Genomic DNA, 72,089 nt, shown 5'->3' with positions numbered 1-72,089 from the left:
CTCATTCATTTTCTAGCAGTGAGAAAATATGAAGTGCTTACATTTAGAGGAAAGGAGGATCAAGTTAAATCTTTTCTCACATTCTAGCTATAAGACTGAACACCTTTTTATATACAGTTATTTACTGTAACTTTACTTCATTAGTGTAAAAGACATTATTTCATTTTAAATGTTAGGGGTCTTTTACAATAGGAGACTTGGAAAAAATAGATGGCTGCTTTTTCAAACACATTAAACCCTTATCTCTATTTGACTTAAAAAAATTGTGAAGCACAAATTATCCAGAGCTTAGCACTCTGAGTCTCTTCCCACGCCTTTAGAGTCAACAGTTATGGTGCTAAAGTTTAATCAATCCCATAAAATGTTACTCAGAAAGTGACCCCGGTGTTATGGCTGAAGTACATCTCCTACATTAAAAAGCACTTTCGTTGCAGCCAAACCGGTGTTATTGAGAGAGCTAATAGGTATCTAGATGAGGATGGGAAAGGGAGGTGGATGGGCAGCAGGGAAAAGAAAGAGAGAGGAGGGAGGGGGAAAAATCCCATTTTCAAGTGGTTCCCCAAGGAGCTCAGTGTGCATAGATGAATGACCAGGTTGAATAAAGAAAGCTCTTTTGACAATTTCAAGCTGAGGACTCCATGAATTTCATAGTAAAGCCAGATGCAATTTTCCCATTCAGCACAGGAAGATTATAGCAAACAGTACAGGCAGTAATGCCATTGTAAAGAGATTACAGTGCACTGCTGATTCACTGACACAAAACTTCTTTAAGATACAGTTAAGGTTGTAAATGGATATTGATTTAATTATAATTTTCAAAACATCATCTTTGTTTGAAAAAATATTCAAGTAATTCATAATTAATATCCATAAACATCCTTAATGTTGATCACTAATCTCTGCCTACCATTCACCTATCTCACAATGCAATATTTATGTCATATAAAGGTATTACAGACATGTGGTACATTTTAATTCATATATGCTTTGGTTTGATAATAGGGCTCTTTGACTCATATTGTAGTGATTAGTCCAAGACACACCAGTTTCTGAGCTATATAGAGAGAGGTAAAAACAAGACATTGGTACTTCTTGTTATGATTGTAGAGAATGAAGGTTTGTGTTTTAGTTGGTTGCCCTTATGTGATGAACAGGAAAGTAGCTGTAGACCCATATCTAGAATATGATAAAATCATATAACTTTTTAAAGCACAAACCCAAGCTTTCAATCATTATTTTTGTAAATACAGCTTGCACAGCAATAATGTTTGTTATTTACTTGATATCTATTTACAACCTTAATAATATCATAAAGTCTGTCTAGGAATTTCTTTAAGAATATATCTAAAAAACTCATGAAAATTTGGTGTCGATTTTTATATTTCTTGGGGACTAAGCATCTATTATGCTCTAATTTCAGATGTTTATACATGTTATTCAATTTTTTAAAGGACATAATTGTATTCAAATCAAATAGCTTATGGGCAAAGTTTGTAATTATTTGTACCTAAGAGGTTCTGGTGATGGCACCTAAACACTTCTCGCTGAATCAATAAAGCTTAATTCATTGAACCAGAACTGTTCAACTCAGAGAATTTACAAACTGCACAGACTGTGCTGATAGATTTTGTAACCTTCTTGTACTGGAATATTTCACATGGCAGAGCTTAAAAACCATCATGTATGCAGTCATACACAATCAAAGCTTACAAACTCTATCAGAGTTTGTTTTGGTGAAGTTTATGAGCAAGATGACAAGTTGACAAAGTTAGCCACAACTTCAGCTAAGCGGACACAGTCCACTAAGACCTGAGAGACCATTTTAGCACTTTGAAATTACTAAAATTAGCAGTTGACCTTACCAGAAATAGTCCTATTAATTTGATCGTATGCAAGATGAATTAATAAAACAAATGTGAAGAGTCCACAGTACACCATTTTTGAGATATGCCTTTATAAAAATGATTAAAAGACTCAAAAGGTGAAATACCTCATTTTTCAAAACCCTATATCTCAAAACTACCTTATTGGATTAACATCTCTCTCCTCTCCCCCACCAAACTCTCCTCAGCCTACAGATCACTCATGAGATATTTCAAAATACATTTCTAAGGAAGCAAAGGGAAAAGGGTGGGCAAAATTAGACACAGTGGAAAATTAGTTGTTATTAACCTACATATGGAGCTGCTTCTTCAATGTCATAATGTCAACAACGTCTCATGTTTCTAACCCACAGGAATAATAATTGCTATTCTTTTATTACGGTATAACCTAGAGGCCCACACTGGAGACTGGGTCCCCACTGTACTAGGCACTGTACATTTACATAGTACTTTGCCCTGAAGAATTTATCAGCCAAATAGACAAGACAGACAATGGATGAGAGAAAAGGAATATTTTTATTCCCATTTTACAGATGGGGAGTTTAGGAGCCTGACTTTCAGAAAAGCAGATCATCTACAGCTCCAGCTAACAATAGTGGGAGCTATGGGTGCTCAGCACCTTCAGAAAAATCAATTAGGGCTCAGGGTCACACAGGAAATTTGTGGCAGAACTTGAAATTGAATGTAGTTCTCTAAATCCCAGTCCAGTGTCTTAATGACAAAACCACCCTTCCTCCATTTAGATAGTTGGTGATAAAACACAGATTAAGATTTGATCTTGCCTGGTAGGGAATGCTTCCCACACACTCTGTGAATGAGAACTTAAATCTAGCTTTGAAGACCCAGCTTTCTCCAGTTTGCCTGGGAAGCTCCCAGAAAGCCACTACATTAGAGTCAACTATCTGTAAATAAATAAATAAATCAGCATTTCCAATGCTAATCTTAAAAAGAAAAGGAGTACTTGTGGCCCCTTAGAGACTAACAAATTTGTTCGAGCGTAAGCTTTCATGAGCTACAGCTCACTTCATCGGATGTTGATAATGTTGGACAGCTCCCTGTGTGCCTTCTATATCCTCAGGAACGGCAGGATAGCAAGTAGTCTTTCAGTGCTATTATGTTCAAGAATCTTTTATGATATCCCAAAGGAAACATTCTCCAAACAAATTTGAGTTATTCTGTCTCAAATAAACATATATGTTTATTTCATGTGGATAATATACAACATACTAGGTACCTACAATGATTCAAGTAGCAAGAAACTAGTGATTCAGCGGTTTGCTGATTGGACTATGAATGTCACAAACATGACCAGAATTCCAAGAATAAATTACTGAAACCTCTCTCTCATTTCTACATGTTTGTAGTTCTACATTGAGGAGTTTCGCAGAGAACACAGCATGTCATAGTAGAGACTGAAATCAACTGAGTGACTTTGGATTTACAATGAGATCAGAATATGGTCGAGCACCAGCTAGTTGACACTGGAGTTTAAACCAAACCTCACAGTTCAAATCATAATCTGGAATTTGCCAAGTTCTGAGGGCGTTAGGATCTGGCATTTTGGTTCAGATCCATGTCTAGCTCAGTCTCCACGTCTGGAATAATATGAGATTTGTTTATGTATTATTAGGAGTGTTTAATAAATTTAATATTTTAGTCATGAAAAATCATTATGATTTGTTCATTATCTTATTTCCATGTGTTGTTTGCAACCCAAACATTGCAATGTGGTACTGTTCCATAAATAAGACTCATGCTTACAGGGTGTGTGGACAGGGATTGGTCCTCTAACATGTATCTGCCCAGACCAACATTTTTTTTGATGGCTCCACTATGGCTGCTGAGCTAAAGCACTGAATAGGGAGAGGAGTGCGGAGAGGCAGATGCTACCGATGTCTCACTGGCTCATTTTTAGAAGTGAACCTTTTTGGAATGATTGAACGGATGGGTTTTGTTGTTGTCACTGCAGGGTGATCTGTTTGTTTTGTGGTTTATGCCAGGTTCTAGCAGAAGCTAGGGTTGTTGAAATACCATGAGAAAGGTTGTTCTGGCAGCACTTCTTGCCAAGACCAGAAGCTGGGCTGGAAATCTCATGAGAAAGCCTGTCTTATTAACTCCAGGGGTTTGGATTTTTCAGAAAAACATGCCAGCTTGTATGTGTTTTCTCAAATGGAACACAACAGGCAAACCTTCTCCTCTCCCTAATATGCAGACAGCAATAGTCCAGACCTCTAGAATCAGCAAATCAATAGATGCAAGACTCATTTGCTCACTTTATCCACCTGCCTTCCAGAAAGGCAGCTTGTCTATTATCTTTTCCAGACTAGCTTTAAATGTTCCAAACAATGGGACTTCCACTCTTTTTAGATACTATTACAAAGCCAAATGGCTCAGATCATCAAGAGATTTTCCTGATATTTAGCCCAAACTATCCTTTCTTGTCATTACTCCCGGTTACACTCTATTGTTCCTCTTACATAATTCCTCTTTACCCTTGTTGTTTATACCTTCAAATATTGGTAGACTGTGATGTTCCCTGGGAGTTCTGCTCAAAATGGATAGGGTCAACACTAAATAATTTGCCTCCCACTTTACCTTATATTGCTGCAATTCAATATGGCATTTGATTAAAAAAATAGATAATCTGCAAAATAATCTGTCATCATCAGGTTAATTGGGAGGATAATTACTAGTGACCATGCATATAAATTCTAATGGGATTAAGGTCTGACTACCATGCATTTAAAATGCAGTGCAGTATGAATAAATAATAAGAAATAAGTCTTTGTCATGAAATTTTGATCCAGATTTGCATCCAGATTTTCCCAAGTTTGGGAGGTACAAATCTTGGTAAATAATTTGTCATCTCAGTATTTGTTTGGCTCATCTATTTAAATTATGAGCTAAAAATCAGGTCTCTCTCTTTCCTCCCCCTCCCCCCACCCAATAACTTATTAGTTAAAAGGATGTGAATTAACTTAGAATGAATGTTCAATTCATATAGTTGAATCATCATCATCATTATTACAGGAAGTACTAATCATTACACAGCCACTAATATCAAACATTCTGCTAGCTCATCTTTAATGAACATGACTCACTTTCATTTCACTTTAACGATTCCCAAACCCACATCTCCTCTGTGTCTCCTGATTCTTCTCAGGGGTCGGGGGGAGGACATCTGAGATATCGACATTACTTTGTAAAGATGAAGGTCTACATTTTAAAAAGTGGTTTTCAGTGCCTGAATTTTTGGGTGCCCAGTTTGACATATGTTAAAATTCAAAAGTGCTGAACACTCCCTTCCACTGAAAATCTGGTGCATTTGAGGTGTCTCAGATCAGGCACTCAAAATCACTACACACTTTTAAGAATGTAAGCTCAATTCCCTCACGAGCATGCCCTTCATATTTCCAGTCACGACTTTGGTTTGCTAAATGATCTTATGGCTTTCCCATAAAAGTGTAAGGAGACTGTTGCCCCCTTACTAACATTCAGTGGGGGTGTTTTGGTCGGCTAGCTCCCAGTACTAAAAGGGGAAGGGTCTATGGGAAATCAGGACCCTGAGACTGATAGTCCCCAGGAACAATGGGGAGAGGCCAATGCTCCAGGTCAGCCTGAATGACAGGGCAGGCAAGGTAATCAGGAGGCCAGGGAGGTCCCGTCCTCCATGTGAGCTGGAATTGCCTGGGTCAGACAGAGTGGGGCGGAGCTAAAGAGAAAACAGGGGTGCAAGCTGAGCTGGGGAGCAGAGCCGTGCCAGATCCAAAGAGAGCAGACCCTGTCCTGGGAGCAGAGCTGCAGCCCCAAAGCCAGAGGCACAGCCCAGAGAGAGCAGACTTGCCCTGGGAGGAGAGCTGCAGCAACCAGAGCCAGAGGGGTCAGAAAAGCAGCCCACGAAGCAGGTCAGTGCTAGGAGCAGAGCCACAGAAGGAGCCTGCAGAGCAGGCCTGTCCTGGGAGCGGAGCTGTAGCAACCAGAGGCAGAGTGGCCAAAGAAGCAGCCCAGGGAGCTGGAGGCAGAACAGCAGCAGCAGTGCAGAGACAGAGTGGTGGAGCTGGGGCTGGAGCAGTCCGGAGCTGGGTGCGGTGAGCAGCTGGGGAAAGCGAGGGGGACCCTGGGCAGCGGGCCCAGCACAGGGAGACACCTCAGCCAAGAGGCTCTGCAGGCCAGGCTTGGATCGTAACCCCAACATGGCTGGGGTGGCACTGGGAAGAAGGGTCCTACCACTTAGAGCCTGAGAGCATGTGGCCACCACAAGAGCAAGTGTCCAACCCACAGCATCCCTACAGCACAGCCAGGGCCTGAGAAGGCGGCCTGGGACTTACAAGGAACAGACTGAACTGCCCTGACATTCCAGAGACACTGTTTGTGATGTTCCCTGCCACAGAGCAGGTTGATGTGTTTCCTTTAACCTTTCCCATTTTCCTTATTCTTTTTAAAATTAATTGTTGATTAAATAACTTGCATTTGCTTTAAATTGTATGTAATGGTCAGTGGGTCAGAGAAGTGCCCAGTGCAGAGAGAGTACCCCAGAGTGGGGACACCCTAGCCCCTGTCCTAGCAGGGTTGGGGGTCGAGCCCCCCAGGAATCCTGGGCGCAGCCTTGTTGGGGTTACGAGGACTCTGCCAGACAGGAGAGTGGAAGGGGAGTCCTCAAGGGCAGGGAGGCCACTGGATAAAGGAAGTGGGAGCGAGGACTGAGATCCTTTCGCGAGCTCACTTCACAGGGGTAGTGCAGAAGCCAGGAAAGTTCCCCACAATTGCGGGACTATTCCCCCGCTTACAAAAAGTACAGGGAAGGAGGTGGGGAAGACTGTCCAATACGTATCTGCAAGGGCATTGCACTGTCACTGACCAAGTGTTTGAAGACAAAAGAGAGTGGGTAACAATTCCAGAAGGCAGCACCACTGCCACGTACTATCCAACATCAAAGACTATCCCCGTCTTACAAATCGCACATTCAGATATCGCAGTTTATAGTGACTAAAAGAATCCACGTTTCACTAATGTCGAGGATCACAAACATTTTCATTGTGTGGACTACATCTTAAGAAATCTTGGGGACACACACACCCCATCTCATCTATACACAACTACAGGCAGCTGCGTATTTGGTTCTATATGAGTTCTTATACTGCACTCATCACGGTAGTACCTGAGCGCCTTCCAGTAGTAGGTTAAGCAATACTATCATGTGTTGTTTGTTCTCTCATCCCCTCCCCAGGGAGAGAAGCTTGTGCAGTGCAGTGTCCTCTTTTGGAAGGGTTTTTTTTTCCATGGGGTGGGGGAAGGGCGGTTGGTTTTTGTTTACAATATATGTGTTGCTATGTGCTCGTATTAGAGAAGGCAAGGTCAGGGAAAGGTGCCTTGCTTTTGTAGTGGAAGGTGGCGAGTTTGGTCATGGTCCTTAGTCCCTGGGGGAGTTCACTGCACAGTATCAGACCAGCCTGTGAGAAAGTTCTGTTTACATGGAAAAATATATGAGGAAAAGTCAAAGGGGAAGTACCATGAGCATATTTTAGACCACAGACTGCAGGGAAGTTCATGGAAAGCAGGAACAACAAAATTGATAATGTATAGAGGATGTCAGTTAAATTGTCTAAATGTTCAATTCTAAAAAAAAAATAAATCTGTCATTTAAACCAAATCCTACTCACTTTACAATCCTTGGGGTTCTAAAGCCAACCCAACAGTATATACTGGTATTGCACATGGAAAGGACAAGACCTTCACTCAAGACTTTTGAGGAGCTTAGGACTTGGTTTTATGGTTTGGAGATGAAGGGTGTCACTCAATCTCCCCTCTCCAATGGCGAAAGTTCTTGTTTCTAGCCCTGGCAAGCCAGGATATTTTTTAAAAAAATGTAAACAGTTTAAAAACACACACACAGAAATTCTAGGCACTCTGATAATTAGCCCTAATACAATATAATTGTATCAGATTTTAAACCCATCACTGATCCAAAATGGAGTATTATACCACTCCGAGCCTCTATGGGTGCATCTACACTGTAAAAAGATTTGCAACAGCCAGTCTCAGAGCCCAGGTCAATTGACTCTGGCTCACACTTTGGGACTAAGAATAGCAGCTTAGATGTTCCTGAGCAGACTGGAGCCCAGACTCTGAAACCTAGAGTGAGAGGGGTGGGTTTCAGAAGCCAAGCTCCAGCCCAAACAAAAACATCTGTACTGCTATTTTTAGCTCAGAAGCCTGAGGCACAAGCCTGAGTCAGTTGACCCAGGCTCTGAGATTCACTGCCACAGGGTTTGGGGCAGAGGGGGCATTGTAGACACAGCCTGTTGATCTAAATTACCTGCTTGCCTCATACCTCCCTGTCCCTCTTCTGGCACCTCACTGTTTGCGTGATACATCTAATTGTGGGAATGGCATGTGGGAAGGGCAGGGGCAGATGAATGAACACTCGTGGAAACTCCTGCTCCTCAAACTACTTCTAGGCAGGGTTTAAAAGGGCAGCACTGAATCAAATGCCAGCTTTAAGGGGCTCACCGACACACAGCGCACGTATGGCATGTGTTACATATTAGGAGTAGCACACAGAGCACAGGGGAACCTGGTCCTGTATTGCCTATAGCATGTTTACACAGCTATCAAGTAATCCCTGCCTTATAACCAGAGAAAGGCTTAGGAGGGGAGCATATAGTTAAGCTAACTTCACTTGCCTATTAGGTCACAGTTCTAAGCCACTGTGTCCTGAGACACACATTCTCTGTCCACAGCCTATCCCTGTTTACCCTGTGCTCTTAAGGGTACGGGATAGGGGCCTACAAGAGACCTGCCACTTCCTGTGGCGAAAGTGCTGCTCCAAGGCACCCCTCCTGACTAGATGTAGCATTGCATCAGCCTTTGCCTCAGTTTCCCTTACCTTCTTACACCCTGTTCCAGCCATAGAAGCACCCAGGCCCTCTAGCCAGATCTCTTTGAAGTCCAGCCCCTTTCTGAGGCAAAGGCCCAAACACGTGTCCAAACAAATATCCAAGCTAATAGTTCTTCTGCCCCTCTTGGCCTACACTGAAGTTTTCTGCTTCTTACCCCGACTCCCAAGCCCTGCACAGCTTATCCTATACCGCTTCTTCCCAGCAGCTTTTCCTCCTCTCCTCTCCTCTCCTCTCCTCAGGAATTCTAGAAGCTTCCCTCAAGAATCTCCCTGCTCTTTGTAGGCTCCACATCTGCGCTGTCCCCTCAGGAGTCTAACCTGTTCACCAGGCCTTTTCTCTGAGAGAGAGAGAGAGAGAGAAAAACACTCCTCCACTGGGGCCTTTTCTCTCCAACTGCAGGCACCCAGCTGGCCTTTATTTCTAATTAGTCCTGGGCCTCTCCTTCCAGGTGCACCTAGGCTGGTTAATTGGCCTCTGGGGCCCATATTAACCCTTTCACAACCTGTGTGAGGTAAACAGCCCTTCACACTTCCATTTAGTGTGTAGAGGATTCTGCCTAGTACTTAATTTACTTGGTCCACTGTGCACAGCCACTTTGTACTCCCTGCTTTGCATGTTGCAAGGATTTACAGGTTATTGACTGAGATAGTCCTGCAAATGTCCAACGCATTAGGGCCAAACTTCATCTCGGTGTAACTCAGTCGAATTTTACATCAGAGACAAATTTGATCTAGCGTGTTCAAATAGGTTTGAAATAGGAATCGGAGGACCAGTTTGGATAAAACAAGAGGCGATGCGAAATCTGTGAAGGGGTGTTTACCCCACACTTGCCCTGAAAGGGTTAAGGCAGACTGAGAAGGGGGCTAATTAACCTGACAGGCCAGGGCTGAGGAGAAGCTGATGGCTGAGTAATTCCCTGACTGAGTGAGGGAGCCCAGCTGAAGAGGAATGAGGGAGGCTGGGGCAAGAAGAGGGGCCCCAGGGTCAGGAGGCTGGAAGCCTGAGTAAGGCATTGTTAGGTCTGTGGGCTGAGGGGACACTTTGAGAGAGTGCCCCTATGCGGGAGATAAGAAGCCTAGCCCCAAGGGAAAGAAAGCAGGAAAGCCCCAAAATGTCCAACCTCTGGCAAAAACAGGAAGAAGGAACACCCTGTCATAGTGAGGTGGAGAATGTGGGCAATAACGGTTGCCCCTGTAGGAGACTGGCCCTGATACGAGCGGAGGTGTGAGAGACAGAAAGACAGTTTAAGACAGCTGCTCCTGATACAAACGGAGGATGAAAGGCAGAGAGGTCTAGAAGGAAACAGACCTAGGCTGCTGACTAGAAGGTCCCTGAGCCAGAACCCAGAGTAGAGAGCAGACCTGGGTTCCCCTGCCAGCCACTGCGGGCATGGCACCATGGGGCAGTGAATGGGAAGACAGCCTAAGATTGCTGAGGAAAGACTTTGAAGGACTTCCACAGAAGGGGGAAACACAGATAGTAAACTGGCCAGAGGGCTGAGTCACAAAGAGGCAGCAGCTCATAGAGTGAAAGAGGGGCTGCAGATCCAGGGAGAGAGGCAGAGAAATGGCATGCCACTGTGAGAAGGGGGCCTGGAGCTGGAAGGAGCTAATCCCCAGAGCAGCCAGGAAGAGGTCCCCTGGTGATGAGTGGCCTTGTGACAGTGCCCAAAACTTTAACTGATCCCAAAGCAAACATTTGTGAGGTTAACATGATTTTTTTAAGTTATCATTTATTTTCATGCCTACCTGGACATCTTATTTCTGATCAGGCATGGAAGCAAATGTGCCAAAATGCCGTGAGAAAAGCTGTTCCTTCTCTTTCTAGCCTGACTTGAAGCAGGAAGAAACAGAAGTCTCAAAAGAAAGCCCATTATTGTGAGATTTCCATCTCTATTTCCCAGAGTCCAGAAACCTGGATAATCATTCAGACTTAGACACTTGGCCCAACAGAATTTCTTGACAACTGGGACCAGATTCTGACACCCTCCTTATCTCTTGCTGAGAGTAGCACTTTACTCCACAAATAGTCCCACTGCATTTAGTGTAAGGGTGTTAGATTCAGACTTGCTGTTCTCCAAAACTATATTTTTGTGTACAAAGTACATGTTTAGATTCACATCCTTTTCTTACTAAAACTAAAACTTTATCAGGAGATTTTTCTCTTTCCTGTACACATCTTTTATAATTAAGACTTCCCTTATTTTATTTCCAGCAGAGAGTGAGAGATTTCATTTGTGATTTTAGTTGGTGGGGCAGATAGATAATGAACTGTGGAGGTTTCACCAGACAAAATATCACATCCCTTGAATTTAGCTACCTGACAGAAGACATTAGAGTACAGAAGCTGAGACTGTGCTTAAGCCCAGACATGTATTGTTAAATGTGACATGCTCAATTTATCATTAGTTATGAAGTGAAAACGGATGAATACACATTCAATTTAGTTCAGCTGCTTTCTTCATTTATCACACTCTTTCATCATCCATCATTTCTCCTCCACCCTTTTGATTTGAACAAACAACACACTTTCATAAATTTAATCTAATTAATCATAATTGTAAGGTAATGTTCCCTTAATGACCCATACATTGGGCTTTATAAAGTTTGTTGCAATTTTAATAAAATCTGTTCCAGATAGAATCTACAAATGTTCTCCATGGAGTCGAAACCACCTTATATTTCCCTCCCACTCGTTATTAAGGTTGATGATGATGTATCAGTACGAAGAGTTGCTTAAGCATATTGTTCTTCTTTTATAAAACAACTGTTTCAATAAACTGGAAAGCGTTCATCATTTTATGAGACAAGATACACAGTTAAGAAAAAGTTAATTGAAGTAGAAATAAATTAGAATTTTGACCAAAAAGATTTTTCGCACATTGTTATAAAATATGCAGTACTTGCTATCTACTGAGGGCATCTCGAATGCTGAAGATGGCATAAAGGAGAAGTTGTAATTTAGTGTTGAAACCAGCAACCATTGTTCATAAGTTTTGCTGTGGGCCTTAATTTCTCAAATTCCAATTAAACCAGAAGAGACTCTCATACTTTCTGGAGATATAGTCTGAGCAAGAATGGTTAATATGTTTCAAGCATAAGCCCGGGATTCAAAAGATCTTGTTTTTAGTCCTGACTCTGCCAGAGACTTCCTGTGAACATAGACCAGTCATTTGACCTCATTGCCTCAGTTTCCCCATTTTGTCTATGGGGGTCATACTACTACTTTTCGTGCCTTGTTGTGGTTTTGAGAGGCTTAATTAATGTTCATAAAGTGTTTTGGAATGCTGAGGTGGAAAATGCTACAGAAATGTACAGCATTCATGATTATTAATTATTTAAACTTTTTATTTTATTGGTTATCGAAATACATGAATTGCCATGTATTAACAAATCTTATTCATAACCTGTATTTATTATTTTTGAAAGGCCCGTTTGTGTTTGATCAGCCTCTTATGACCTGTGTATTTATTTTGTTCAAGTTTCAAAAATGGTAACAATACATCCTAAAATGTACTTGATCTATCTCTCATTTTTTTCCACTGAAAGGATTTCCCATACTATATTTCTTGATGACAATGGTGCTGGGGGATTTGTCCTTTTTCCAAAATTGAGCTATCACACATCTGGCTGCTGATAATAAGTGTGTTATTAATGGGTCCTTCCCAAGACAGCAACCTGATTGTTTGTAGAAGTACTGGCAAGTTATACTCCATCCACCCACAATCTTGTTTTCAATTATATTATTTTAAGTGCCATTTAAATAGCTTTACTTCAGTCTGTCTGAACCAGTGGAAAGTTTCAGTCATGGGGACAATCTTTACCATGGTATTTTGCCTTCCCCTTCCTCAGTACAGATTAGACACAAGATGCAGCAGTATCACAGTAGAACATGCCAGACCTTTGCACCTGACAGAAAGCTTCTATTCCAGAGTTCTCCATGCTGTACTTTGTTAGGTTACTGTTCCATCAGGAGGCTTTACAAAAAAAGGTGGCTCTAAACTTTGTTCCTAGATTTACATTTAGGGGTTGATTTTTTTTCTTCCTCTTTGTAGAATTAATGCCTGATACCTTTTGACACAGTACTAGACAAAATGTGGTTGTGACACTATACCATTTTGCACAAGGTTATAGCTGAACAGCTACAAGTGGCTAGACTCAGCAAGAATCAAGTTGTTTTACATATCACACTGACACTGATAGAATCTAACAATTTACTGCTCAAAAATGTGCTAATATGAGCTAATTACATCTTTAACTTCAAATTTCTCATAGAACTGCTGTTGTTTTTAACCACCACTTATTTGTGTTTCAGTGGGTTAATTACAGGAAAGTACACAACTGAGCAGCCAGTGAGGTTGCCCAGAACATACATGAAGTTATGTGGGCTAATGCTGTAAGCAGGAAGTAGCACGGGGATGTTAACAATCCATTGTAGTTGGGAGTCAACCTGGGATTTGGTGCAATAAATGCCTTTGTAAACAAGTAACTAGCAGAGACACAGGAGGATCAGTTTATATAGAGACCTTGGTATGGTGTTATTAGGACTTACAATATTTGGCATGGTTGTGGCATATTCCCCTGGAGAGCTGGAATCAAGGCTTGTAGTGGGGAGCGGGGGGAGGAAGAAGAAAGAAAAAAATAAAATCTCCCACTTCCACAATGCTGTGCAAGGTTGCCTTTCTTCACAAAGTAGGCATTGGATTCTCTGGAACATTTCAAATGTGAGTGCTCTAATTCAGCCCATCACCCCCTATTTCGGTCTTGACTCGTTCCACTTTTCTGATCACTCTTGTTTTGCCAGTGAAAAGCTGTTCCTCTTTAACCATATTGGTGACAATTGCACTACTTGTCCTATGTTTCTCCTTGTGTTGCCAGGTCAGAACAGAGTACTTTCTCTAATGCCCCTAGCTGTTACTGCAGTTAGAGTGGCCAAAGCATTGCTATCCATTAACGTAAGTATAAAATATGACATCAATTAATCATTCATTATCTTTACAGTGCAATAGTTGAAGCTACAGGGTAGGCAGTCCAATAATCCTTACAACCCCCAAGATGCTCATCTGCTCCAAAACTGATTACTGATTTCATTCATTATCTGGAGGATATCTGTGTGTAGAGTCCTCATTTTTAGAGGATATCAGTCTAGTAGAAATGACCATTCTTTGCTACACTGTTCCATCTTAAACCATGGCATTTGGGATTCCCAGAAAATGTATGTTTAGGAAGATTTAAGGCCAGATCCTGCTTTCAATAAATTCAAAGGCAAAACTATCGCAGACTTTATAGGGATCAGAATACAGTAGACAAAAAAAGATTTGATTTTTTTAAAGTGCCCTGCCTGGTGCATGACCTCTAAACTAAGGCAGAAAGGAAAAAATATAAGAATCTCTTTAAATGAGACAATAGACCCTTCATCATTTCAGACATCAGGCAGGAAGTGACAGATTTCTAGTGCCCAACTAAAAAGCACACTTGCTAAAAATCTTAACCCTTGCCTCTTTATATTGAGACATCCAATGAATTAGTTTAAGGCGATCTTAAAAGGAGTGAAATTCACTCCTGTGCATAGGGCCTGCCAACAAGAAGGCTAATGCACCACTTGAATCTCAGGGCTGGTGTATATTACAAAGTTAGGTCAGCTTGATTACATTGCTCCCGGCTGTGAAAAATCTCACATCCTGAGTGATGCACTTAGGCCAACCTAAGCCTCGGTGGAGACATTGCTAGTTCGATGGAAGAATTCTTCCATCAACCTAACTACCGCCTCTCAGAGAGGCAGATTTACTACAGCGCTGGAAAATCCCTTCTGTGTAGCTGCTACTAAGTGTAGTGTAGATGTAGTCTTATGCTGTGGGGCTTTCAGCATTTCTCTTGGGATTCTCTCTTAAAGCTCTGCCTCTCTGAGTCCCTCAGTGTTGGCAGGAGTTCTCAAAGCAGCGGGCTTCATAGTTAACCCATTGAGATGAAAAAGGCAATTCACATATCTCAGGGCCATTGTTTTAGGTTCTCTGCAGATTCTGTCACTAAATCGTTTCCACTTGGGTCACTTCTTCAACCCTTCTTACAATCATGAGGACTAGAACCAATGTTTTAAAATGAAAGCTGAGATTTCAATATTATCATGTCATTCCAAGAACCAGAGCCCTGGGCGCATGCTGATATTGCCCGGGCCGTAATCCTGCCCTGACTCTGGGGTAAATTCACTCTTGTGCAGGTTTCAGCACCATGTAAGTGCTCCAAAGTAGGGCTTAAGTGAAGTAATGTCTACACCAGAAATGCTACAATGGTCCAGTGGCAGGGCCATGGTGCAGACAGTTACTACAAAGAACTTGGGGCCAGTCCAAGGAGTTGTTATAGTAAATGTATTTTATATCCACTTGTGTATTCTTCAATGCAATCATCGAATCAAAAGGTTTCATTCAGGGAAGTCACAGGAAGTCCTTCTAGTAGAGGATCATTTCACTATAAAGTGTGGTTGCTTGCATGGGGGAGGCACTTGCTCAGATGTTTCATTTGTTCACTTGCTCATTTCAATTTATGTATTGATCTCTGCTTTACTGGCAACAGCAGAGAGAGTGCATACAGTCAATTCATTAGTATATAATGTAATTGTTGTAATAAGATTCACCACCTTACCAAAACTAACAAATGTCATTACCATATTTTGCTGCAAGCACAAAATAAGAAGGAAATTTATTGGACGCATTCACTATTACACATCTGCTGAAGCTAACTTTGCTGCATAAGGCCATCATAACCTTGCTTTCAACTCTGCTGAAACAGCTCATAAAACGTGCCTCCATCCTATGGCTTCGTCCACTATCGAGGACAGCACTAGCATTTAATTAAATGAATCACTCCTGAGAAAGCCACAGCAAGGGACAACAACTTTCAGTTACAGCAGCACCATATCACATGGGTGCACACACTTACATGATCTGTTGCAGCTTTGTAAAGGGTTTCTCACAGCATTTAATCAACATATTCCAGGGGTAGGCAAATTTTTTGGCCCGAGGGCCACATCTGGGTGTGGAAGTTCCATGCAGGGCCATGAATGTAGGGCTGGGGCAGGAGGTTGGGGTGCAGGAGGGAGTGCGGGGTGTGGGAGGGGGTACGGTGTGCAGGAAGGGGCTCAGGGCAAGGGGTTGGGGCACAGGAGGAGTGCGGGGTGTACGAGGGCGCTCAGGGCAGGGGGTTGAGGTGCAGGAGGGGTGTGAGGTGCAGCAGGGGGCTCAGGGGAGGGGGCTAGGGGGCTCAGGGCAGGGGGTTGGGGTGCGGGGTGCAGGAGGGGTTTGGGGTGCGGGCTCCAGCCCAGCACCGCTTACCTTGAGTGGCTCCAGGGTGGCAGTGGCACACCGCAGGGCTAAGGCAGGCGCCCTGCCTGCCCTGGCCCCACGCAGCTCCCGGAAGCAGCCAGCACCAGGTCCCTGCGGCCCCTGGGGGAGAGGAAGCAGAGGGCTCCACGCACTGCCCTCGCCTGCAGGTACCTCCCCTGAAGTTCCCATTGGCCGCGGTTCCCCGTTCCCATCCAATGGGAGCTGCGGGAGGCGGTGTCTGCAGGCAAGGGCAACACGTGGAGCCCTCTGCCCCCTCTCCCCCAGAGGCCGCAGAGACGTGGTGCCAGATGCTTCTGGGAGCGGCACGGGCCCAGGGCAGGCAGGAAGCCTGCCTTAGCCCCATGGTGCCATGGGAGTGGCAATCCCGCGGGTCGGACCCAAAGCCCTGATGGGCCGGATCTGGCCCGCGGGCCGTAGTTTACCAACCCCTGACATATTCCAATTTCCAAGCCAAATAGATATATCTATTCACCTGCTCTTGCCAAAAGAGAGAGGGAGTGTGGAAGGGATGTTGGTTGGGCTCATATGAAAAATTAAAGAATCACAAGAATTTTGAAATTTTTAAAGCATTTTTAATTTTTTTCCCCAAAACTGGCCCATTTTGGTGTTTCCATTTTTTCTTGGGACTTTTTTCTTTTAACTGAATAATTTTTCAGTTTTGAAATCAGTTTATTTGCAACTTTGAAAAAAACTCTTACCCGGTGACTAAACTGACCAATCAAAATTGACTATGTGAATGAAAGAAAAAGAAAGCCTGTGACAAAAAAACAACAAAAGGCATCTTTTTTCCTTGAAATTTCCATCAAAACTTTTCCACAAAAATTTCAAATGCACAATTGTTTTCAACAAAAACAAATACTCTAACCCACTTTTTTAAAAAGGTTATTTTTCAACAAGTGTTTTTCAATCAAAAAATAAACTCACCCAGTTCTGTCTGGCACTATGCTGGACTTCCTGATGACAGTGTGAGACAAGTTTGAAAATGACTTGCTACACATTGCATTTATAGAAATTATGAAGTAGCCATTCTTCTTCAAATCACATTCTGCAGTGTCCTTGCATAGAACATCAGTGCTGTCAATGGGCAAATCCTGACACCTGATCTCAATTTTTACTCATTCTTTACTCAGATATTATGGTGATGAGGGCAGTATAAGAACCTGAATACAATAGGCCAAACACCCATTGACTCCAACTGACCACAATGGGAGTTTGTCTGAGGTAGGATTGATGAAAACCTAAGTAAAGTACTGAAAGATTTAGCCTCCCCAGGACTTGTAGGAGCCGTTTGGCACATCCACTCCCATATGCTACCAATAAATACTATAGATATATGCATAACACATCATATATTGTACATACAGAGAGAGAGAGAGAGATTATGGATGATCAAGACATTAGAACAAGCAGGTTCACTAAGCTGCTGGCTCAGGGATTAAAGTACAAGATAACAGAGGGAGAGAGTGCAGTATACCATCCTTTGGCTTGGGTAAGCAGGGTTCTCCTTGGCTGGTGCAGTGAGAGCTCCCTCGTCTGTTCCAATCTGCTTTAACCACTGGGCCTGCCCCCATAGCATCCCCCTTGTTCTGTCACTTTCTGTTTAAAAGAGAAACTTCACCCTCTTCCACTATTGCCAACCTTTTGCTTTCAAAAAAAACATGAGTCTGGCTCCCAAAAATCATGAGACTGTCTTAAAAATCACGAGAGTTTAAAATTTAATAAATCCTGGGTTGGTTGTTTGCCTTCTGGAGCTTGAGCCCTTCACAGTTCACATTTGCAAGTTTTTTCCTTGCAACCATAAGGCCTAGAAACGCCTTATTTTTAAATGAAGGCTGGGATGCTCACATAATCACATGACTCTAGGAGCTGGGGGTTTACAAAAAGACCCACCAAATATTGGGAGGTTCATGAGAATACCTGCCTTTCCCATCCCACAAAGCCAGTACACATGGGCACAAGGAACCGCACAGTATTTGGCAGGTGCCAGCCTCCATCCCCAATCAACAAATGGGCAGCTCCTCTATGGCCATTAGAAGAGGTGCAGCAACTTCTTTGCATCCCCCATAAGAGAGTTTGTGGCCACTGTTTCAGCATGATTGTTGACTCAGTGGCCAGGATCAGGGGGAAATCTTCCATAGCCTTTAATCTGATGGGCAAATTTTACCCAAAAAAGGCAAGTAATATAGTCTCTACATGGAAATGGTGAGAAGGACTGCAGGGTGTCTGATTAAGAGTAGGTGTGTGAGAGAAATGTATTTATGAGGGGATATAGAAGACAGCGGGTCCATGTATTTCCTGTAAAATAATGGTGTGTATGTTGCATCCACAGCTCTAAAAAACAGAGCCTCAGTCTAAAAAATAAAATTCAGCTGAACACACCGGGCCAGTAAGAAACAGGCCTGGACCCTGATGATTACTAAATAAGGACATAATTAATTATTTCTTCAACTGAATAGTCCTGAATCCTACCGCAAATCAATCAGCTCTTCTAGCCTAAGAAGCTCTGACTCTATTTTAGCTCAATGAAAACAAAATCAATGAAGACCAATTATAGCCCATCTCGTTAGAGTATGCAAATCATGCACCATACAAATGAGCAGCTATTGCCTGCGGGACTGCTGTAGCCAATATCGCCAGTCAGAGATACAAACATGAGCTAGTGCTGGCCTCTAGCTGCATGTGCTGTAAAACACCAGCTCAGTTTGGATTTATTTAAAGTGGATAAACAAGAAGCAGGTGATACTTTGTCTTTGGAATCACATCTACTCTCAGGAGCAGTTGTTCTTGAATTTCATCAGGGGGTGATGCAGTGGCTTGGTCCCTCAAACACATTTCATAGATTTACCATAGGTATAAAAAATTCTATATGCTAATGTACACATCGGAGAAAACTGACCAAGCCTGTTGGAACAGCCAAAGCCTCCCTGGCATCGTGCTAGAATCTGGCAAGAGGGCACTTTAAGATGCACAGAATGACATGGTGAGCAAGGGATTTCAGCCAATTACTGCCTAACCAATAGGTCTCAAAATGTAATTGTAAATGGGGAATCATCATTGAGCAGCTGCGTTTCTACTGCGGTTCCACAGGAATCTGTTTTTGTTCCCATACTATTTAATATTTTTACTGATGACCTGAAAGAAAATATAAAATCATCACTGATAAAGTTTGCAAATGACACAAAAGTTGGGGGAGTGGTAAATAATGAAGAGGATATGTCACTAATACAGAGTGATCTGGATCGCTTGGTAAATTGGGTGCAAGCAAACTATGCAGTTTAATACAGCTAAATGTAAATGTATACATCTAGTAACAAAGAATGTAGGAACTCTATCCATGGGGAACTCTATCCTGGGAAGCAGTGACTCTGAAAAAGATTTGGGGATCTTGGTAGATAATCAGCTGAACATGAGCTCCCATTATGAAGCTGTGGCCAAATGGGCTAATGTGATCCTGGGATATGCAACCAAGGGAATCTTGAATAGGAGTAGAGAGATTATTTGGCACTGGTACTACCACTGCTGGAATGCTGTGTTCAGCTTTGGTGTCTACGATTCGGGAAGGATGCTGAAAAATGGGAGAGAATTTAGAGAAGAGCCACAAGACTGATTAAAGCATTAGAAAACCTGCCTTACAGTGGTAGACTCCAGGAGCTCCATCTATTTATTAATTTGATAACAATCTATAAATACCTACATGAGGAACAAATATTTAATCATTGGCTCTCCAGTCTAGCAGAGAAAGATATCATGGGATTCAATGGCTAGGAGTTGAAGCTAGACTACTTCAGACTGGAAATAGGGAATAAATTTGCGACAGTGAGAGTAATTAACAATTGGAACAATTTACCACGGGTCACGGTGGATTCTCCATCACTGACAATTTTTAAAGCAAGATTGGATGATTTTCTAAAAGATCTGCTCTAGGAATTACCTGGGGGCGGGGAAGTTCTCTGGCCTGTGTTATATAGGAGGTCAGACTAGGTGATCACAATGGTCCCATCTAGCCTTGGAATCTATGACACTATATGTGCACATTTTTCAGAGAGGAAGACTGGCCTTGTCATTTAGACATTGGTCTGGGACTCAAGAGATCAGGATTCTTGGCTGTACCTCCGTCTTCCTGTGTCACCTTGGGTATGTTACTTAACAAATCCAGAGAAGAGCAACAAAAATGATTAAAGATCTAGAAAACATGAGGGAAGATTGAAAAAACTGGGTTTGTTCAGTTTGCAGAAGAGAAGACTGAGAGGGGAATGACAACAATTTTAAAGTACATAAAAAGTTGTTACAAGGAGGAGAGAGAAAAATCGTTCTCCTTAACCTCTGAGGATAGAACAAGAAGCAATGGGCTTAAATTGCAGCAAAGATGGTTTAGGATGGACATTAGGAAAAACTTCCTAACTGTCAGGGTAGTTAAGCACTGGAACAAATTGCCTGGGGAGGTTATGGAATCTCCATTACTGGAGATTTTTAAGAGCAAGTTAGACAAACACCTGTCAGGGATGGTCTAGATAATACTTACCCCTGCCATGAGTGCAGGGGACTGGACTAAATGACCTCTCAAGGTCCCTTCCGGTCCTACAATTAGAATCATAGAATCATAGAAGATTAAGGTTGGAAGAGACCTCAGGAGGTCATCTAGTCCAACCCCCTGCTCAAAGCAGGACCAACACCAACTAAATCATCCCAGCCAGGGCTTTGTGAAGCTGGGCCTTAAAAACCTCTAAGAATGGAGATTCCACCACCTCCCTAGGTAACCCATTCCAGTGCTTCACCACCCTCCTAGTGAAATAGTGTTTCCTAATATCCAACCTAGACCTCCCCCACTGCAACTTGAGACCATTGCTCCTTGTTCTGTCATCTGCCACCACTGAGAACAGCCAAGCTCCATCCTCTTTGGAACCCCCCTTCAGGTAGTTGAAGGCTGCTATCAAGTCCCCCCCTCACTCTTCTCTTCTGCAGACTAAACAAGCCCAGTTTCCTCAGCCTCTCCTCATAAGTCATATGCCCCAGCCCCCTGATCATTTTCGTTGCCCTCCGCTGGACTCTCTCCAATTTGTACACATCCTTTCTGTAGTGTGGGGCCCAAAACTGGACGCAATACTCCAGATGTGGCCTCACCAGTGCCAAATAGAGGGAATAGTCACTTCCCTCGATCTGCTAGCAATGCTCCTACTAATGCAGCCCAATATGCCGTTCGCCTTCTTGGCAACAAGAGCACACCGTTGACTCATATCCAGCTTCTCGTCCACTATAACCCCTAGGTCCTTTTCTGCAGAACTGCCGCTTAGCCAGTCAGTCCCCAGCCTGTAGCAGAGCATGGGATTCTTCCATCCTAAGTGCAGGACTCTGCACTTGTCCTTGTTGAACCGCATCAGATTTCTTTTGGCCCAATCCTCCAAGTTGTCTAGGTCACAATCCCTACCCTCCAGCATATCTACTCTCCCCCCCAGCTTAGTATCATCTGCGAACTTGCTGAGGGTGCAATCCATCCCATCATCCAGATCATTAATAAAGATGTTGAACAAAACCAGCCCAAGGACTGACCCCTGGGGCACTCCGCTTGATTCTGGCTGCCAACTAGACATCGAGCTGTTGATCACTACCCATTGAGCCCGACAATCTAGCCAGCTTTCTATCCCCCTTATAGTCCATTCATCCAATCCATACTTTTTTAACTTGCTGGCAAGAATACTGTGGGAGACCATATCAAAAGCTTCACTATGATTCTATATCAGGCCCTGATATGATTCCATATCTATGATTCTACATCAGGCCCTGATCTTCAAAGGTGTTTAAGCACCTAACTCCCACTGATGGTGCTTAAATACCTGTGAGGATTTGGACCTCTGTCTTAGATTCCCATCTGTAAAAGGGGGATAATAGTAATCCTGTTCTCCCACCTTTTGTCTGATTTGTCTATTTAGGCCTTGATAGTGCAATCTGTTGCTTGTGAGTGCACCACTATGTGTGCACAGAGCAAACTGCACAATCGGGATCTTAGACAGCAAGCATTTGGCAGCTAAGTCTGTCTGTTACTATGTGTATGTACAGCATCTAGCATAATGGGGTACCCATGTGCCAATATAATAATAACCAAAACCCTGAATCAAAACCCCCTCCAATGTTGGAGTGTTCAAAATCTGGAGTCACTCCCAATTTAATCCTTTATTAATTTTTTTTATTGTGGTTTGTTTTACAATCTTTTTAATAGGAATTATGCTGTTCTATAATCAGTAATGGAGTGAGGAGGACAAGCTGTTACTGCTTGAAACAGTAAGAATATCTGATAAGTGTATAGTAGAGATGGGACTAAAGCAAAATCCTGGATCCAAATGCACCTAACACACCAGACCCCAGATCCCACTACGAATTTGTAAATGGCCTCTAGTCCATCTTCATAAAGAACTACACAAGCCAGGAAACTTACATTTATCTATTTATGTCTCTGTTGAGCACTTTTCTCTGTGACATCATTAAAAATGCTACACTACAAATAAAGGGCCAGAATATGATACTATTCAAGGTGAATAAGCAGCGCTTAATTTGTGCCAGGGCTGAGCCCCAGCACCTCTAGGTTTGACAGTTCATAGCCCCAGCACCTCTGGGCCTGCTGCAGGAATGTAATGTAAAAAAATGGCTTGAGCCCTGGTACCTCTTTCATTACAAATTAAGCAAATTAAAGGCTACCGTACTCATGCATAGTCCTATTGAAGTCAATGGGTCTATTTGTGGAGGAAGGTATTGCTCATTGTGGGAGAGATCTTGTCTAGAGAAGTGCACCAGTTAAACTACATAGATCTGATTAGCCTAGTTAAACCAGTACAACCCCAAAATGGAGGCATTTAACTCTTGCTTATATCGATTTATTTTAAATTGATAATTTACAAATGCAAGATAACCAATTTAAGCATGGGATAATCTAGTGTAAGGTCCCAATTCAGCAAACTATTTATATTCACCAAAGCTCTCATGTACCTGCCTAACTTTAAGCACGTGATTAAGTCTCATGCTTACACGCTTTGATGAACTCGGGCCTAAGTATGTCAGTATAAGAAGTTTGCCCTGGTTTAACAACATCAAATTTTAAACAGAGTGAGCTAAACGGTGTCCTTTCCAGAAGAGGAAAGGCCTAAGCGTATCACAGTCTGTTCCTAAAATTAAAAGTCTGTATCATGATTGACAGGAACCCATTGCACCATTGCTGCAAATCAAGGCCCTATTCCTGCAATGAGTTTCCACGGGAGGACCTCTTTGCCTGTGCAGAGGTCATTGCAAGATGAGGGCTAAACATATACAGAGAAGTACCAGGTATATAGTATAGACAGACAGATTTAAATAAATACATTAAAATAGTCTAATATCTAGAGCTAAGATTTTCAAAGGCCTCTAAGGAAATTTGGCACACAAATCCTACCGAAATGTAATGGGATTTGGGCACCAAACTTCTTAATACATTTTTGAAAACCCCAGCCTGTTTTTTTGGGGGGGGGGTTGTTGTTGTTGTTTGCTGGAATCCCATTGAATTCTTCTTATTTACTATTTATTTGTATTGTGATAGCTCCTACAAGCCCCCTTCACAGACCACGACCCCAGTGTGCCAGGCATTGTACAAATACAAAACTAAAAGACAGTCCTTTCCCCAAAGACCTTACCATCTAGGTATGTTTTCAGTCTATCTTTCCCTTCATGTTGATTACCAGGATATCTTTCTATACACAAAAGCCATCTCCTTTGTCCTGAGCTTTTTCTTCTTCCCTGATTCATACAATGATGCTGCAGTCTAGCATTTGTGAAATTGCGGTTTCTTACCATGGAAATTAATCTGATTACAACATTACAAATGATGAATAGTGGTACCCTCCATCTCTCAATGAATTGGGTCAAGAAAAATAAGACAAATTTTATTTACATACAGTAACTGAACTCTGGGAAATATTTTCAGGTTTCATTGCAAAAACAGGGGAGTTTGGGTTGTTGAATGTATTTGCATATAAGGAGCTTAAATTGTGAATCGTATATAAATCTCATGTTTTACAAGCCCCCCGCTCAATATTGGGTTTTAAAAAAATCTGTGGTTTATATTATTTTAAAGCCCAATAATCAATGGTTTAACTGCTGAGCATTTTCTTGCATAGAAAGAAGAATACTATGGCTGAAGAAACTTCTGACTTTGGCTTAAACACTGTTTCACAGAAGTACCAGCATTCTTATTTACCATTACATATGCTAACCATGTTATACATACAATAAAGCATATACAAAACAGTGTTATCTGTGAAAGAAAAACTGGTACTCTGGTTCTGTGAGCTAGATCTCAATTTTTGCATAGTATCTACTCAGAGTTTTCTCTCCCCACCACTCAGCATGATTTTTAACATGTTTCTTTGTACTGCTTTAATTACTGCCAGAGAAACATAAAATTCCTTTTAGGTTTCCATTGTCCTTTCTAACTCCTCCAGTTTTTGTCTGTTTCTGTTTCCTGGGTCATAGTGAGCTCCTTCAAGTGGGCCCATTAATATAGTGGTAATAAAATGAGAGACGTGCCTTGAAAAGATTTGAGATGGGTAGGTTGGAGGAGGGGGTCTCACCATTGTATTTAATCGAATCCTACTTCTTTGTTTTAAATACTTTGTTCCCCCCTATGTCAAAGGCCTGGAAAAACTCTCACATGAAGAGAGATTTAAAAGATTGGGACTGTTCACCTTAGAAAGAAGATGAATAAGAAGGGACATGATAAAATAATGAGTGGCCTAGAGAAGACAGATTGGAAGTGTTTGTTCTTCCTGGCCCATAACACATGAACAAAGTGACATGCAATGAAATTAACTGGTTGGAAGTTCAAAACTGATAAAAATACAGACTTTTTCAATACAATGGATAATTAAACTATGGAACTCATTGCTACAGGAAGTTGTTGAGGCGAAAAAATTAATAAGATTCAAAAAGAGATTGGTTATTTATATGGATACCAAGAATATCCATCATTATCAAAATTAATTACTTCAAATTTTGTTAAAGGAATATTAAACCTCATGTATCAAGTCTTGTACCAATCTCTAACTATTAGAGATCAGGATGAGTTCTAATGTGGGGAACAGATTATTCCACATCTGCCTAGTGCGGGGTTTCTACACCTTCCTCTGAAGCATCTAGTAGTGTCCACTGTCAGAGATTGGATATTGAACTACATGGACCTTGGATCTGATCTAGTATGGAAGTTCCCCTGTTCCTATTGTTCTTTCCTGCTTCAGTAGGCTTTGAGATGGTATAGGTGGCTTGAAGAATAAATGCAACAGTGCTAAAATCGCACATGGCACTGAAGGATCATTGTGTAATGAAAGTCCCAACTTCAGGACACTCTTATTATACATTTCATTTATGACCCCTGCCTTGTGCACATGTCCTCATGAGATCCTGAACATTTATCAGTGTGGGGTTTTTTGATTGGTTGGTTCGTTGGGGATTTTTTGTTAGAAATCTGAAAGACATGGTAACGCCAGGTATTCAAGTCTGAATTTTGTTTATTACAAAACCAAAACAAAAGGTTTTTAGTTAAAAATAAATTCTGCTTTCATACTGTGTAACAATCAGAAGAACGTCACAGTGAAACGTTGATGCTTTAAGCTTAAGTTCTATGACCTGTGTTATACAGGAGGTCAAACTAGATGATCATAATGGTTCCTTCTGGTCTTGGAATCTATGAATCTGAGTAGTAAAGGTCTTTCTTTTCTTTTCTTTTTTTTTTTTAAGAAAAGAACCAGCATGCAAAGCAGGAGGAGACTTGCAATCTCTCTTCCACTGGGGCCCCATAGTGACAATGTCATAATGTCATCACTTTTTAGCAAGAATGGCACTGTCAGTGGCTTTCATGAAAAGCCTTTGAGAATAAGAAAATGAAGGCACAACAGGAGTTAAAAGTATTACTACTATTTATCAGCTAAAAAAAGAGGAAAATACAGCAAGTAGATATCAGTTACAAAATGGCCACTTAAGGCCTGCAGCTGTTTCCTTTTCCAAATTTAAAGGGCCTGTCCTAGAAAGGCATATTGGGAAAAAGTTCATTTCAACAAGCAATCCTAGGCTGAGAAGCATTAGTAAGGATCAGGCAGTTACAATGGAAAGTGGTTTTGGACGGCTGACTGTGCATCATAAAGCAATATTTTCAAATACAACACAGAGCTTTGACTTACTGTAGAATGAAATTTTTCTCCGCACTCTGTTTCCTGTTGTGCTCTAGAGTAGAAGAAGTTCATTCAAATAATCCATCAGCTTTTCAAGAAGAGCTGTAAAGGTTAAAGACACATTTGTAAGATTTCAAGAGGAGGGAAAATGAACATGATTGTCCTTTACAAACGTTCGTGATGCATTATAATCACTTCAATGAGATCCTGAGAAAACTGATCTAAAGACTTCCTGGTTTCCTTGCCAGACTAAGTGGCATCACAGTAATATTAATAATCAAAGGGCTGAAAGGAGTTTAGAACAGGATGGTCTATTAAAACCAGGAAGTCTGTAGCCACTACACAATCTAAATCCTCCAGGTCAGAGACCTACAAGAGACCTGGCTGATCCTCTAGCCAACTGGCTGTTGTGGTAGAAGCTGAGTAGCCTATCGGCAACTTCATACGAAGCAGGTGTGGTATGTCAAAGGGAGAATGTCTTCATCCAAACTACTTGTAAAGCCTGTTGCTATAGGGCAGAGAGCAGCATTTGACTTTTTATGCTGGTGTCAGTCTCAAAAGAAAGGGCAGCTCTCTCAAAATACTAACTTTCAGAAGCAAAAGGAGTGCAGTTCTCTTTAACCAGTACCATACTGCTTGTGAAGATTATTGCCAGCCTGCCTGTACTGCATACAGCATGGGGTTCGATAGCAATATCTAGACATAAGAGGTTCTAGTTTTGTCTTTATTGATATTTCCCTGTTTGGCCTCAGTTTGTTTTGAGATATGTAGTTTACTTGCAGCATTTCTCAAAGTCTTACCCTCAAAATTAACTGAAATTGGCTGGAATATGAGCAGCGTTACCTGGACTGAAAACTGTCTGCAGAACATAATAACTGTTACAGCACAGGTTGGGGAGAGCCATCTAGTGGGGTACTACTGGGATCTGACTCTGATCTCATCTTAATTTCATTAATGTTCTAGAATGGAGAGTAAACGCCACTTTAATTGGAATAGCATTTATTAAAATTCTCTCTCTGTCTTAGGTACTTATTTGGCCCCATCTACAATAGTATCTCATCAAGCCCTCGGATCGCTACCCCTTCCTGCTTCTCCACGTGGGCACCAATGATACTGCCAAGAATGACCTTGAGCGGATCACTGCGGACTACGTGGCTCTGGGAAGAAGGATAAAGGAGTTGGAGGCGCAAGTGGTGTTCTCGTCCATCCTCCCCGTGGAAGGAAAAGGCCTGGGTAGGGACCGTCGAATCGTGGACGTCAACGAATGGCTACGCAGGTGGTGTTGGAGAGAAGGCTTTGGATTCTTTGACCATGGGATGGTGTTCCATGAAGGAGGAGTGCTGGGCAGAGACGGGCTCCATCTTACGAAGAGAGGGAAGAGCATCTTTGCCAGCAGGCTGGCTAACCTAGTGAGGAGGGCTTTAAACTAGGTTCACCGGGGGAAGGAGACCAAAGCCCTGAGGTAAGTGGGAAAGCGGGATACCGGGAGGAAGCACAGGCAGGAATGTCTGTGAGGGGAGGGCTCCTGCCTCATACTGGGAATGAGGGGCGATCAACAGGTTATCTCAAGTGCTTATATACAAATGCACAAAGCCTTGGAAACAAGCAGGGAGAACTGGAGGTCCTGGTGATGTCAAGGAACTATGACGTGATTGGAATAACAGAGACTTGGTGGGATAACTCACATGACTGGAGTACAGTCATGGATGGTTATAAACTGTTCAGGAAGGACAGGCAGGGCAGAAAAGGTGGGGGAGTAGCACTGTATGTAAGGGAGCAGTATGACTGCTCAGAGCTCCGGTACGAAACTGTGGAAAAACCTGAGTGTCTCTGGATTAAGTTTAGAAGTGTGTGCAACAAGAGTGATGTAGTGGTGGGAGTCTGCTATAGACCACCGGACCAGGGGGATGAGGTGGATGAGGCTTTCTTCCGGCAACTCACGGAAGCTACTAGATCGCATGCCCTGATTCTCATGGGTGACTTTAATTTTCCTGATATCTGCTGGGAGAGCAATACAGCGGTGCATAGACAATCCAGGAAGTTTTTGGAAAGCGTAGGGGACAATTTCCTGGCGCAAGTGCTAGGGGAGCCAACTAGGGGGGGGCGCTTTTCTTGACCTGCTGCTCACAAACCGGGTAGAATTAGTGGGGGAAGCAAAAGTGGATGGGAATCTGGGAGGCAGTGACCATGAGTTGGTTGAGTTCAGGATCCTGACGCAGGGAAGAAAGGTAAGCAGCAGGATACGGACCCTGGACTTCAGGAAAGCAGACTTCGACTCCCTCAGGGAACGGATGGGTAGGATCCCCTGGGGGACTATCATGAAGGGGAAGGGAGTCCAGGAGAGCTGGCTGTATTTCAAGGAATCCCTGTTGAGGTTACAGGGACAAACCATCCCGATGAGTCGAAAGAATAGTAAACATGGCAAGCGACCAGCTTGGCTTAATGGTGAAATCCTAGCGGATCTTAAACATAAAAAAGAAGCTTACAAGAAGTGGAAGGTTGGACATATGACCAGGGAAGAGTATAAAAATATTGCTCGGGCATGTAGGAAAGATATAAGGAGGGCCAAATCGCACCTGGAGCTGCAGCTAGCAAGAGATGTCAAGAGTAACAAGAAGGGTTTCTTCAGGTATGTTGGCAACAAGAAGAAAGCCAAGGAAAGTGTGGGCCCCTTACTGAATGAGGGAGGCAACCTAGTGACAGAGGATGTGGAAAAAGCTAATGTACTCAATGCTTTTTTTGCCTCTGTTTTCACTAACAAGGTCAGCTCCCAGACTGCTGCGCTGGGCATCACAGAATGGGGAAGAGATGGCCAGCCCTCTGTGGAGATAGAGGTGGTTAGGGACTATTTAGAAAAGCTGGACGTGCACAAGTCCATGGGGCCGGACGAGTTACATCCGAGAGTGCTGAAGGAATTGGCGGCTGTGATTGCAGAGCCCTTGGCCATTATCTTTGAAAACTCGTGGCGAACGGGGGAAGTCCCGGATGACTGGAAAAAGGCTAATGTAGTGCCAATCTTTAAAAAAGGGAAGAAGGAGGATCCTGGGAACTACAGGCCAGTCAGCCTCACCTCAGTCCCTGGAAAAATCATGGAGCAGGTCCTCAAAGAATCAATCCTGAAGCACTTACATGAGAGGAAAGTGATCAGGAACAGTCAGCATGGATTCACCAAGGGAAGGTCATGCCTGACTAATCTAATCGCCTTTTATGATGAGATTACTGGTTCTGTGGATGAAGGGAAAGCAGTGGATGTATTGTTTCTTGACTTTAGCAAAGCTTTTGACACGGTCTCCCACAGTATTCTTGTCAGCAAGTTAAGGAAGTATGGGCTAGATGAATGCACTATAAGGTGGGTAGAAAGCTGGCTAGATTGTCGGGCTCAACGGGTAGTGATCAATGGCTCCATGTCTAGTTGGCAGGCGGTGTCAAGTGGAGTGCCCCAGGGGTCGGTCCTGGGGCCGGTTTTGTTCAATATCTTCATAAATGATCTGGAGGATGGTGTGGATTGCACTCTCAGCAAATTTGCGGATGATACTAAACTGGGAGGAGTGGTAGATACGCTGGAGGGGAGGGATAGGATACAGAAGGACCTAGACAAATTGGAGGATTGGGCCAAAAGAAATCTGATGAGGTTCAATAAGGATAAGTGCAGGGTCCTGCACTTAGGATGGAAGAATCCAATGCACCGCTACAGACTAGGGACCGAATGGCTAGGCAGCAGTTCTGCGGAAAAGGACCTAGGGGTGACAGTGGACGAGAAGCTGGATATGAGTCAACAGTGTGCCCTTGTTGCCAAGAAGGCCAATGGCATTTTGGGATGTATAAGTAGGGGCATAGCGAGCAGATCGAGGGACGTGATCGTTCCCCTCTATTCGACACTGGTGAGGCCTCATCTGGAGTACTGTGTCCAGTTTTGGGCCCCACACTACAAGAAGGATGTGGATAAATTGGAGAGAGTCCAGCGAAGGGCAACAAAAATGATTAGGGGTCTAGAGCACATGACTTATGAAGAGAGGCTGAGGGAGCTGGGATTGTTTAGTCTGCAGAAGAGAAGAATGAGGGGGGATTTGATAGCTGCTTTCAACTACCTGAAAGGGGGTTCCAAAGAGGATGGCTCTAGACTGTTCTCAATGGTAGCAGATGACAGAACGAGGAGTAATGGTCTCAAGTTGCAATGGGGGAGGTTTAGATTGGATATTAGGAAAAACTTTTTCACTAAGAGGGTGGTGAAACACTGGAATGCGTTACCTAGGGAGGTGGTAGAATCTCCTTCCTTAGAGGTTTTTAAGGTCAGGCTTGACAAAGCCCTGGCTGGGATGATTTAACTGGGAATTGGTCCTGCTTCGAGCAGGGGGTTGGACTAGATGACCTTCTGGGGTCCCTTCCAACCCTGATATTCTATGATTCTATGATTCTATCTGAGTGTCTCACCATTTTAAATGTATTTATCCTCACAACATACCTCTGCTGTAGGATAGTACAATTATCTCCCCACCACTTCACGTTTTAAATAGATTGGGGAACTGAGGCACAGAGAGACTAACTCCCCAAGGAAGGGTGTGATGGAGCAATGAACTGAACCTGGGTCTCCCAAGTCTTAGGCTAGCACCCTAATCACTGGATCACACTTCCTCTTTATTATAAATAGTCTTTTCTCCCAGGATTGCCTTCTGCACCAAGAGCCAGGCAAGGCAGTGGCATAGGGATTCTGTGCCATTAAGGGAGTTTCATTACACAACGGGAATCCTCAGCTTTCCAACTGCTGTGTGCCAGAGGAGTGGAAAGCAGCCAGAGCAGACTCAAGAATTGGGCTGAGTAATTTTACCCCATTGTACAGGACTTTTCTGTATGTTGGCATGTTGTTTCTCCCATGAGCAAGGGAGGATTTAAAGGAGTAAAAATTCTGCCTTGTACTTCCTGGTCTGAGAATCTGCCAATCGATTTGACTTGTAAACCAGCTTTGTTTGTTTGTTTGTTTTGTTCATATGCATTCTAGGCTGCCTGGTGATGCTTCTTCATATGACATGGTTTATAACATTGCAATAATGTAAAAATCAATAAATAGCATTTGCAACTTTAAAAAAAAAAGGATGTAGGGAGCTCTCAACTTGCCAAGGTCTAGCTGGGAGATGAAATGTCTGATAAAGACCTTAAATGAGGGATATATGAAGTTTAAAATGATGTGGAATTAATTTAACAGAAATAATTTTTATAACCTCAGATTCAGCCTCTGGCATAAATACAGTAATTTACACTAATAAAAGGCAGCAACAGCAGGCCTTAGCTCAGCTAGTTTAGCAGGTGTTAAAGACAGTGCCCCTTGTCTACACAAGACTTCTAAAAATTATGTTAGGTAGCTAACATAGGTTAGCATTAGCTAGGTTAGCATTAGCTAACACATACTAACATCACACCTTTAATCCTAGTCTAAACAAGGCCTTAGTGTCACAATATAGGTTCAAGTCTGTCTAACTTGAACCCATGATCTTCAGGTTTAGTTCAACTGATGTGTATCTTTTGCCAAGATGTGTATCTTTTGCCATTTTTTCAATCCCACTGGTGCAAGCCACAAAAACTGTAGTCCATATGATGTTCATATAGCTTCAGGACCAAGAACCAATACACCCACTGAAACCATAATAATAAATCCTAGTTCTTATATAGCACTTTTCATCTGTAGATCTCAAAGCATTTTACAAAGGGCTCATTGCTTCACAAACTCATTCTGAATTTGGTTTTATTGGAGGATGGTACTACAGTCAGAGCTTGAGTGTGGATGAAAGATTTGATCCTGCTTCTGTTGAAGCTCATGGCAAGTCTTGTATTGACTTCAATGGGACGAGGATTGGGGCCTGCCTGAAAGACATCAAGAAGGAGGAGGGTGAGCACAAACTAAGCCTCATAACAAAGCACTAGGGTTTTTTCTGTACTTATGCAGGTGAGGGAAAGAGGAGCAAGTAGTGACATTGATGCATGCTCTTCTGGAAGGTGCTGAGATACCACAGTGCTGAGTGCAATATAAGAAGTTGAATTGACTAGAATACTAGGAGATCTTTCAATCAGCAACAGAATTCAGCAATGAACCCTCCACCCCACAGATCATTAATTATTTTCTGACACAAGTGTTTGGGGCAGTTTTACATGTTTAGTTTTATTCTGCATTGCTCAAGAACCTGGTGAGATTGAAGAACTGTTAATGTTGAAAGCAATTTGATCTCCAGCCAGTATCTTTCCAAAAATGCCTAAAGATGCAGACAGGTGCCTTGTGGGATTTTCAAAAATGTCATAGCACCTAACTCACATGAAGCACCTATCTGCATCTTAGTTATGTGCCTCGGTGCTTTTGAAAAAGCCACTAGGCACCTATCTACACATTCAAGTGTCCAAATACCTTTGAAATTCTGACCCTAACTCCAGCCTTAACTTTGACAGTAACTCAGCCAAGACAGATAGAACAGCTTGGCCTGGATCTACTGAATTTACTGCTGGCTTCTTTGCATATGACTAACTTGAGGACTAATTAATACCTGTTGCTAAAGCCTTTTGAATGAGATTCTCTATTTCTCTCTCTCACTGACACGGTATAGTTCTAACTGTTAAGTGTGAGATGGAAGAGATTTCTGTTGCCAATAGGAATCCATGATTCTGAATTCCTTTCCTCTCTCTTGAGCACAAACATAGCAATAAGAGCTGTGTGTACAAGTGCGAGTTTGATCATGGCTTGATCATTTGGAGAGGATTAAACCCTGCCCAGGCCGCTGACTTTACTGGGTGCAGAAATCAAGTGTAACTGTTGCATGCAGTGGAGCAAAAGAAAACAAATTACAGTGCATTTGTACAAGAGCAGTTCTGTGTTAAAGCGATCCCAATATTGGTTTATATGCCATCACGTTCACTTTATGCTGTGGTGCTGTCAAGCATCTAGTCTAATGCATTATCTTGGGATGAAGTGAGGATGACACAGTGTTAACCTTCCTATTGTTCTGCTGCCACACAATGAAACAAACTATAGGAGACAGTGCCTGGTTGGTCTATAGGAGAAATCCAGGCAGTATTAAATAAACCACACAATAGGCATCATTATTTATCAAGGGTTGGACCTTATTTTTGAAAGATGTCAGGTTCTATACATGAATGCGTTTATTGAATTGCAAAGGCAATTGGGCATTTCTGAAAACGCTACACAAATATAAAAAGCACAATGAAACCGTATTAAATGGTCTGAGGCCCTGATTCAACCTATCAGTTGTTTAAGTCCATTCCTCTTCAGCAAAACACTTACTCATGCAACCAAGTCCCACTGAAGTAGAAAATGTTTAAGCACATGCTTTAGTGTTTTGCTGAATTGGGGCCATAATCAACAGCTGACATGGCCAGTTTGATGCAAACCCAAATGCCATAGAGCCTCTCTTATCTGAAAACCCTATCATAAATTGGGTTATGTCCCCTCATGCACATAAGATATGAATTAGTCCTCTTCTAATATGAACTCCTGTTTATCTATCAAACATTCTCTGTCCCATGTTCCATTCAGATGAAGAAGGTTTTACAGTGTCGTGAAGGTGACTATTTAAAAACTTCCAGTGCAGCATATTTCACGTTGGATGTATTTGCTAAAAAGTTACAGGTAGTGTGTTTTTTCTTTTCCTTTAATGCTATAATCAACCAAAATGTGCCACTATTTGGAAGACCAGTTGGCCTGTTTTTCCACTCGGTGGTCAACAAGCATATGGGGTGAAATCCTGCCCTCACTGATTTCAGTGGGAGTTTTCTCAGAGATTTCAAAGGGGTCAGAGATGTCACCCAAGATTCTGTAGAATCTTTGGAAACATCAGGTGCTTAAGACTTAAATAATAGTTCTGAGAAGTCAGGCATGTTATATTTTTCTAAAGCCATCAGTTACAAAAAAGGAACAAGGCAGTATCCTTTGGAATGGAAATATTATGGTCACAAAAAAATTCCGTCACAACCATGTCCACTATGGCCAGTTTTGTTTTGTTTTTAAAGAAAACCATCCCACACAGAATGTAAACCTCTTAAACGTGTTTAAGATATAATATCGGTACATAGCTAACAAGACAGACAGGCCCTCTGCACTGAAGGTTCATCCCTTGAAATTGAATGTTACAGTAAATGAGTGTTACGGTGATTCTCAATCTGTAACCAGGATATAGGCAAGACCTCCCTTCCCATTTAGCTATATGGGAAGCGACCCCTGACACCTGTTTGCAACCCCAGGTTGAGAACTCCTGATCTGCTAAAAGATCTAAGAAGGCTTTATTTCATTTGAATCACAGCCTATCATTGCAAGAAATGGTATAACCCTTTAAATGTAGAACATAGGAGAGAGAGGGCCACAGGTAAAGTGAAAAACAAATAAGATCCCCGGCATGTGCAGTCATCCCTTGGAACAGTAATATAATGTAAATTAAACCATATCAGTGTAATTTTAGCAATGTATTGTGCACATGTTTTAAAAAAATCAATTTTTCTTAAGAGCCAAAGGGTAAGCAGAGGTCGCGTGCACAATCATAGAGCCTAAAAGCCAGATATTATTTTTGAGAGACTGTAATAGCTTGGTGATCAGTCCAAGAAAATCACCGTCATTCAAGATGATGTCTAACATGCACTGGCTTCTCTGTAAAATGAATTTACCTTTTCATTATTATTTACTGAGTAAGCCTGTATTTCATTTGTATGGATTCTATCCAGCAAATAGAAAAAAGAAAAACACAGAAAATCTAATAAAAAGATGGAGACAGTGAACAATCATTGGAGTCTGTATCCTGCCTCTTGAGGTCACATTTCTGCCTTTTTTATTATGTTCATTTAGGGGAAAACAAAAAAATATTCAAGATGGTATCAGATTGAATCTGATAAAGGTGCAGTCGCATTGATCAGAGATGGCAGCGCCAAGCAGCACAACTGTGATAAAACCAGCATGGTAGCTTAAGTCTCTGGGGACAGTTTGCCATTTGAGTCATTCATAATCCCAGTGGCCTGGTACAACCATTTAAACTTGGGTGTAGATGAATCACCCAGGCTCTTTGTAGTGTGTTGTGCCCCATATGAAAGGTTTAACCCTTCTCTGACAGGTCACAAGCCTGGATCCCTTCTGTTCTGGACATCAGCAGCATGGAACTTTAGGCCATGATCCTGCAATGGAGTGAACTGCTGGCAAGGGGACCCTTAACTGCACACCCTATAGAGTCTGTGGGGGATGGAAGAATCGGGTTGAGAGGAGTGAGAGGACTCAAAGTGAAGAACTGGGAGAGGGATGGAGAAGAGTTCAAAAATTAGCACCCAGATCTTTGAATATTTAGCCTAGTGAAGGCTCTAAACCTCTTGAAAATTGTGCACACCCTTTCCCACCCTTGAACTGGGAGCGTGCTGTAGTTTTAGTGGTTGTGATTGGATTTGTAGATAGTCCTGTGAAGAAGTAGGCAAACAAAGCAAAGCCTATCACACCATCTGCCTGCAAAGGAGGTTAACGCCACATGTGAGATATTTAAAGGAGGAGGGACTTGGTCAGAGACCTCTGTGGATCAGTTGAGTACTGAGGGCAAGAGAAACTGCCTCATTCATAAGTCTAACTACACAGTGACACTTAGACCCTGTCCTAGAGGCTCCTGCAGCACTAATGGATTATTCATAACAAATTTCCAAGGAGAGACTATTGTTTCAAGGATTTCCACAGTTCTCTTTATGCTGACTGAGTAAGACAACTAGATGGCAATGGCCCAAGTTTATCTAGCAGTTGTCTCAATTTCATATACCTAGGACAAACCTCATTAAGGGTCAAACTCTTTTAAATCTGGGACAAATTAATTAAAAAACCCAAAAGACCAATACTTACAGTGCACTATGTTATATGAGAAGCTTTCACGTGACATGAAAATAATTACAGAACCCAATTTGACTGTCACTAAAATAGGAGTATAAAGGCCCTTTGTCCAAAGCAAACTCAAAGCAATCCTCCGTTAGGGTCGTGTGGGGATGGCCCTGTGGTAAAACTATTGGATGGGGATTCAGAAGATCTGGGTTAATTTCCTGGCTCTGCCATAGTCTTGTGTGACCTTGTGCAAGTCATTATTTAGTCTCTGTGACTCACCTCCCTATCTCTAAAGTGGGGATAATAAAAGGGGTGTTGCGAGGATGAAGTCACTAGCATTTGAGAGATGTTTAGGTACAGTGGTGAGAGGGGCTATAGAAGCAGTCAGAATGGAAAAGCTGAAACTTAATGAGAGAAGAAAATACCTCAAATGTATGCGCCTTTAGACATCTAGATTCCAGCTGGGCCCAGAGACAGAAGTGTGAAATGCCGTGCCAGTAGGGAGACCGTCCATCTCCAGAAAACAGGCATGATGTTGTCAGGGTCTTTCCCCCAATATCCTGCCATCTGTACAAAAATAAATGTTTTATCCTAGTTTCTACTGCCCCTTCTACCAACCCTGCAAAATTTCTCCAGCCAGCTCCCCAGACTGTATGAAAAAGAGGAAAGGGGGTTGAGCTAAGGAGAGGAAAAGGAGAAGCTGGGACTTTCTCTCTGTCCTACTTCAAAAACCCTCCTGTTCAGACTTCCCCAATGTAAGTGGTGGGTCCATCACAAGAGATTTCTTATATTTATGCTTTGAATTGGCCATGCTACAGGACAGGCACTTCTCACACTATTCAGCACCGACATCCCCAACTGTTAAAAATTATGAATCATAATATAAGTCATGTGATTAGCTGAAAAATCATGTATTTTAACAAAATAAGTGTGTGGTGCTTGTTTGCCTTCTGGATTGTGAGCCCTTTGGTTTTCCTCCACTTCCATGGGGGCTAAAAAAAATTGTTTTAAAATGAGCACTAATATTCAGATGGTCATATGAGTCCAGGAGCTGGGTCTGAGGCTTTAAATCCAAATATTGTATAGTTTGAGAGTTGACAGGACTGTTTCAAGCCTGATCAGATGCAGAATCACCTGAGACAGTCTATTATTAGTTTGAGGAATGATTATATTGAATGGAAAGTTTCCTCAGAAGACTGAGTAGTTTACTAATAATGAGTTGAGGCATTTTACATTTACTGAAATAACACCCTCCAGAGAGTGCAGAGTCCTTCCTACTAAAACTCCTGCCATTTATAATAAGACCATGCACATTTATCCTGCACAGACCTTTCTAGTAGGTGGTAGACATGGCCCTGACCATTCAACAGATTTTATCCCAATGCTACTACAGTATTAGATTTTGGGCCCATAACCACAGAATAAGGGAGTCTATGCATTCACATACACACTCTCTCTCTCCGGCCACCCCTGGTAGTTCTTATAAGAGAAAGAAAAGGAGTTGATGGGTGTAATATCAAGCATTCATTGCAACTCTTACCATACACAGTGAAAGAAAGAAAGAGAAAGAAGAAATTTAGTTTTAGAAAGGGGTTCTTGTGGGTGCTTCTAGCTCTGCATTATCTGCTTCTTAGTGGTGTCCTGCAGCCTTTCGTTCCTGGGTAGCAATAAAGAGCAGATTGCCACCTGGTGGCAAATAAGATACACTTACATATTTTCAGTCTTTGGTGGGGGGCGGGGGGGGGTGGGCTAATTTATATTTTTAATAAGTGTGCTACTCTTGGCAAGTTGTCCGTGATCAAGTACATTTCATGGAGGAAGAGAAAGAAAATGATTCAAATAGCAACCAGTTTACCCTAGACACTTTTCATTTTACAAATAACAAAAAAAGACTATTAAATGTACCAGGAGCCCTTGGTTTATCCCACATTCCTTCTATACAATATTCAGTTAAATTAGACATTAATGGACAAGGTATTTTTCCTTGGGAAAAAATGTTAAGCTCCACACCCACACACAAAAGTCCTACAAAAAAATTTTCAGTAGCTTGTTTTCAGAGGCTCATAATGCAGTTCTGTCCCACTTAATTGGTGTGCTGGCCAAGTGGCAGCCATCACAGACACTTACACATAGGAGCACTGCCATTGACTTCAGCAGGACTACTCACTGACATAAAGCTAGGCAAATTTATGAGAGCAGAAAGGGGCAGGGATGTAACTAGCCCCATAACCACAACACAAATCTCAGCCAGTTTTTCTCCAGGATTCTTAAATGTAACCCTCCTCTGCTCAGACTACATCAATGCTGAATTTGAACTCTTAGCCTACTTTAAGTTCCCTCTACTGCTACATCTATAGCATTTCTTTATTAAATAGAGGTTCTTATCCCACCCCCCCAAAAATTCTACAAATTAAGAATTATTTTCAAGTAGATACCAAGCCAAGAAAATTTCAACCCATACAGCAAAAACGTCAGAAAGTTAGGAGCAAGGAGACAGGGGTTTACAAGGGAAGCTTTTATACAACCTTGGAGTGGTTGCTGCTTCTGTTGTCCTTGTAATAACAAAGCTTCAAGTTTACCAAACTGAGTTTTAAGATTCAAAATGAACATACAAAATGAACTCTGAAATTTGCTCCTTATTGCAGAGCTACTCAAAGCTTTTGTTTTTTAACAGGAATTACCATAGCCTCAGAGATTTTCCTTTCCATCCCTCATCCCCAAGGCAAATCTCATTTATTGCCCCTTTTTTCATATGCACCTAAGCGTTCCAGAATACTTTGCCTTTTGGGCTGATTTTTTTTTTTTTTAAATGCTTGGTCTCTGCCCAAAGGTTCTTTTTACCTCAAAAGTTTGTATCAAATTTCTCTGCTGTTTTTGAGTGGAGATACCACATTCCTCCACTCAAAAAGACAAAAGCAACTTTTCCCATTGTGTTAATAAAATCTATGAGCCATGTTTATTCCATATCCTAGAATGCACTCAGCCAAGACTTAGGCCTAAATTTTCAAACTTGATTAGTGAGTTTGGGTGCCAACTTAAGACACTTAGATTTTCAGCTCCTGGATGCTTAGCACTTTCTGAAAAGTTGTATCCACTTAAGGTACATCACCTTTGGTCCCTAAAAGTTACTAATCACTTTGGAAGATGGAGGCTATAATCCAGGGGTTGGCAAACTTTGGCTTGAGGACCACATCTGGGTACGGAAATTTTATTGTGGGCCATGAATGCTCACGAAATTGGGGTTAGGGTGAAGAGAGGGGGTGAGGGCTCTGGCTGGGGTCCGGGCTCTTGGGTGGGTCCAGAAATTAGGAGTTCAGGGTGGGGGAGGAGGCTCCAGGCTGGGGCAGGGGGTTGGGTGCTGGGGGTGCAGGCTCTAGGGTGGGAGTGGGGATGAGGTGCAGGAGGTTGGGACTGAGAGGTTTACAGGGCAGGAGGGGGAATCAGGGCTGGGTCAGGAGGGGGTTGGGTGCAGGCTCTAGTCAGTGCTTACCTCAAGCAGCTACCAGAAGCAGCAGCAGGTCCCCCACTCTGGCTCTTATGCAGAGGCATGGCCAGACAGCTCTGCATGATGCCCAATCTGCAGGCACTGCCCCTGCAGCTCCCATTGGCCTGGAACCATGGCCAATGGGAGCTGTAGGGGTCATGCTTGGGGCAGGGGCAGCATACAGAGCCCCCTGGCTGCCCTTATTTGGAGGAGCCAGATGGGGGACATGCCGCTGCTTCTGGGAGCCATGCGGAGCCACAAGTGCCTGACCCTGCTGCCTAGCTGGAGTGTGAGTTTGAGGGCCAGATTAAAACGTCTGAAGGGCTGGATGTGGCCCCCAGGCCGTAGTTTGCCCACCCCTGCTATAATCCAATATGCAATTAAGTTGACGGAAGACCTTCACAGAGTTTCAAATCAGACCCACAAAACTGCTCAGGTCAGTAACATGGCTAACTTCAGTGGAAGGAATTCACCTGAGAGAGGTTCTCTCATGTACCTATAGGTTTGGGCCCATAATAGCAATTTTCATATTTAGGAGTATACAGGAAATCCCCAGTTTATAATGACCTATTCAGCATTAAATAGGTTCTCTCATGGCAGAGGGAAGAGGTTTTATTTTTCCCCCCCCCCCTCTTTTAAATGAGTTAATAGTTTATTACAGGCTCTCGCACTGAGGCTCATTGTTATTTGCGTTTAATTGTAAGTAGAGTCTCTGGGGTTCCCTCCTGTTCTAGTTTCAAGTTCAGTGCGCATTGTGTTGAAGCAATTTATTTTCCCTGCATACAAGTGCCACTATGTCATTTTGTTCTTTTAAATCAAAGGCAAAAAGTGGGCCTATGTTAGCAGAGGTTTGATTAAAATAGTTGGACTCCAGAATTGTAGCATGCCGCTATACTCATTTGAGCCAGATCCAACTCTCATTGAGGTCAACCTTGACTTCAGTGATTTATCTCCTACTATTTTCACTTTGTTTTCCGACAGTGCGTTAAGTAGGAACATAGGTGCCTAAATCCTACTGCGGCTCTGGGCCTAAGATATAGCAGGAGCCTCAAATCAGGTATTGCCCCATCTATTGCACTGGCACAGCCCAATTCAGGAGGCATGCTCTGAGCATACCTAACTCCACACAAAGTGGCTAGAGATAAGGGAATGAGTACCCCCCAAAAAATAAATAATTCAGTAGACTATGGGATATTCAGATATGGGAATCTCCTGCTGAAGCTGTTCCACTGTGTATAAATAAGATGCGTTGGGCCACAGAGAGCACAAGAGTAATGCTTACTTACACGAGCCGTTAGGACACTCACCTGAGAGGTGGAAAATTCCCTGCTCCCCGTCAGGCGGGGAGGGACAGGGAAGAATAGAACCTGGGAGAGTTCCCTAATGAGGGGACTAAAGGGAGGCTTCCTCTGCCATTACCACCCTTGCAAGAAACTGCTTAGGCTCCCGGCTCCCATCTGTGGATTTTGAGCAGAGATGGTTGCATAATGCCCTAAGAAGGGCAGGGCATAGGCCACACCCCTCTCTTCAGCATCTGCCATTGACTAGCTTAGGTGCCTCCCCACCTAGCAGGCTGGCTTTTGTGGATCCCTTTTTTAGGCACCTGTTTCTCCCTAGGCATTATCTAGGAATCCCGGGTGGCTAGTTCAGTGTTTATGGATCCCACTGGGTGGCTAGGCGTTGCCATGCCCATGTCCCTTTGTGGATCTGAGCCACACGGCAAACCATTGCCCAACAGAAGAGAAATAGAAGCCAGAACGAACAAGTTAGAGGAAAAATACCATTACCAGAGACTCATTAGAAATATAGAATTTATTTCCCGTTTACAATAAGGCTGCAGTACATGTGCATTCCCAACAGGCCATTTCTTTTACTGCAAATGACACATGAATTCTGTTTTGGTTTGTAATAGACATTGCTAGCCCAGCCAAGTATGAGCTGTGTTGTGGTAGCTGATCCCCACCGATTTTTGTTAAGCTGTTAGCATTATGCAAAAAGAAGAATTTACTGCACTTACAATAAAAATGCATCTACTATAATACAGAGGTATCCATTTTCAGTTATGGAGCTCCCAATCATCTCTTCTCTTTACTGTACCCAGTCTGAAGAAGCACAGTAGTTTAGGGAATAGTTCCAGCATGCAGAGATGTTTCTAGAGGAATCTCCTAAATACCTTCTCAGGTATCAGTTTCCATTAGAGGCAATTCTAGGGTTAGAGGCCATCCAAGGTCCTGGTTGTGTTTGAAGAGGATGTTGTTCTGATTGCCCACCTCTCTCCCCACTGTTTAGTGTCTGTCATTCTAGGTTATTCACCACCTCCCTACTTCACATACATAGAAATACAAACCAGTGGAGACAAACAGACCTGCATCACTCAAACCGCAAGATTAGTTAAGAACTGTACAACAAAAACACCAGCCTACAAGCATGATGAGAGAGAAAGCAGCTGTTCAGGAAACAAATTTGTTTCCAACTTCCGAGTGACTTTAGCAAGAAGAGTTATTTGCACACACAGCGTCAGACCAGAGTCACTGTTTTCACTTCCCTTTCAGAGACTCAAGAGAGTCATGTACTGTTTTTTAAAACTGCACTCCCCCCCCCCCAGTTTTAAGTCAGGTTCTATTCCATGATACCTGGAGCTGCAATTCAGTGGAATATCATGCTTGCAATAAAAATACATAACAAAATACTGCCCCATTTGTATGTTCTGCCCCATCCACATAAAGGATATTCACACACATTAGAATAGGTTTGGTTTTTCCTCAATGAAAAACCCACAGTATTCCTGTCAGAGCTAGTCCTGGGAAGCTTAGTTGGAAAAGCTGGAATTCAGTTGGATTCTGCTCCCATTGATAGATTTCCTGTTGATCCATTTCTTACTATCATCTTGCTGTAGTTTTTCTGCTGCTGCTCCTTGAAAGTGTCTTTGACTTTGGCCCTTTTCAGACCTCCATCCCTGGAGCACAGAAGACAGAAAGGATGCAGTTAGACTTCAACATTAGGGAAAAAATGAAGTTGGAGTTGAGCCACTAAATGCCTTTGATGATCTGGGCCAAAGCCCTTAAATATATGCACCCATGTAACTTCATCTTGACTTCAGTGACAGTAGCGCTTGCGTGAATAGTATCATTTGTCCCTTATGTTACATAAATTCCATATCCCATCCTTCTTGTCTCTGTAGAGCACTGAATCCACTTGGGCATTTTGACTGCTCTCATCAGGGCCTCGCTCTGGAGTTTTTTCAGCATGATCCACTTATTTTATAGCATTACATGTTCTTGGGGTACCAGAAACCCATACTGAGGCAGGATGTTCAATGGATAGGAGCTCTGCAGACCTAGGTCCTAGTCTCAGCTCTGCTCCTGATCTGCTGCGTCTCTTCACTACAGTAATGTTACCTCTACATGCTTTAGTTTCTATTTGACAAATGGGGAAGACTGTATTGTGCTTTGAAACTTTTAGCTGAAACCCACTGTTCAAGAGCTCTGTATTGTCATCATATAAATTATTAAGAAAACCTTCTTTCATATGAAAGTGCCTGAATAGCCAACTCCCTCTTTATCTACCATATCCTGGCTAAGACCATTTAAGTTAAAGAACACAAAGGTTGAGGCAGTCAAAGCTGTCTAGGGGATTAACACACCTTCAATTATATAGTGAAGTAGTGTCTAAGTCCCCTAGACAGTTTAGAGAGTCTGAACCACATTCTATAGCCATTAAGACTTAAAAGACATGTATGCAAAAATGTCATTAAGTGCAAGCAAAATCACATCTCATACCAGGAAAGCTCAGTCAGTCCTCCTTGGTGAGCAATGGCTGACTTCACTCTGTTGGCAAACTGGACAGCATCTTCTCCTTCCTACACGGGATGCAAATTAGAGTCAATTTACCTATGGATTTTTATTTGTTTTTTTTAAAAAAAAAAAAAAAAAAAAAAAAAAACACACACACACACAACTCTGCTACAAGTCCTACAGATTCTTTAGTTTGTGACCAGAAAGCTTTTGCTTTCGGAGCATTAGGCTTTGTCTGGTTTTGTTTGGGGGTTTTGGTTGGGTTTTTTTGGGGAGGCTGTGGGGGAGCTTTGACACATTAAGCTCATTCTCTGAATGTCTAGTTTTTAGCCTTCTTTTCCTCAAAGGATGTTAGTCCACTCCTCATCTGCAACTTGATACTAAATGGAAGATCACACACTTCCCAGGCAAATCTAGCATACATTTTAGGTCTGTTTTTGAAGTGATGGCAAGATGGAGAAAGTTTCCTTCAGACAGATTGATGACTTAATAATAAACCAAACAGCGAGTGTTATTCTTAGCAGCACAGCTCACATTAGCATGAGTAATTGTGTAGCCATTGTGCCATCAGCATTTAGTTCCAGAGCAACACTACATGGACAGGGACAGCCTCCTTTTTCCAACAGCTAATATACTGCAGATACATTTCATGCTCAAATACACTGGGAAATGCAAAATTTAAAAAGAAGTTGAACAATGCTACTAAGAGCACTGAAGGAGGCTCAATTTAAGATTGATTTGTATAGGATGTAAAATAAGTATGGCTTAGAGAATCAACCACATGCAAAAATACCTCTCTGACCATCGGTGGCATGTACCAGACGTTGCACACAATGGCCCAACTCGTCATTATTCGCAACAGGTAGCTCACTATGTCATATTTGCTGCTGTTCCAGAACGCATCTCCAAACTGAGGGTCATACTACAGAAAGGCAAAAATAGTAAGTTTAAGTAATATAGATCCAAGGTGTAAACACGTGTTATGGCATTTAACTCAGAAGGCTGTATAGGAGGACATTAGTAACCATTACACATTGGCCTCCACCCCCAGCGGTGCAGCATGGGGAGATAATGTATATTTTTACAGGGGTGTCAAGTCTAGCCTGGATTACAAGCTTCATTTTCCTATTCCTTCAAATATTGACTTGTTAATTCATGGGCTGGTCAGACCACCCCCTTCCTAACTTCTCTCCAGTCTTCCACGTTGTAAGGCAAACTCCAACAGAACCCACCAATAGGTTTCCACTTATTTCAGAAGAGCAACTCTAAAGAGACTGAATTACTTTCATTCATGGGTGTTCAATTGTTTGCTTTCCAATGGCCAAGCACACCCGAGGGCCAGTTGCAGAGCATGTGCTTCTACTGGCAACTGTACTGAGACAAACTCTTGTCCATCTCCCACCCACCCAGCAGCCAGACCTTTCTACAGGTAAACAGCAGTGTCTGGAGATATATTGCTATTGTATTTTACCTTGATTGCAACTGGATAGATGGTCCCTCCTATTTCAAAGCTTCCTTTCTTAAACATCATTACTGATGTGTTGTTTATACAAGTGCCTGGACAAAAGAGAAGTCAGAGTGTTTGCAGTCAGGAAACCTTTGTTATGTATTCTAATGGAGTCAGACAGCAGGATTATACCAGTTTGCAAAGCAAGCAGCCACTGGGGAACAGTAAAAAGCACCTCCAACAAGAATGAGTCAGTCTTTCCAATGTCTGTGCTTTGTCCAGGCCTAAAGATTGGAGGTCAGAGAATGGTGGGGCAGTGCTCCCCTCCCTGTAGTGCTAGAAGACTTTAAGGTTGAGGTTTGGGGGAAGAGGATGGAGAGGTAGGTAGAAGCAGGGAGGCCATGCATGATACACAACAGGCTCTCTCTGCATCAGAGAAGAAGGATTAAGCCATTTGTGGGAAAAACCCTTTCAGCCTTCTTCCCTTCCTCCCACCATTTCTGGGAGAAGCTGGGGCATCCTGACACTTGATGTTTCCTATTACAAGTTTGGAACAAGATCTGTTTGAGCAATAGGAGTCACAGCAGGACAACCAAGAGTGACATAAGCACTGAGAAGACAACTAAATCCAGTGGAATGAGAGTTTCTTACCTTCTGGAAAAATTAAGATTGGCAGTTTGTTCTTAGCTGCTACATGTTCTCTCAGTCTGTAGAAGCAGAAAGAAGGATGTTTAAGCAATACATTTTGAAACAGGATTAATTTTTCCAGTCATGTATGTACATTCAACAGAAACCAAAAGCCAATGTTTGATGCAACATATCACTGTGCATCTGTAATTCATAACAGGAATATCATTTGAGCCTAGATTCAGCTCCAAACATCCTTTAATATTTAGTCCTACCCAGTATTTCACCAATTATTCTTACTTCAAAGGGACATCCCCAGCTCTCTTGCGCATGGATATGAGAGAGAGCGCACGCATGCGCGAGTTCACGTTTAGCCTCTATTAACGGTTCTGATTTTTAAGTGCAATAAGTAGAGCAAGTCAAAATTTGTTGGAAAGAGCCAGCAAGATTTTTCCCTCCCCCCCCATGAAAAATCGTGCTTTTGTGGCAAGCTCTAGTAATAAGTAGCTAATATACTGTGGTAAGAAGAGGAAAGTTTTCAATAAGGGTGTTTGTGAGAAGCACTTCTGTTGCAAGATTCAGAAGCAATAACCGAGGGGGTTAAAAACCAACAACAAGTATTTGAAGGGCTGACGCACTGAGAGGAAGTAGTGTTAATGCAAGAGATGAATGGCATAAAGTTTTAGGCTGTCTATCCGGAAAAAACTTCTTGGCAGTAAGATACTTTAGGCTGTGGCACACTCAAGTGGTGGAAGCCCCACTGATTGCAATACTTAAACAGGCTGAGCAAAATATGCAAGTTTGATAAAGGCTAAATAATCTTGGTTCTAGTTATTTAATCATAGGCCTTCTCCATTTCTGAAATATCTATAATGCCCAAAATTCTCACTCCTTGATCTTGGTTGAGTAGACTTTCTGGAATGCTCCTTCAATCTACCATTTAGAAGCCAGCAAGGTGAAAGACAAGTTTATGCTTATAAGACTACCCTGAAAATTCTACACAAAATTTAGGATAGGATACAAACACCTGGCATTGGAATCCAGCTCCAACCAGCAGGTGCTCCTGTGAATCAACTGGGGCAGAAACTTAGTTTGAAAGTTTTTAGTTTGGAAGGTTATGATGATCAGGATGATTGGATAAAGATTTCGTCTCCTGTCTTCTCCTCCCCCCCAAAACAAAAACAAAAACAAAAAAACCCTTCCATTATCTTCTGTTAATGAATAGTTAGTGAAGGTATGCAAGAAGAGAAAGAAGGATGAGAGAATGATTCTCCCCAGTTAATGAGAGCTTCCCTCCCTTGTTCCCTCCCATGATGGGAGGTCAGCTATACCAGACTCAGATCTCTAAGGAGGAACAACTCCATTCCGGAATCAGGAGAGTGATGCCCTTTACAACAAACCTGACGCTAGACTACAAACTTCATAGATACTTGAAATATAGCACTACTATTTCTATTGTACTGCGCTAAGGGAAAGTTCTTCTTTGCTACATGACTATACTGTTCTTTGAGGAAATCTTGCCCTTTCCAGGAGGAGCTCAGTACTGTAGGTAACTTCATCTAAAACCAGCAAGTCTGTGGTTTTTAGAAGGCTCCAATTTAGAAGACATTTCAGCAAAAGCTACAGGTAATTCTATTTCATGATAAAATTAATATTTTGTGAGTAAAGTTAGGTTCCTACCTCCCAACAGTAAGTCCCAGTTTGGGATTTCATATGGCTTTTCCTTGACATTCGTGTGGGAAAACAATTTAGATTATAATTGTGGAAAGAAACAGCAAGACTCTGGGGTACCTGCACACCAAGTGGCCCTGGCAGCAGAGCTATCAGATTAACTCCATGTCAGAAGTCCTGTGCAGTCGCACCTGGAACATCTTTGTCACTAGAACCTTTTGTCCAAACTATTTTACTATAGGAAGAGATCCCAAGAGTGCTTAATGACTTTTTAAAATTTTTCCCCATTTCTGCAGTATCTCAGCACTCGTTTGCAAGCACACACTTGCCTATTCCCTCCCCATCTGTGGGTAACATCCAAGTTCCATTTCTGTTGCTAATTAGATGCATAGTAATATTCCCAAAGAAAAAGTAGTGTAAGATTGCTCCCACAACTGTAATTTTTCCATTCACTGCATGCATGTTGCAAACAACTGCAATCCACATCACTCCAGACTATGGTAATACACAATCATAGAAGGAGGTTGAGTCCTGGTATTCCAGTGTTTCTGCAAGGTGTTTAGCATTTAGAACAAGGTGGCCAGATATATTCACTGCAGATAAAGTGCTTCTACAGTCTAGCCTTTCACCCTCCAGAAGGGGCAAGATTGTTAGGCTACTGGCATGCCAAGGCCACTGCCTATCATGCTGACCAATGACTTACCGTTTCCTTATTGCCCCCACCCCGCCTGTATGTCTGTCTCTTGTGTAATACTTGGGTTGTAAGCTCTATGGAGTAAGGGCCATCTTTTTGTTCTGTGTTTGTACAATGCGGTTCTGGCCCATGACTAGGGATCCCAGATGCTAGGATTGTTATGGTTAGAATAATGCCATTTTTCACAGCTACAGCAGCACTCAGCTGAGTTATTGCCCATTCCTTACCTTTTTGTCACTTGGTGGCGGTCTTTCATTTCTGAGCGTTCAAACCAGACATGGGGACAGGCTTTGACTGTGGATCTCTGAATAAGTCCCATTAGACCCCCGTGAGCCTGGCCAACCTGCAAGCCCAAATGAGACAGGCTACTATACGAAACTCATGGCAAAATGAAAGTCCATCTGCTTAATGCCTATTTAAAATACAGCTATGTATCTCCCAAACTAGAGCTTTGCAATGTACAGAAAAAGAAATCCAGTAAAAGCATTCATTTCCTAGACACCTAGAAAATACAGTATTGGATAGTTGGTCTTTTAGCACTATTTAAATATTATACAACCACGGTTCAAACCCTGAATATATAGACAGTAGAAAGTAAAGAGGCAACTATTTTGTAAGCATTTACTTTTGTGCATCTTCAGAAAAATCACAAAAGACCCTTGAGGCTGCATTTTTCTGACGTGTCAGGTTTCCACTCACCCCCATGAACAGTCTCTGCACACAGCTAGAAATCCCTTTAAGCACGTTCAAACCAATATGGTGGCTACTAAAGGCACTTGAAGTTCTGCTTTTACAAAATAGTTTAGAGTTTGTACTGTCTTGGTCTCTTCATTATTTTGCACTAGGTCATCTCATACATATTAGGGTGAGCATATATCTGTGAGTATTAACCCATCTAAATTTGGAAAGTTTTACATGCTTTTGCATGCACACCAAGAACTCTGCACTAACTGCATGAACAGAAAGAGGTTACTCATAATGCAATTAGCATCAATACTTGAGAAGTCTTCCTCTTTCCATTCCAAACCTTGTCCTCTGCCTTTACTTTTATAACCTCTTAGGCAAAATATTTTGCAGTACTCTGATCTACCAGTGACTTACACAGATTTTAGGTACTGTCAGTCACTGAAGCGTTACAATAGGAAAGTTAACATTTACTAAAGATGAAAGTTAGAGTTTCATACCATCTTTGTGCCATTACCACATCACAAGCTACACTGAGATGCCCCCATCTTAACCTGTTACTTCTGGGCATTTCACAATCCCAATATTTCAGCTACAAAGTAGATTTCTATTCTGCATCTCATCCCCAGAGCACTACCTGTAGCCAGGCTCGAATGTCAGTCTTAAGCTGCATGATGGGCAGACCACCACAAAAGATAGTCAGCTCCTGCCATTATTCGTGGGTGCCCAGGCTGGACACACTGGGTATATTTACACTGCAATAGAACACCTGCAACTGACTTGGGTTCGCTGGGCTCAGGTTGTGGGTTGTAAAAATTGCAGTATGGACTTGTCGGGCTTGGGCTCCAGGACCCTGAGAGGGTCTTCCCTCGGAACAAGTCTGTCGCAGCAGAATGTTACTGGACTTGTTCTTTTGAATGACTAACACCCAGTTTAGTTAGGTCATGACCCTCACAGTGGGCAGCTTTAGTAACACACACAAGAGCCAACATCCCTCTCCCACAGCCTTCTTCACAGCTTCCACAGCCTTCTTCACAGCTTCCACGACAAAAGCAATAAGAAGATCTGCTAGACAGATCAGATGGTAGCAGGAGTTTTACTTGACAAGCCATTCTTTCAGCACTACACCCAAAATACACCTCCAGCACTTGATCACAGGGGCTGAAGGAGGCCTGCTGCTAGGCCCCTTCATGAAAGTCAGAAGTAGTCTTAGTCACTATCAGGAATTAAACTCCATTTTATCACTATCTGCTCTATTGTAATGCAGAGTGTCTCAGTCTGCATTTGAAGAGCAAGCCATTGCTGGTCAGGCACCTGTGCTGTCCGAGTTATTCCCAGGTGCACTTTATGAACAGTGCATTCACAGCAATTCTACTGGCCACCAACTTTCAACCTGGACACCTGAGACAACCTTGCTCAAGGACCAAATACCCCCTTCCTTCCTTACACTGAAAAAAGGATTGAGAGCAGAGGCTCAGTTCTAGAGCATTGAGCAATAACTTAGGGTACGTCTACACCACAAATTTTGGCATCATTGTAGGATGGATAGGCTTTAATCTAGCTAGCACGAGGAACAGATGCAAAGATGCAGTGGGCATAGGCTCTAGCAGACTAGCAACCTGAGTGTGTAGCCCATTGGGCTTGTACTGGGGCTGCCAGCTTGTACTACCATATCTTCACCACTACGGTTACCTAAATTTGAGAGATTAAAGCTAGTGTAGATATGCCCAATCACACCTTCATCTGCCATGTAGACATACCTGAATCTTAACAATGCAGTGTAAAGAAATGCATTTTTAATAAGTGATCCAACAGATTCCATTTCTGTGACTTCTGCAGTGGTTCAAGATTCTCATTTACACTTTGGTCTGAAGGGGCCAAGTGCTCATACACGACCTGGCGGAAGCCATGGAGTTTATCTGGGATCTCAGGATGCACGTTTATTCTGGAAAATGCTGCGAGAAGTCAGAGATCCTTCCCATAGTCAGAGGCTGGTGACCCACTGGGTTAGTACATAGCATTTATTCTAGACATCTGGAGTGAGACCCTAGTTTAGGTCACAAACTTTAGCGGCCTCCTCCTGATCACTACTGTCTATATCAACATTTACAGGTTTTCACTTCATACCATTGCATAGCATCCATCGTTAGTCAGGATTAAAACATCTATTGGAGACGTGTGGTTGGCAACACATATACCTCCTTTCTGTGGTCTGTTTTCCCTGCAATGACAGGAAGCATCATTCACTTAACTGTACAAAACATAACTATGTTGCCTTTGTTGATTATATCAAGTGTCTCACTAGTTCATGGGAGACTGCATTTCAGTGGAATAGTAACAGCAGCAGTTACAATAATTTTGTAGGCACCTGCAAGCTACAATATGGTTGTGATTATTTTCTAACCTACAGAAAATTGTTGGTGAACAATTTCTGTCAATTTACAGACTAGACCTACTGTTAATGAAAACAGCGTTAAATAGCATTTGAACCATGCTTTGAGAATAATTTCCGGTAAGAGATTTAGTTGTCACGCTATAAGCAAATAAGCAAACACTGAGCAAACACCTTCATCATTCAGCCACTCTACCCGTGTAGCACAGTCATGCTAATTCCATACAGACTAAAGTTCATTAAAAGAGGTCCTCGCTTTGAGACATACCACCACTGACACCACCAAAAAACAAATTACCCCCTTTGTCCTATTTGTCTAGAGTTATGTATCCTCTTTACCAGGGCCATCCCTACAGGGGTGTGGGGCCTGGGGCGGAAGTGACAGATTCGTCTCTTCCTGGACCGTCCAATCGCACCAGCCCGTGGGGCCCCACCAAAGCATGGGTGCCAGAGCCATCACCCCGATTCGTCCTACCCAAGGGATGGTTCTGCCCTTTACAGTAGTGGAGTGCAACACAGACTTACTCACTTGTTATGGTATGTGATGGTACCAGACAGAGCTCTGACGAGGATCCGGGAGCACGTCAGGTGGACCAGTTCGCTTAGCCAATCTTTAGCGCTGAAAGACACGTACACTTACACCTCCAAACAGTCTTGGAAGGGAATTATAATAGAAGCCGTTTTCCTCAGCCCTTGCAAAGTGTTCCAGTTACAAGGACTAGGCCAAGTCTTTATTGCAATAGTATAGTGTGTTTAGGGCAGTGGATTGGGATTCTGGGAACTTCGGTCCTATTCCCAGCTCTGCCACCAACCTGCCGCAACACCTTGGGCAAATCACTTCACCTCCCACTCGGTCTTGTCTATTGAGATAGTTCTTCTCCAACGAGCCTGCCATCTCAGAGTGTTTATTTTATATACACATACCCCAGCACAAAGGCAGCCCAACCAAGACTGGCTCCCCAGAGGTGCTTCCATACTATAAAAAGTGGTGATGCCACTGGTAGAGACAACATACACAGCAGAGACCTCCCAGGCTCCTCTGGATAGCTTGGGGAGAAGCCAGAGAGAGGGAGACCAGGGGAACAAGTGAAGGAAGGAGTGTTTAGCTGGTGTTCAGAGTAGCACTGCAGTTTAGAGTGACATTGGGGTTTCATTCTCAGTTATTTCCATAATGAGCATGCTCACTTCAAAGGTAAGGAGAGGGGGTTTTGTTGTTGTTTGCCTCCCTGCAAAGTCAACCTGGACCCTGACAAATCAAGCTGGACTCTGACAAGCATCAGTAATGAGAGGCCCTCCAGGCCAAGATAGATTCTCAGTTACACAGGCGCTATCCCCTTAAAATGGTGGGTTAGCACAAGTGTCACAACTGGAACTTAGATAAACAGTTTTGTTGGTGCTGCAAAGGAGGACTAGAATCCAGCTCAAGGCCCAGAGCTAGGCTGGCCCTGCACATCCAAGGGAAATAAGATCACTTTTCCAAGACAGCCTTGATCACTAAAGAGAGAACGGAGAATACACACAAGAAATATTTCCTTTCCCAGTCACTCTTTGGATGGGAATCACACTTCAGAGTTTCTCCATTGCAGCAAGTATTGTTTCCTTGTTTGTTGCCTCTGCACCTCTCCTTGCCCCACCTGACTTTCCCCATTTTGCCTCTCACGCTTGTCTTTTGCTTTCCCCTTCATCCTCCTCTGCTCCCAGGAACTCTGAGTCTCTCCTCTTACCAACGCAGTACCACATTTTCACCACCATATCCTTCACTGTTGACATTCTCCTCATACACCAGGAGTGGGCAAACTTTTTGGCCTGAAGTCCACATCAGGGTTCCACAAGCATACGGAGGGCTGGGTAGGGAAGGCTGTACCCCCCCCCAAACCCTAACCCTATATTCCCCCTCCAACTTCCTGCCCCCTGACTACCCTCCTCAGAACCCCCAACCTATCCAACCCGCGTCCCCCCCCCCCCCAACTCCTTGTCCCCTGACCACCCCCTCCTGGGAACCCCTGCCCGTAACCGCCCCCCGGGACCCCACCCCCTATCCAACCCAAACAGGTTAATTAAGGGGGAAAAAACCCACACACTTACCTGCTGTTTGGCAACTGCCCTACAAGTGTGGTTCCCACAATCATTGAAACAATCCCAATGGCAGCCAAGGTAACACTAAAAACGAAAAGGAAGAGACCAGACTGTTTGTCTGCAGCAAGAAGATCCCTACTGGAGGGGAATTACAGCAATTCATGTCACAAAAACATCTAACTAGATGTACTAGAGTACATTAGAATGCTGAAGAGTATCTGATGAATATCAGAGCCCCTACAATAGTTTCAATTTTAAGATGGGGGAAGGGAGTAAAAGGAGCAGTGCGAGACTCCGCAGTGACGGGTGCAGTGTGATAACTTAAAAAGCCCAGTTTGCATGTTCGTCATTGTTTCTTGCAGGACTCAGTTACCTCAAACTGCAGAGTGATCATTTCACATTCGTGCATATGTGACAGAGGCCCAGTGGTGGGTTACTGCTGCGTTTCAGTAACTCTGGTCAGACCCGACATGCTCACTGCACCTAACACATTGTTGTCATCTGTATCGCAAAGGGGTCATGTAATATCATTGGAAAACAACTCCCTAATCATTAATATTCTTGCATGAAATACCTATGTCTGGTTAATCTGCAAGTTATACAGATGTGCTGAAAATGTGACTAAAACATGTTTAAACCAGACACCTCAGGGGAAGTTGATAAACAGGGTTTTCCAGACAAAGGGGCCAACACTTCAAGCCAGGTATGGCCAAGGACAGCAGGCTATTCATTTGTATCTGTGATTGCAAGAAGATCATTTGCATTGTAAAAGTTACAAGCAGGAAAGTGCCAGTATGGCATCTACATGGATGTAACACCTAGCAGGGGAAAGGAACTCTATCTGGGGATACCTTTCAGAAGAAGACATTTCAAAAGGTTTACTGGACTATAAAGAGCAGGGGAGAAAACCCAAAAGTTATCCTTTATTATCCAAGATGGCTAAAAGTCTCTGGAAATTGACTATAGGTGAGAAACCTGCTTAGACCAAGAATGTAACCTTCTGAAATTAAGTTTAATTTTAGAAGCGTATTTTTATTTGTAACCATTTCTAGCTTTATTTCTTACATTTGGTATGACTTAACTCTATGCCCTTTTGTTAAGAAACTGGTCTGCCTTTTACCGTAAACGAACTCAGTGCTTTGACTGAAATGGAAGGATTGTCAGCCACAGCTAAGTTAATAAGCTGCTCTCTGTACTATTGCTTTGAAGGAGCAGCAAACTTGATAAGGTTTTGTGGATGCTACAATAAAAGGGGCTGCAGAAAGATGTTCTTGGGGGGAGAATTTGGGGCTGGAAAGGTTGGTGAGTTCCCCTTACAAAGAGTAAGTGGGTGGTGGGAGCCTGGGTGAGACCTCCATGCTTGTAGGCTGGCTGTTGGTGTCAGGGCTGTGAGCTAGAGCAGCAGAGCATTCTAGGTGCCCAGAGTTGCAAGAAGTGTTGGCTGAACCCCTTACCGGCCTGGGTGAACCTCAGCGTGTCACCACATACATGAAAACCTAGTTTCCCAGCACTTGGCTCACCGAAGAGGCAGCAGGAGACAGTAGCGGATGAGGACCCCGAGGACCCATACTATAGTCAGACGCAGGCTGATGTACTGGAAGTTAACATTAGTCCTTGTAAGGAGGTTCCAGGAGACTAGTTCCTCTGAAGAAAACCTTTGGGTGACTTCATCTTCCACAATAGCCTCAATCCCCTTCTTGGAGAAATAGAACACATCGGAGAGTTCAAAGTCTACTCTGTGCAGGCCCGCGATCTCCTTCTCCATAGTGGTTTCATCTCTCTGTATGATGCCTTAATAACAGAAATGTGAGGAAATCACTAGATAATTGAACAGAGAATGGATTTAAACAGTTGTTCTGTTGTCACAAAGGATTACTTGCTGCTCAGATAGTGACCTAACAATATCAGAGCCACGTATGTTTGACTGCCAGAACAGTGTGTCATGGATTTGTAAATACTATGCAGCAGGTCAGTTCTTCATCACCCCCACCCCCAAAATGCAGACACTTATGCAACAAGGCAGACTCTTTCCTTCCTGTCTGCTCTCTCCCTGTGGGTTTCCTAAACCATGGATAGGATGAACATTAGAAACTAATCCATGTGTCCTCACCACAGCTCCACAGTCACCCCACAGAGAAGATACAGGTAGGTACTCTCATCCTTGCTTCAGTTATTCTGGAAGATACATATGCTTTGTCCCTTAGACAATAGCAGCTTAGGACTAGATGCAAGCAGTGCTCCACTTGGAAAAGTATAGAACAGAGACCCAATCTCATTTACATTAAGGTCCCTTTACACCACTCTGGCAATGCAATAGAGCCTTCCAGTGTAAATTACACTTACTCCAAGACCACTTTGCACTGCCAGAGAAATGTAACTGACTTGGGCACAGATTTCTCCTCCCCCAATGCTGCAAACCATATTTAAAGTGTTCATTCTCCACTCCCCAGCATCTTTCCTACCCCTGGCACCTGTTTGTGTTTGACATTTTTGTTCACCACCAGCCCAAGATGGTGATGGCTAAAACCTGAAGAGCTGCTGAAAATAACTCATCTTTGGCCAGACTTGCAGCTAGCCTGCATTTGGCACCAGTTCAGCAGCCCCCCTGATCAGCAGTGGCTCACAAGCCACAATTGTATTCACTTAACTGAGAAAAATCCTGCAGGCAGTTGTACCAACAGTTCCTGTAAGAAAGCAGAGCCCTACCCCCTACTATTTTATTTCATAAGACGATAAAAATTGAACTGCAACATTTGAACTTTGTCCATGTAGTGCAAAGGGAGCCAAGAAAAACATAAGGAGTTGTTCAGAGTTGCATTAGAAGTGGCAATATTCATTGCCCAATGTTTTTATTATGGTATAATAATAATAAAACAGACCTGTGCCATCGCTGGGTACCTCTTGGAGGTCAGGGACAAAGTGTAAGTGCTGACTAGAGCTGAAGTCCTGCTTATGCAAGATGTTTTGAGGAAATCAGTAGCAGGCGTAGCCACACATGAGCGGTCTACTGATGTGATCTAGTATTTAACTGAGAGGCAGAATGACCCTGTGGTTGGGACACTGAACCGGGATTAATATCAGAGTTCAGTTCCCAGTTTGGCCAGACTACATGGCCTGGGGCAAGTCACTTGACTTCTGAGCTTCAGGCTCTGTCTACACTACCATTTTTGTCAGTCGGGGTGTGGAAACAAACAAAAAACAAAAAAAAACACACCATACACCTCCCTGACTGACATCAATTTCACCAACAAAAGTGCTGGTGTGGACAGCGCTCTGTGGGCAGGATTGAGTCTCCTGCCGATGCAGCTAGCGCCACTTGTTGGGGGTGGTTTAATCATGCCTGCAGGTTCCTGCCATCAAAGAGCAGCTACATGGGAGACCTTACAGCAGCACAGGCTTCGTGGTGCAGCTGTGCTGCTATAAAGGGCCGTAGTGTAGACATAGCCTCAGATCCCATCTGTGAAGTGCACATAATGCTCACTCCTGCCCTTAGCTTCCCTCTATTAACTAGGTTTTGCCACCCTTCGCACTGAGCAATACCTTACATAAGCAGGCCTACTGAAATAAATGGCGCTATTCTTGGAGTACAGTACTATTCCATGTAAGCAATGTTATATTTAGACCCTGCCCTGCAACCGAGTGCAGAGTGACTAAACCATTTAAAGGAGGTCACAAGTAAGAGCAGCAGAATCAAACCCTTAGCTCAGGGGTGGCCAACCTGAGCCTGAAAAGGAGCCAGAATTTACCAGTGTACATTGCCCAAGAGCCACAGTAATATGTCAGCAGCCCCCCAATCACCTCTCGCCCACCAGCAGCCCCGCCCCATCAGCACCTCCCCCTCCCTCCTCGCACCTCCCAATCAGCTGTTTCCTGGCATGCAGTAGGCTGAGGTGGGGAGGGGGGAGAGGCACGGCAGGCTCAGGGGAGGGGGCGGGAAGGGGTGGAGTGGGGACAGGGCCTGTGGCAGAGACAGGGGTTGAGCAGTGAGCACTGCCTGGCCCACTGGAAAGTTGGTGCCTGTAGCTCCAGCCCCGAGTCGGTGCCTAGACGAGGAGTTGCATATTAACCTCTGAAGAGCTGCATGTGGCTCCGGAGCCACAGGTTGGCCGTCCCTGCCTTAGACTGCAAGATCCTTGGGGGCAGAGCCTGTATTTTACTAGGTGCCTGACAGTGCCAGCCACAGTGGGTCCCCGATCTTAGGCCTCTGGGTGCTACAATAGTAATTTAAGAAGATTGTTTTAAAATGGGGGAATAAGGAGCTACTAATCTGTTCCCCATTTTCCTCAGGTTAATATTACTGAGACATTCTTCATTCAAAATTCTTACCACCGAAAGCAGAGTTCTTAAGTGTCTTTGCCTGCTCCTGTTTGACTCCTTTCTGGATTCGTATTGTGGCCCACTGTTCAAGAGAAAAAAAGTGTGCATTTAAGAGATAGCATTTGATGTTGTAACATTTGCTCACCATTAAAAGAACTTCCTATAGGGTAAGCGGTACTTCCCTTGAAAGCCATCTGCATTAAGTTCTCTTCACTAGACAGACAAACCATCACACACACCACCTCTGATTTTGTTCCTGTTCTTAAGCGTCTTGGTACAGATAAAATCCTGCCAGCAAGAGTCAGTGGAAACCAGTCGTCCTAGACTCACTCTGCCAACTTTAATAGAACAGAATGCCAGTTCACAAAGTCAAGAGTACACATCATCACAGAATTTTTATTTTTTTTTAAAGGTTTCATTAGTGGTCCTCAGCATCCAAGCAGAGCAGAGACCAAGCAGCTATAAGCCATGCCCCAGCTGCCAGAGTCATATTATGTCAGTAGAACCTCAGCTTAGAGTGGGGAGGTGGGGGTGTGTGTGTGTAGAGGGAATACTCTATTGCTCATGGCTACAGAGATAAGGGTGTTCAATTTTGTGTGAGTAGACAGTTGGCAACCCTAGGCCCGAGGCTATTGGGAGCTACCGCCCCCTTCCTTTTTTTTTTTAAACTTTTCCTCAGTCAGGTTTTCTAAGCCTTTTATCATTTGTTGCTCTCCTCTTGACCTTCTCCAGATTGTCCAGATTGTCCACATCCTTCTTAAGGTATGGTACCCTAAACTGAACACTTCTCCAGCTGAGGTCTGACCTGTTCTGAATAGAGCGAGATATTCTCTCCCATATCTTACATGGGACACTACTGTTAATACACCCCCGAATGATATTAGCTTTTATTGCAGCTGCACCACACTGTTGGCTCATATTCCATTTCTGATCCACTATCATCCCCAAATCCTTTCCAGCAGCATTGCCAGCTAGGCAGTTATTCCGTATTTTGTAGTCGTGCATTTGAGGGGGGGGGGGGGGTTCCTCTTAAATGTAGTACTTTGCACTTACCTTTATTGAATTTCATCTGGTTGATTCCAGACCAATTCTCCAATTGGTCAAGATCATTTTGAGTTCTAATCTGTCCTGGGTTCTTGCAACCCCACCAATCTTGATGTCATCTGCAATTTTTATAAGCATACTCTCCACTCCAAGTCATTAATTAAAATGTTGACTAGTACCAGTTCCAAGACAGACCCTGTGGGACCCCTTTATATACATACTCCCAGTTTGACAGCAGATAGCTACTCCGAGTATGATCTGTCAATCTGTTGTGCACCTAGTTTATAGGAATTTAATCTGGACCACATTTCCCTAATTGCTTATGACAATATCATGTTGGACTGTGTCAAAAGCTTTACTAAAAATCAAGATACATGACATCTACAGCTTCCCCCCATCCACTAGGCCAGTAAACCTGTCAAAGAAAGACCTTAGGTTGGTTTAGCATGATTTGTTCTTGATAAATCCATGATGGCTATTCCTTATAACCCTATTATCCTCATGGTTATTAAAAAGTGATGGTTTAACAATTTGTTCCAGTATCTTTTCAGGTATCAAAGTTAGGCTGATTGGTCTAATTCCCAAGGTCCTCTCGGTTCCACTTTTTAAAGACAATACTAGATTTGCCCTTCTCCAATCCTCTGTGAGCTCACCTGTCCTCCAAAGATAATTGCTAATGGTTCTGAGATTACTTCAAGAACTAGCTGAAGTACTCTTAGGGTGAATTTTGTCAGGACCTGCCAACTTGTATATATCGAACCTATTTCCCCCCCCCCCCCCCCAATCTATTCTGCAATGTGCTCCTTCCCCCAGTTGTTAGTATTAACTGTGACCTGGTCCCAATCAGCCTTTTTAATCAAGTTTGATACAAAAGAGACATTGAACACCTCAATCTTCTTGATGTCATCAGTTATTAGCTCTTTTTCCCTATTAAGTAGAGGGCCTACACTTTCCTTTGTTTTTCTCTTGCTCCTAATGGAGTTATAGAGTTACATGTTGCTTTAATCTCTTCTCTCAATAGTTTTAATAGACAGCATTTGTACCTCTGCTGGGATTCCCTCTCCCAGGAAACCACATGAAGATATCAAAGATGCTCATGCCATCACATGCAGCTTCTCTTCCCTCACCCCTTCCATCCTATGACAAGACAAAACTTTTGGGGGCAGGCAGGGCCGGATTAAGTCAGGGACTTTAAGGGCTGCAGCCCAGGGCCACGGCTCAAGCGGGGCCCCGCAAAAATAAATCAGGCAGCGATCTCCAACTCTGGGCTGCTAAAAGTCTTGCAGTGCAGCGAGGTGCTCAGGCTGCCTGCCTGCCAGCAGGCCATAGCCCCACGCTGCTCCCAGAAGCCGCTGGCTGCTAGCACATCTCTGTAGGCCCTGGCAGGGGGAAGGAGAGGGGAGGCGGCTCCACACACTGCCCCCACCCCCAGCACCATCCCTGCAGCTACAGGGGTGGCGCTTGTGGGCATGGGCAGTGCACAGAGACATGCTGTCCCCCTCCTCCCAGGGGCCACAGAGATGTGCTAGCAGCCGACCACTTATGGGAGCAGCATGGGGCTATGGCAGGCAAGCAGCCTGCCTGAGCCCTGCTGTGCTGCAGGCCAGAAGCTGCCTGTAGTAAGCGCCTCCCAGCCAAAGCCTGCACCTCACACCCCCTCCTTCACCCCAACCCCCTGCCCCAGATCAGAATCCCCCTCCCTCTCCCTGTATACTGAGTCGTATACAAACTCCCTCCCAGACCCTGCACCCCAATCCCCTGCCCCCTCCTGCACCGAACTCCCTCCCAGGAAGAAGACTTTTATACAGAGGCCCCACAAAATCTAATAACCCTGGGCCCACAGGAGAGTTAATCCAGCCCTGGGGGCAGGAAATATCTATTATATCTGTACAGTGCAGAGCAATAGGTCAGACCAGGACATGCTTTTGGCCTCTAAAGATATTACGTTTTTCAAATAAATGGCAAAAATATGAATTACAATAAGTTCTATCTTTCACTACTGGTCCAGGCTAGACACACTTTGGTACGTATATTGGGTTTTTTCCCCAGCCAATTGTCTTAGAGTAGTGATCAGAGATAAGTTTTGATCCCTACCTGTTTTGCATGAGAAAAGATAGAAATCAATAAAGTCACCAATTTAGAAGGAGCAGATGGTGTCTCATTTGGAAGCATTCCTGATAAAGTTTAATGTTATTGCTGCACTACTTTAGACACAGCTAAGTCCATATTAAAGGCAGAATCAAATAGGTCTGAACACAGCAGAAATCAGTAGCAATCCTGAAAACACAGGATATTGAGACATGCATCTGTAGGGTTTGCAAAGTTGCAACATCACAATGTACAGCAATGCTTTGCAAGAGAGGCAGCGACCTTCAAGGCAGATAAAAATTGAAGTGTAATGTAAAGTAAAAAAAGTAACATCTACAGCTCAGACGTGCTTGTCTGTCCTTCTCAAAGGGTACATTTGTCATTTTATGATATTTTAGAGCATAAAATTGCTCTAAAAATAGCCTGATCTGGGAGCTCCATAGTCACTTTTCCTACACAAAATCTGCTATACCATAGCAGAGTCTGGATTAAATCAGATTGCAATGTGCTTGGTGGGACACACAAAAAGAAAGGAAATTTCATCATTTTCTTGAGTTCATGCCTTGGTAGGAGAAGTATTTACTACGGGGAGAAAGTGCTACCATGTAACACTACCTAGTCACAAACATCAGAACCATGGTTAAAAACACTCATTGCAGTCTTTCAGTATAAACTAGACCAAGCCACTTCCAGCACTTGAACAACCGAGCACAGGTTCTTTACAACAGAAAGCTACCACGTTGTAGCTTGACCTGAGGCACAAGGGGAAATATTCCACCTAGTCACTAGTTTCCAGGAAATGTTTTGTGCAATAGTATTTCTTGAAACATGAGTAATATTGCAAGATTTTGGCAAGTTTGATATGGTTTTCTGGCATTCTTCCCCCCTCCTCCCCTCTTTCTTGTGCTTGTTTCAAGAAGCTGAGCAAAAAAAAAAAAAAAAAAAAAAAGCAGGGGGGGACGACGGCAGGGGGCAGCACTTAAGCAGGTTTTTTCAGAAATCTGATCTGCTGTCTGATCTATCCACACAAGTATTGACACTCTACAAGGCAGCACTTCCCAGCCCCTGAACTGGAAACGTGTAGCCTCAGGTAGCTAATATTTTGGAAGTCATCAGCTGTGAATCCTAAGGAAGGAAATGTAACAGATATAGCAATTTCCTGCATTAGCCTGGATATACCTTACTGAATCAAGTTAAGCCAATTTAGGACTTCATTGTATTAAAAATTAAAGTTTACGTACAATCCCACAAGGATACAAAATGTCTCTAGGGAGGAGACCTGACAATGTAATCCCTGGCAAATGCTGCACTTCAAAGAGCTACTGTATTTGAAATAATGTGAACTTTTAAACATAAATACAGCCATATGAGGTCAGACCAATAGCCCCATATCCGGTCTTAAATAGGTGCTGAAACTAGGGATGCTGCTGCACCCCCGTCTTAAAGTAGTAAGAAACCCAAATACATGGTTTCTGCTTTGAGCTCCTCCCGCCTATAAAAATTGTTCCGGCACCACTGCTGTCCTCCAACAGTGGCCAGTGCCAGATACTTCAGAGGGAGTGATCAGGGCAATTTATCAAATTATCCACCCCCTATCATCCAGTCCCAGCTTCTGGCAGTCAGAGGTTTAGGGACACCCAGAACATGGGGTTGCATCCCTGACCATCTTGGCTAATAGCCATTGATGGAGCTATCCTCCATGAACTTCTATCACTGGGTTCAAAAAAAAAAAAAAAAAGACCTTTTGGCCTTCATAACATCTCATATCAATGAGTTCCACGGGTTGACTGTGCATAGTGTGAAAGAGTATTTCCTTATGGATGTTTTAAATCTGCTACCTATTAATTTCATTGGGTGACCAGGGTTCTTGTGGTTTGTGAAGGGATAAATAACTCTTCCTTATTCACTTTCTCTGCACCAGTCATGATTTTATAGACCTCTATCATACCCCACCCCCCTTAGTTGTCTCTTTTCCAAGTGACCAGTCCTAGCCTTTTTAACCTCTCCTCATATGGAAGTTTTTCCATATCCCTCATCATTTATGCCCTTTTCTGGACTTTTTCCAATTCTAATATAACTTTTTTGAGACAGGGTGACCAGAACCCCATGCAGTATTCAAGGTGTGGGTGTACACAGATTTATAGTGGCATAATGATATTGTCTGTCTTATTATCGATCCCTTTCCTAATGGTTCCTAACCTTGTTAGCTCTTTTTATTAATTATTATTATTATTGCTGCTGCAAATGGAGGGCATGTTTTCAGAGAACTATTCAAAGAGATGTCAAGATGTCTTTCTTGGTGGTAAAAGCTAATTTAGACCCATTCATTTTGTATGGATAGTTGGGATTTTTTTTCCCCCAGTGTGCATTTGTCACGGAGTGCCCGGGCGATGCTCTGGAACTGCTCCCCATGAAGCCAGTCAGGACTCTGGGGCAGTCGCCTTCCGGTGAGCAGCCTGTCCGCAGGGCAAACAGCTCACACGGCTTCCACCTTCCTGGGTCTGACCTCGGAGCATTCAGCATCCTCTGCCCCTCCGTGTGCTTCCCACAGCGAGACCGCTCAGGCGGGGCTCCTGGGGAAGCCAGAGGGTCCTGCACCCCAACTTCGCAGTCAGACGGGACTCTCAGCCAGCCAGTAAAACAGAGGTTTATTAGACGACAGGAACATGGTCTAAAACAGAGCTTGCAGGTGCAGAGAACAGGACCCCTCAGCTGGGTCCATTTTGGAGGGCAGTGAGCCAGACAACCACGTCTGCACTTCACTCCATGTCCTAGCCAGCCCCAAACTGAAACTCCCTCCAGCCCCCCCTCCTCTGGGCTTTGTTCCTTTCCCAGGCCAGGAGGTCACCTGATTCCTTTGTTCTCCAACCCTTTAGCTCTCACCTTGCAGGGGGGAAGGGTCCAGGCCATCAGTTGCCAGGAAACAGGGTGTCGGCCATTCTCTGTGTCCAGACCCCTGCACACACCTGCCCTCTAGGGCTCTGCAGTGATCATACACCCTTACCCCACCACCTAGATACTTAAGAACTGCATAAGGGAAATTGAGGCACCCCCACAATATTCGGAGGAACCATTAAGAACAGTCCCACTTCGTCACAGCATTACTTGGCATTTATCAAGATTGAATTTCATATGCCATTTTGTTGCCCAGTCATGTAGTTTTGCGAGATCCCTCTGTAACTCTCCACAGTCTCCTTTGGACTTAACTAGCCAGAGTAATTTTGTATCAGTTGCAAACTTTGCCACCTCAATGTCCCAGCACAGATTCCACTTGAACAACACTGGTCCCAGTACAGATCCTCTGAGATCCTGCTACTTACCGCCTATCTGTGAAAACTGCCCATTTAGTTCTACCCTTCTACAGCTAGGCTGCTATATACTTTTAGAGCTGTGCCTAAAGCATTAGCCAAACCAGAGCATTCTATTTCAGAATGGTATGCACTGAACAAAAAATACCTAACTATCCTTCATACTAATGAAAGTCACATATGCACATTCCCGAGAGAATATATTGTACATCACAAGACAAAGTCAATCTTAGTTGAGAAAGACTTGACAATGCCGTTTGTGAACAAAGGTTCTTCCTGACCTTTGTTACCATTGCCTAAGATCACAGACACTTTAAAAAAATAAATAAATAAATCTTTTTTTTAAGCTCAGTTTGACTTTGGCTTTCCTAAGCACTGAGAGATGCTACAAAGCTAGACCACAAATTATTAGAAACAGTTTAGAGGCTTTCCACACAGTGCTATTTGAAACTCTAGCAGAGCAAGCATAGGAAAAGCAGGTCTTGTTGCTTGGTTAAAACTGAGCAAAGAAGCATCTGCAGTTAAAGGACAAGAGCAGTAATTAGAAGCAAAGACCAGTCAAGTTCTCAGAAGTACAGCATTAGAAACATCAGTCCTTGCTTCAGCTATCTGTTCCGTGGTGCCATCCTAGAGGGATGCAGGCAGGTTGTATTTAGACCAGATGTTTCTATGCTACTTTTGTACGCTGCGGGGGAGGGAGGGGGAAGGAAAAGGAAAAGGAAAAGAAGAGGGCAGAAGATGACCTCAAGAGCAAAAGAAATGGCTCTTAAAAAGAGAGAGAGAGTTTCCCCTGCACTGCAAACAAGGCAGTGTTGTTTAATGCAACAGAATCGGAAAGTGAAGTCAATTAGGGTTTTCTGCATTGGTCGGGGAGGGGGAGCAGAAATCCGCTATTAGCCCATGTACCTTTAGTTATACAGTAAGAACAGGCACATTAGGACTTAATAATAATAAATAATAATAATAACTAAAAAAAAGCAGCTCTATTAGAAGCCCTCACAAGTGGGAGTTGTAGGAGATCAAGGGTATTTTCTACATTTAAGAAGTTAAAAGGTTTTGAAATTTCAAACAAAGAAAATCCAATTGGAAGACACTTAGAACAATTTGTTAAAAAGAGTTATCCTACATAGCTCTGAATTCCTACCTCTCTGCTAGAGAGCCGTGCAATGATAAAAACCAAGGAGTTAAAGGCATTTGCGGATGCTGTCCAGCAGAGCTGTGTGAATAATGGATTTTTGGTTTGCTAGCAAGTCTCTCACACACACACACTTCTGGTCAAATGACGCATTTTTGTTTTGACAAAATGGGACATTTTGTTTTGATTTTGACTATTTAAATATTTTCAACAACATGAAATTTTAAAATAAGTTGTTTTAAACCAAACATGCAAAATGTTGGTTTTGAACATACCAAAATATTCCATTTTGTTTTCTTCCTCTTGAGTTTTCTTTTGAGGGGCAGCAATTGTTTCCACTGAAACCATTTGTCAAAACTGACTGGACTAAACTGTTTTAGTGCTGAGGAAATAGCAGTTTTGTTTTGTTTTTTAAAAACAGACGTTTTGGCCAATATTATTCACTAAAACCATGACTAGGGAAGCAAAATGTATTCATTCACCAGTTTTGTTAGCCACATGAAGATTCATATGTTTAAACCAATTAGTTTATACAACTTCCACTCCCTCTTACGCAAATACATAACACATTTTTGTTGTTTGTACCTTACTGGGTTTCCGAGAAAGGAAAGGGTGCAATTTACCTAGAATTTAAGGCCAGAAGGGACCATTGTGACCTAGTCCTGCATGGCACAGGCCATAGAATTTCATGAAGTGAAAAAACAACACCTAATCTTTAAAATATTACATGACAAACAAACAAAAAATGACCACATCCCTAGGTAAGTTGTTCTAATGATTATTACAATCAGTCAGTGGAGGATTAATGATTTTGCCATCCCCCCCGCCCCCCAGCTCACCTCCGCTCTGCCTCCTCCCCTGAGCACGCCACCGGGTCCTGCTTCTCCCCGCTCCCTGCCAGTGCTTGTGCACGAAACAGCTTCGCGAAGGAGGGGGAACACGGCACGCTCAGGAGAGGAGGTCGGGCTGGGGCGGGGATTTGGGGAAGGGGACCAATAGGGGCAAGAAGGGGGCAGGGATTGGGTGGAGTTGGGGTGGGGCCAGGGGCAGAGGCGGAGGGCGCAAACCTGCACCAGGGGAAGCAGCCTCTGGCTGCCCGTGCAAATTTGTTGGCCTAGGCATTAATACGCCGCTGGATTCAGTGTTAAAGGTTTGCGAGTTATTTCTAGTCTGAGTTCCTTTAACTTCAGCTTCTAGCTACTGGTTAGTGTCATGCCTTTGTCTGCTAGACTAAAAAGCAGACTCTACTCTAACTCTGTTAGAAGTTCTCCATGATTAAGTCACCTCCAAACTATCTCTTGGATAAATAAATAGATTGAGCTGCTTAGTCTCTCGCTCCAAGTCAGGTTTTCCAAATGCAAGAATTTTTATAGCTCTTTTCTGAACCTCATCTAATTTGTCAACATCCTTTTTAGAATGACACCAGAAATGGACACAGTATTCCAGTAATAATTTCACTAGTGCCATATAGAGAGGTAATGTCTTCCTAGTTTTATTCTATCTTCCCCAATTTATACATACGGGGATAGCCTTTGCTCATCCCTGGCACAGCATCACCAGCCCACATTCACCTGCTTATCCCTCATGCCCTCCCCTCAGCACCTCCGTGACTTTTCGGTTACTGATTTCCAAGCAACCGTGCCTCATTCTATCAGCACAATGAACATTCTTAGCTCCTAAAAAGCTTTAAATAGATAAAATGTGTATTACTCAAGTAAGGCCAGTTTACCAAGATATTCAGATTGCTCCGTACACCTAGTGGGGCATTAAATGGCAGATCAACCTGGGTCATCTCAACAAAAACATTGAATAGCATTGGGCCAAGAACAGATCCCTGTGGGGACGACCCCTCCAAAAGAGAAATAACTCTTTTGGATCACTCATTTATTTAAAGTATCAGAGGTGTAGCCGTGTTAGTCTGGATCTGTAAAAGCAGCAAAGAGTCCTGTTGCACCTGATAGACTAACAGATGTATTGGTGCATAAGCTTTCGTGGGTGAATACCCACTTTGTCGGATGCATGTACAAAGCTTATGCTCCAATATGTGTGTTAGTCTATAAAGGTGCCACAGGACTCTTTGCCATTTATTTAAAGTTACTCTAAGATCTATCAGACAGTTTTTAAAGTGCTACTTTTTGGCATAGCACTTTAAAAAAAAAAAAAAGAAGAAAGAAAAAAGATCAGAACATTGTGGGATGCCAAATCCTGCTTCCGTAAGGCATCTGAATAGATTATCTCAACCAAACTGGTAACCTCACAGACCACCACCAAGTTTAACAAGATCAATTTTCTATAAAACCCATGTTGACGGGCATAAACAGAGGCAGCATGATTTCCTGGTTGTTTCCCAGTATGTCCTGCCACGATTTCACCCAGGACCAGTGTCAAGCTAAACAGCTGACAGTTACCCCCGTAAATCCTGGTTAATTTCTTTTAAAAAAAGGCATTAGCTCCTCCTTTCCCTTTGCTCCTCTAGAACATCACACACATTCCACCTTCAACCTACCCCTAACCAGCACTCTCCTGGAGAAGTAGATTTCCATAGAGGAGGAAGATGGCAGGGGGAAAGAAGGAGATCAGCTCACATGCCCACCCCGCTCAGAAGATGATGGGAAGCTGAATTGTTGCACAAGTTCAGCACTCAAGAAAGCTGTGCATGTGGCCATCATTGCCAGTACGATGAGTATTTATGTGCCAAGTGACTGAAGTATAGCATGGCAGGGACTGCCAGGAATTAACATCATGTGGAATCTGAACAGTGACATCGTACTCAGGTCAAGGGGCCACATCAAATGCAAGGCATTACAAATTAAGCACCTAACCCCACCGAGATTCTCGCCTGACCTGGAGAAAGGGAGGCAAGAGAGTGTTTTGCTAAGAATAGCCTTGAGAAAGTGCTCCATAGAGCATCAAAACTGGATTTTTCCCCGAGCATCTCCTTGGGTAGCAATCCATTGCATAGGATTGGTTAGACAACCTACTTGTGATGTAGCGCACACATGGACAACGTTCCTGCTTGGCCTGTGCTATCATGGCTTATACTCCATTGTATGTCATATTTGGTCAAAATTTAAAACTGTGGCAATAATATGTTAACTTCAACGCTATTCAACAGGAGAAGGTTATTTAGAAAATGCGGGCATTCAACAAGCATAAAGGTCAGCAAGACTGAGGTAGATACAACATTCATAGCTGGTCCCCTAAACTATAGCTTATAAGCAGCTTGGCACAGATGACTGTGGTCAGAGGCGTTAAAAAGGAGAGGAAGGCAGCACACTACTGCACTGTGCAGTGCAAGGTACATTATGTTCTTACCCTTCTCCATCCAGAGACTGGATTTCAGCCTAGAATGTTATTGCATGACAGGGGTACCAAGGTGTTAACACGTAGGATTTTAGAATAATCACTGGCTGTTCAGGTTTTCACACTCACAATTTAGTATTATGCTATCACAAGTGTGGATGAGAACACAAGAGAACATTTTAGCAAGGAAACGGATTTTTGGTTCAGAAACTGGCATGAAATTATTCTGATTTCTTTTAAAGCAGGCATTTACCCCTCCACTGTCTATACTTCATGTGGAATGATCTCCTGTATGCACAGCTTGACTATCAGCTCATTCATTGGACCAATAGAAAGTGAGACAGATTAAATGGCACCAGGGAGCAAAGTTAGTCCTTATTTAGGACTGTAAAGTACATAGCATTCCCAGGAACTCAGTGTTTTCCAGTCTTGACTAGCCAGCCATTGGCAGATGGCTCATCCAGAGAGAGAGCACACCCTCTTGAGTTAGAGAAACTGAATCATGCAAGGAGAAGTGGTTATGCAGAAGTCACAGCAGAATTACTGCTGCAAACTAGAAGCTTTTACTGGAAACACCCTTACCACCACCAAAAAACAAACACATGTCCCGGTCGCCCCCCTCCCTTGTATTAACTATACAGTTTTAAAGGCCACCAACTTACCTCCAGGGTTTTTATTAAAATTCTCATGTAGACTTCAGAAATCCCCAGCGACACTCCAAACACCGATGGCAACACGATCAGTGTAATCACCACAGTGAGCCAGACGGACAAGACCTTGGCTGCAGCAGAGATGAGGTCCTCCATGATCGCTAGAACCCCTGCTCCAGAGGGGACCCTCTCCCGCCGCTTCCTGGATCGCTGCTGGCGGCTGAGAGCCAAGCGAGAGATTTGTGTCGTCCGCCCTCCCCTGCTCCGCCCCGTTAACTAATTCCGCTCAAGATCCGGTCAGCAGCTGCAAACCCTCTCTGCAGGGAAAGAACAAATGCGAGGGGGAAAGGGCAGATATGGGACCCTTTGGTGCAAGAAGCCAGAGATGAATAGCACGCAGCTACAGCCTGTGAGAGGAAAATCCAGGTGCAGACCAAGATGACAGAAGGTGGGCTCGGAGATGTGCTCCCCTTGAGTCCCATTAACTTGGAAGGGTTAAAATGGCTAACTGAAAAGGGAACCCAGTTTGCCTGTCACTCGCTTCCTCTCCCAGGTGTAACGGAGCAGGCTTATGCAGAGCCAAGGTGGATGGGATCACAGCCGTTTCAATTGCGTGCGGCTAGCGCACAATGCTTGGGGCACACGTATGCGCCTCTGGTACTGGGGACACATCAAAAAGGAAAGCCCAGAAAAGAGACACCTTGGTGGATCTTCCCCAGAAGGTTTCATTTCCTTTGGCCAGGGTCACGTATTTTGCTTTCAACAGCAGCAGTGAAAAGGGCAAGAGTAAGAGGACACTTTAAAAATAAAATAAAAATTTAAAAAAAAACCCACATCATCTTAAAAAAAAAATCTAGCCAGTTTCAAAGAAATCCCCAGCACTTTGAAAGTAGTCTCAGATACGACACCTCCCCGTATCTTCCAGTTTTAGTCATATTCTTATCTTAACACGAGTTTTTCCTCCCTTCCCCCAGTCCATATAAATCAACAAAGGAAGTAATTAGACGATATACAAATTTATCAACCGCACGCGTTTTTTAAAAAGGCCTTCCCTTATCTCATATGTGACCATTGCACACAACATAAAAGGGTTACGTTTCAGTTAAAATGGTTTCTCTGGGATCCCGTCTCTCAGCAGGTATTGGATGCAGGCAAGAAAAGTTTAAACAGCCACAGGAGAGCTACAGGTTTCAGAGTAGCAGCCGGTTAGTCTGTATCCGCAAAAAGAACAGGAGGACTTGTGGCACCTTAGAGACTAACCAAAATGTATTAGAGCATAAGCTTTCGTGAGCTCTAATAAATTTTGTTAGTCTCTAAGGTGCCACAAGTCCTCCTGTTCTTTTTAGTAGAGCTACAGTTTGCTAAGACCAGCAAAAAAGAAGACCAGGTTTATAATGGAGAACATGAGTTGTAAATTCCCTGCTAAAAGTCTAGAGGGGCTCTTGAAAAATAACTGCCCACAGTTCAGCCTTTAGCGTGCACAGTAACTTTGTTTGATTTTTCCGTTTAAGAACAAGCCTTTAGGCTACTTTGCCATTGTTCAAGATAGAAACAAACGTATCGCACTGAGCAAAACAGGACAGATTTCCTTCATACAGGTTACTTTAGCTAGGCAATTCACTCAACTTTTAAGTAAACACTGTTTAAACCCTGTTTGTAATTGTTATTACCCAGAGTAGTACAATAACCACTCCCTTCTTACCTGACTCAGGGCTTCCTAAGTAAAGAGCACAAAGGGAAAACATGCTGGGTGAGGGCTGGCACACATATATTTCCTGCTGCAATCAAGAAACAGGAAAAGCTACCAACGTTTGCATACCATAATTCACTTAGCAGAGAGACAGTTTTACCATAAACTTTGTATTACTCCAACCCCCCCACCCGGCCTGACTTTTCTGTGCAATAGCGTTCTCCCTGGTAGAAAAGAGAAATGCAGTAGGAGGGAGAACAGAGGAAAGGAATAGATTAAGGATAACTGCCTCTATTGGGATAATAATAAAAATAATGAGTCATCATAATAATGAATGAATGAATAAATCATAAACACTTTGTGTCTATACAGAGAGCTTTTCATTGGTACAGATCAAAGCACATTATGGAGGTAAGTAAGGTAGCATTATTTCCAATTTACAGCTGGGGAAACTGAGACCCAGAGACATTATTAAGTGACATGCTCAAGGATACACAGTGAATCTATGTCTGAGCCCATAACAGAGCCCAGGTCTCCTGACTCCAGCCCTGTAGCTGAGGTGGGGCCTGACAAGGCGATTTGTTTACCTTGTTGATTGTACACACACCCTGGCAATGCTGATGGAATGGGAGTTACTATGGTTTTTTTTACCAAATCTGGATTTTGCAATTGGAAAAATGCACTGTCTCAAGGCAAAGGCTTAATCAAACATGAAAACTTCTTAGTCCACTTGAATGCAATGGCTGACTAGACTGCAACATGGAAAAGAGAAGCTGCAGGATTCTGGAGTGGGGGGGATTGTTTTTGTTTTTTTTCCTATTTCTACACTTCTGAGACAATCAGGGTCCAGACACCCCAAAGAGAGAACAGTGGATGTAAACCCAAAAGAATATGCTATTCAATCAACCTGTTGTATACAATATTACTGTGTATAAATATATGTCAAGTTAGATTCCTTATGAAAGCGTGTAATATTCTGAACCTGATTATTGTTATGAGATATGTACACAAACTGTGGTTAGGAATTTATGCATTTGTGTATATAAAATGATGCTCATAATTTGTGCAGCAACATTCAGCTCCACCTCACTACAGAAAGGTGAAAAAATCACCAGAGGAGGCCACCTCACTAACCAGAGGAGATTAGTTCCAAGTACCTAGCATTGTACAAGCCAGAAACTATAATGGTGGACCATTAAAGTTAATGAGAAAACACAAACAACTTGAAACTGAAAAGAAACCTCTCCTCCCGGAAAACTAAGAAAGGAGAGGGGGAAAAAGAGAGAGAGAAGGCGGGGGGGACCTTTTAAAAACAGGCTCTTCAGCACCTACACAAAAATCCCTTATCTTGAAGAAAGCTCCTAAACTTGATGTGGTAGATCCACCATACAAAATATTTACTAATTTTGTTATTTCAGTTTATTCATGTGCTCAGTAACATTCCTGACTTAGGAATTTGATTATGATATTTATTTTATCGTAACTTCCTTTTTCAGGTGCCACAATTGTTGCTTTAGTGTCATCCTCACAAATTGAAAGAAAGAGGTA

The 72,089-nt window shown here is 43.0% G+C and overlaps 1 protein-coding gene across 1 annotated transcript; it reads right to left on the bottom strand.

Moving 5' to 3' along the window:
* Positions 1–41,443: 41,443 nt before the first annotated feature.
* On the bottom strand, positions 41,444–70,628 carry GPAT3 (glycerol-3-phosphate acyltransferase 3). The gene is made up of 13 exons (XM_074949964.1): positions 70,554–70,628; positions 68,864–69,168; positions 57,333–57,405; positions 54,527–54,797; positions 53,016–53,090; positions 51,460–51,549; positions 50,666–50,759; positions 48,082–48,197; positions 45,514–45,569; positions 44,887–44,972; positions 44,209–44,337; positions 43,401–43,480; positions 41,444–42,577 (listed from the first exon to the last, which is right to left on the bottom strand). The coding sequence occupies exons 2-13, from the start codon at positions 69,005–69,007 to the stop codon at positions 42,451–42,453; spliced, it is 1,341 nt and encodes a 446-aa protein (XP_074806065.1). The 5' UTR covers positions 69,008–69,168; positions 70,554–70,628; the 3' UTR covers positions 41,444–42,450.
* Positions 70,629–72,089: the final 1,461 nt, after the last annotated feature.

The sequence above is a fragment of the Natator depressus genome, chromosome 4 (genome assembly GCF_965152275.1).
Source record: "Natator depressus isolate rNatDep1 chromosome 4, rNatDep2.hap1, whole genome shotgun sequence".
Classification (NCBI taxonomy): Eukaryota; Metazoa; Chordata; order Testudines; family Cheloniidae; genus Natator; species Natator depressus.
This window is presented reverse-complemented; position numbering and strand designations above follow the sequence as displayed.

Excerpts from the sequence above, each read along its gene's own strand:
- GPAT3 (XM_074949964.1), bottom strand. The coding sequence starts at position 69,007 with ATGGAGGACCTCATCTCTGCTGCAGCCAAGGTCTTGTCCGTCTGGCTC. Across the intron at positions 57,406-68,863 it reads TTTTAATAAAAACCCTGGAG|TGGGCCACAATACGAATCCA; the intron begins GTAAGTTGGTGG and ends TCTCTTGAACAG. Across the intron at positions 44,973-45,513 it reads AATCTTAATTTTTCCAGAAG|GCACTTGTATAAACAACACA; the intron begins GTAAGAAACTCT and ends TCTTTTGTCCAG.